General features: G+C 40.2%; 2 protein-coding genes across 2 annotated transcripts in view; one reads left to right on the forward strand and one right to left on the reverse strand.

Moving 5' to 3' along the window:
* Positions 1-2,264: 2,264 nt before the first annotated feature.
* On the forward strand, positions 2,265-40,530 carry LOC117557169 (xylosyltransferase 1-like). The gene is made up of 11 exons (XM_034232870.1): positions 2,265-2,546; positions 16,535-17,075; positions 20,633-20,805; positions 21,635-21,837; positions 26,265-26,345; positions 26,690-26,906; positions 27,446-27,622; positions 30,575-30,843; positions 33,789-33,984; positions 34,144-34,480; positions 36,881-40,530. Exons 1-11 carry the CDS (start codon positions 2,265-2,267, stop codon positions 37,201-37,203), a joined length of 2,799 nt encoding a protein of 932 aa, XP_034088761.1. The 3' UTR covers positions 37,204-40,530.
* A 30,059-nt stretch (positions 40,531-70,589) lies between these two features.
* The window catches only part of kat8 (K(lysine) acetyltransferase 8), a 4,873-nt gene continuing 3,373 nt past the window's right edge, over positions 70,590-72,089 (reverse strand). The window contains exons 9-11 of the mRNA XM_034232872.1: positions 71,687-71,837; positions 70,973-71,127; positions 70,590-70,782 (exon numbers count right to left, since the gene is read on the reverse strand). Coding sequence (XP_034088763.1) covers positions 70,718-70,782; positions 70,973-71,127; positions 71,687-71,837 — 371 coding nt within the window. The 3' untranslated portion in view covers positions 70,590-70,717. The remainder of the gene's footprint in view (positions 70,783-70,972; positions 71,128-71,686; positions 71,838-72,089) is intronic.

The following is a 72,089-nucleotide window of genomic DNA, read 5'->3' on the forward strand; positions in this document are numbered from 1 at the left end:
CCGCGAGGTACTTTTTGACCTGTTCATATACTATTTTTTCCATGACTTTCGAGATGGAGGTAAGTATAGAAACAGGGCGGTAGTTGCCTGGGTCCAATTTGCTGCCCTTTTTGTGCAGGGGGGTTACTCTTGCAATTTTGAAGTCTTTGGGTACTTTTCCCTGTTTTATGGAGAGGTTAATTATGTGAGCTATGACTGGTGAGATGGCAGTTGCTGAGTCTTTACTAACCGGTATCAGTATGTTGTTACTTCGGCATCATTTTGAAACGTGTATTATAATTAAATCACGGTCAAATATGTTCATCTTGTTGTAGTTGTAGCCCCCTTGCCAGCGATTCTCTCTCTAGTTTAGCATACTCAGCCCGACTCAGCCTGGTTGTTCTTGGCCCTAGAACCACAATTTAGTCGGGCCAGGAAAAAGTAGCCCCGGGCCAAAACTAGGCCAAGTGGAAACGCAACCAAAAACGGGCCCCGCACGGCTCGGCACGCTTAAAGCGAGCTACCCGCTGCAGTGGAAACGCGCCATTAGTGCCCCTATGGAACTAAGTACAGATCGCGTTCACACAGGATTAAGTTCCCTGAGGGAAGATTACGCAAATGAGCCACTGACGTCACTTCGTCTTCTTCTGCTTTGGGTTTACTGGCAGGCCGCAAACCACTTCACGGCGTATACTGCCACCAGAAGTCCCCGGCCGGAAGTCCCCGGAGTTGGGGACTGGCTTCAGTAGAAGCTGCTGGGACTCCCAGCAGCTTCTACTAAAGCCTTCCGAGTAAATCGCCAGAACGCCGACACCTCCTCATCACTTCACCGCTCCCATATTTTTTTTGTGTAGCCATAAGTTATTCTCTCTCCGTTGGTGCGCGGGGCTAATGCTAATGCTAATAATGCTAATGCCAGCAAATACAATGGCGGCTTCACAAAACTTTTCAGAGTTTTAGGGGGCGTGGTTTGCAATTCGCCCAGCCAATAGAAATTGGTACTTTTTTCTCCCCAGGATAGTACCACCTCTCTAGCAGGCACTAAAAATGGGGGTAAAAGTTCCCGGAACTAAGTACTCTTTTGGTGTGAACGCAAAATAAGGGGTAGCCTATTAACGGAACTAAACGGGAAAAGTACGGGGAAAAGTACTCGGGTGTGAACGCTCCTACGCTGATACCATTAGGTTGCATGCAACATTTTAATTGTATTTTAATGTATTTAAAATGTAATGTATGTATGTAATGTATTTTAACATTTTAATTGTAACATTGTAATTAGATGAAATCTGAATTTCTGTCCAGAGATGAGTGCATTTTCATTATGGGATATCCACTTTGGCAATGTCTGATGAGGGCAAGTAGTCAAAAATAGAAGAAATTATTTCTATTTTTAGATGTTCATTCAATTAGATTTCTCGCACTTTGCTGCAATATGAAGGAAATCAGACTAATCTGGTGGAAAATGTATTAGAAGGAGAGCAGCCACTGCATGTGTGTGTTTGTTTGTATGTGTGTGTGTGTGTGTGTGTGTGTGGGTGTGTGTGTGTGTGTGTGTGTGTGTGTGTGTGTGTGTGTGTATTACATATCATTAATCTCCCATCAGTTGAACCAAGATACATTTTTTTGACATGTATTAATTCATTTTCATTATTTCTTATGAGAATTCAAGGGCCAGTTGTTATTGTGTGTAGATCAAATAAATCCGCTTGGACTGGCACAATGCAAGAAATGTGCATTGTGCATGCAAATCATTTAGTTTATTTGTATTTGTATCATACATGTTTGCATGCATTTGTCAATATGAGAGCACTAATTCATATTATTACCATTATCATTATTATGTTATGTTATTATTGTTCAGTTTTAGTATTATTTTATTGTAGGCTATTCTCTATTTTTTTCGTAGTTGCAGTTGGTTATTTATCTGAGCTACTCTACAACATGCTGCCCAGGCCTGCAGAAATGCTGGCTCCGGCAGTGACTTCTGGTGCTCCTCTTCTCAGCATGGTTCATAAAACTGCAGCGACGTATTTTGCTCTTAATGACAAAAATAAATGTTCACTAAACTGTTTACACGTCAATGGCCACATGGGGGCCTCCGTGTCCTCCCTACCGCCTCCAACATCTCTCTCTCCTCATTTCAAGCCTTTGCCAAATTCCCTCCCTCCTCCTCTGCCTGGCAGTAGTCCCTCTCAGGCCGAGTAGGGGAGCATTCACACCCCGCTGTCGGTGTTTAGCGGATGGGGCTCTCAGCCTGACCCGGAGGGAGGAGGAGGAGGAGAAAGATGACCGGTATCCCGTGTCCCCGCAGGCTGGCCCGGCGCTCCAAGTCCGCCCTGCTGATCGCCGCCTTGGCCGTGCTGCTGGTCCAGACACTCATCGTGTGGAACTTCAGCAGCCTGGACTCCGCAGGCGGCGGGGACGGAGGCGCCAGGAGCCGGGAGAAGAGAGAGGAGCGAGCCGGGGGGCTCAACAAAGCAGACAAGGAGCACCCGCGGAGGGGGCTGCAAAAGAAGGGCGAACTGCCGCCGCTCGGGAAGGCGGCCGTACAGCACAAGCTGCAGGCGGTAAGGTTTAAAATAATACCTGCTTCAGTTAAAACGAGTTTTGTGAATCAAATTAGATATTTTTACACCTGTGTTTCCTCGACCGAATGGAACATTTGCGTATGTCCCGGGGGAAGCAGCATGGTAGCTACGTAGAAGATGCTACGGAGTGGCTGCAGCTGTTGTTTTGGCATTTGCATCAACACATTTTGGCCGCTTTCGTCCCTTGTATGGGGACATGAGTCGGTAGGCCAGCCTTGATATACAAATCTGCCCATTTAAGGAATTGATTAATGACCACATTTACCAGGTTAAACGGACTCGCTTGCCTTTTCCTGGAGATTGTAGTAGTCACTGTTCAGTTGTCTGTAATGAGCAAGCAGCCTTCCATACATTTAAAACGTAAAGCCAGAATATTTGTTTTAACCACTTACCTTTATCAGTTTAATTCGCAGTGTTAGCCACTGTAAAGTCAGCATTGACGGAAGGAAATATCGATGTTTTCTGTCTGAAAGGGCATGTAGCCTACATGGATAATGTTCATGACGAATGTAAGAAAATCACCGATATTGTCCTACAATATCTTATTTTGTGTTCTCCATTATATGTGCGTCATCGAAAATGAAAAACAAATATAATTGTCTGTTTTGTTAACGCACTTTGGTTGGCAATTCTCCACTCAACATACATCAAAGCGTCTCGTCTGTAGTAGCCTAGGCCATACGTCATTTTCATTACTTTTAATATAAAAGATCAACATAGTTTGTATGTATCCCATATGCATAAAACCTTTACAGACATGTCAGTTTTTCAAATTAAGCTAACTGAAGCACAGAATGAGCAACTGTGGGATACAACTGTTAATTGTGAGTCTCTTCCTAGATCTGTGATTTAAGGGTTTAATTAAACCCTTCTGTTGGTGATATTAAGGGACCATACAGACTCCTTTGGAAACTGGGAAATGATTAAGCCATTTTTATTAATGGTAATTGCCCCTCTCTGATATTAACTTGTGAAACGACATGGGTGATTTGTTGCATGCCAAGTCAAAGTTAAGTCACGTACTCTTTGTTCTGCTCAGTTTGCATCATTTAATCACCTTTCAAGCTTCCTCCTTGTGTGCATATAGGCTTACTACTGTATGTGTTTAATGCTTACATACTGTCAGTACACGTATAGAATCTGAGGGGAGATTCCACATTGTTTTTATGTTAAGAAAATGTTGTTACTGTATGCGTGTGTGTTGCTTTACCTGGTGGAATCCAGGTGTTCTCATGTTGTCAAGACATGATTGTACTGTGTGTCTGTATGTGAGAAGGAAGGAGAGGGAGAGACGTGGGTTCTATTGCAGGCATCCATTTTTACGTCCTTTCATTACAGTTAACCGGATGCCCTGTGATCTTCCCTGTGTGTGTGTGTGTGTGTGTGTGTGTGTGTGTGTGTGTGTGTGTGTGTGTGTGTGTGTGTGTGTGTGTGTGTGTGTGTGTGTGTGTGTGTGTGTGTGTGTGTGTGTGTGTGTGTGTGTGTGTGTGTGTGTGTGTGTGTGTGTGTGTGTGTGTGTGTGTGTGTGTGTGTGTGTGTGTGTGTGTGTGTGTGTGTGTGTGTGTGTGTGTGTGTGTGTGTGTGTGTGTGTGTGTGTGTGTGTGTGTGTGTGGAAGAGCAGTGATATGTCCTGACAGTTATTGGCTTTTAAAACAGTAGAGATACATGCCAGCACATTTTTATAGAGCAGAAGTTTAGGAGGTGAAAAGAAAGAGGGAAAGGAAACAAAAGCGGCAAGGAAGAAGGTCGACGTGACCACTATATGAGTAATTGAAAATATGTGGAGATTCAATTGAAAGGCTCTATTGTCCTATGCACAACAGTTACAGTGTAGTGGTTTGCAATGCAAATCTTAAATCCAAGGCTCCTCCAACAATGCAACATACAATATACTGACAGTTTGAAATATTGAACAAAATACAATTTATTACATTTTCTTCTTACTGGAAGTGTAGCTAAGATTGCCCATAAAAACATCAGAAAAAGGTCAAAATGTCCGTTACAGCCTAAAAAAAAAATCTTCAAAGATGCCTTTCTATGTTCATATATTCAACAAATGATCCTAAACACCAGCAGCAAAGACATTTCAATGAAGAAGTTGGAACCTTTAATTGTTTGGCAATTGCATCCTCTTTCACAGAGGGTGCAGCGTTTATGGCTTTTCATGTTGTATAGTGTTGCACAGATTAATTCATTTAGGGCTGCTAATAATAAGCATAAATATCTTTCAATTATTTTGTGTGTTAAATGTGAGAAAACAGAGAACATCCTCAGTTTAATAGACTTCTACAGTTCAGTCATTCACAGAAGGAAAAACTCGCTGTAAGTTAGTGCAGATATATTGATAATTTCCATACAGAATCTATCCATTTTAAAGATATTGTCCTAAAATATCATGATGTGTATATTATATGTTATTTAACCAAGAACATATATAATTGTGTGTTATGTTAACAGAGTTTGGTTTTACATTTCTCCACTCAACAAACAGCATAGTTCCTTGACAGAATATAGTCTACAAAGAGTGTATGCAAAAAAATATAATTTAGTGTGCAAATAATAGATTATGAATGTGTTGTTAAGCTTTTGATTTAACTCTCCTTAGTGGGGCTACAACTGTAAACGTTCTCCCGAGTTTGGCGCAAAAATAAATGTTATTCCTTATTAACAAATTCAATTTCCCAGTTGATTTTAAAATATTTGTGCTGCTGCCTTTTAAAGTTCATCTGCCTGTTGATTCCCGGGGCTGTGAAATATCAATCATTTGATCAATTGATTGGTGGACAGTAAAGATTTCTGTGTTTGTTAAAGTTATTTAGCAAACAAGATGCTTTATTAATCCCCAAATGAAATAAACGGATCAATGGATATTTAGACATTATTCATTAATTGGAGCCCTAATAGAAGCATGTTTTTTGTTTCTGTTGCAGCTTTGTGATTCTGTAGTGAAAATCAGTGAAGACTGAACACGTGTGAAGCTGATCAATTGTGTGGGAGTGTGTTTATTGACAGGAAGGAGCATCGTATTTCCAATAAAAGTGTGTGTGTGTGAGTGTGACTTTCACTGCAGCACCTTCCACAGAAGCATTCAAATACCTGCAGTGTTTCCATCAACCAGCCTGGTGTGTGTGTGTGTGTGTGTGTGTGTGTGTGTGTGTGTGTGTGTGTGTGTGTGTGTGTGTGTGTGTGTGTGTGTGTGTGTGTGTGTGTGTGTGTGTGTGTGTGTGTGTGTCATTTGTGTGTAGCACTGTGTGTGTTTGTACGTGATGCACTGTGTTTGGCACTGTCAGGGTGATGCTGTGTCTACGTTTTTGGGTCATGCACTGTTTAGCAGCGTGCATGTGACCCATCATGTGTACTGACTCAGTGTGTTTACAGCCGTTGTGGATGGCGCCACAGTTGTTGCACAACTCTCACATTCATCACACCTTTGCGGGGATGGACACACAAACACATATCCACAAACACACAAACAGACAGACACACACAGTTCTGGTTGGATCAGATTAGAGGATTGGTTTGGATCAGGTTCCCCCGATGGAATTAATACTTTCTAATCTAGTTAAGATTGTTCGATAATCCCTAGTGTGTGTGTGTGTTGTGCTTCTGTATCTATGAGATCAGCTTTAAAACCTTTACAGTGAGAATATGTTTGGATAGATGGGATATTTGGTGAGGGTTGGGATTAGAAGTGTAGCTGTGATGTTTACAAAGGTTTTTAGAGCTCAAAGCACCGGAAATGTCAACAACAATCTACCTTAAAATAAGTATTGTCCCTATGTGAACATTATAGAATATGTGAGTTGCTGAAGTACAAATACATTTTGAAAGCATCAACCACCAACCACATGATCTTCCAAGATCTAATAGTTTCAGTTGGCCCCAGTAGACCTGACATCAACTGAACCCAGATAGTCACCACCGATTAGGGCTGTCCCGAATACCATTTTTCGGGTTTCATAATACGCTCCGAATCCGAGACACCTGACAAAACGCTGTGAAAGAGCATACTACTACGATTTATATTTATAAGATTTATATTTATTTGTTGTCTCAGTACTTGCATACATTAAAACTAAATGTGTCCTCTGCATTTAACCCAACCCTATACCATCCTAACCCACCCGGGCATTTGGCAGCTGCAGTGCAGCGCCCGGAGCACGATTGAGCGCTATAACAATAACGGCAGCATACACTTCAATAAACTAACAATTTCTTTCCAATCTTTCCAATCTTTCAAATAAATCACAATCAGGTTGCAAGCTTCATTTGACTAAGCCGTAAGCCTACCTCTCTTCATGTTGTGTGCGAGGAAGATGAGTTAGTCCACATTCTCAGGTAAAAGTGAACTTCTGGTCTGGTTCACGATGTAGCCAGCCTTTGAGAAAATGCGCACTGACAGGGTTGAAGTGGCCGGAACGCAAAGGCAGTGCTTGGCCGCAAATGCCAGTTTGGGATACCGGTCACTGTTGTGCTTCCACCATGCAAGTGGGCCAGACTGGATTTTAGTCGTGTCTCTCAAATATTGCTCCATCTCTTTCTTTGCGCTGTCTCCATCGTGTTCTTGTTCCTCTTCATCGTCGGACTCAGACTCCATCAGCATATCCTGCTGTTTCTTTTTTTTGGGGATGGCACGGCAGTCTCCTTTTCTCTATCGCTTGCTGCCGGCTCTCCTACCACCTCCCGAACGGTCTGTCGCTGGTGTAGATGTTCAGCCAGGCGGACAACCTTAAAATCAAATAGCATTTTATTAGTCACATGCATAAGATAAAGTAGTGTGGCATAATAATAATAGTAAATCTAATTTAAATTAAAAATATTAGTCTAACCTCAATGTAGACGAGGTCCTTCTTCTCGTTCGTGAGGAATTTTAACTGCTTAAATCGCTGGTCCAGTGCTGAAGAAAGGAGGTAGATGCTGCTGGGCTCCAAAAGTGACAGTTTCCATCTGCTGTCGATCTCCGTGATGAGGGTCTTCTTCAGTTCTCTGATGGCAGGGCTGTCATCCTCCTCCAGTGACAGGTGGCGTCTCTTCAGGTTAAAGAGCATTTGCATTGTTGCAGACAACGACACGTTCTCCTCCTGAGATAGCAGTTCTGTGAGCGTGATTAGGGGCCCCAGCACTTCTGCTGTCTCCTGTGCCAGTTTCCACTGGTCTGCTGTCAGGTCCAGGGTGCGATCTGCTTTCTTCGTGATGCTGGGATCTGACAAAACAGCCGTCACTGGCCATCGTTGCTCACCAGTCGGTCAAGCATTTCACACGTAGAGTTCCCTCGAGTAGCGACATTATTTGTGAGTTTGTGCGCTACAACATTCTGCTGCTTTAGTTTGTCTTTCAACGCAGCTGTAGCCTTTGCACTTTTTCTGAAGTGTCCCACGAGATTCCTGGCAGCCGCAACTGTGCGACGTATTCTGTCCTGTTTTAGGGTTGTATTTATGCACAGCTATAGCGTGTGACCTGAGCAGTAGAACCCTTGAATGTTGCCCCATTTCTCCGGTTCTTTTTTCAGCGTCTCTGTGCACAGCTTCATGTTGCTGGCATTGTCGTGAACAACGGCTACTCGCTTATAATTTGGAATGGCAGGGTGACAGCCATGTACGCCTCCATACGCACCGAGGTCCAAATGTCCGTTGTAAAACTTACGGCAGTTGAGTTTTCAATTTGAGTTACAATTTGGTCTCGGTGATCGCTGTACTTCAGAGACATGGCATCTAAAATACTGGAGCGTTTGGGGACAGTGTAGCTGGGCTCCATCTTCTTCATACATTTTCTGAAGCCTTCGCCTTCAACTATGTAAATGGGTCTCATATCCATAGCAATGACATCTACTATGGCATCTGTTATCTCTCTTTCTTTTCTCCGTTATCGGTTTTTGGAACTGTAGGGTCTGCTGTATTGTTGAGGATGTTGATGGCTGGGATGCGTGGGGATGCACCTATGGACACAAGTTATTGTTAGGCTGGGCTACTCAACTTTATGCCAATAATTGCCTTAGCCCCAGATGTTCCCACATTACTCCATGTATTATTTTTAACTATTCAGATCAAATTGAAAAACTAATATAAAAAAACAATTTGGTTGTTTGCAACTATTTTCCAAGCAAAGTCAGTGTACGTTTTTATTATGTGTAACGTTACTGTTTAAACGGCGGATAAAACAGCTTCATCATGGCAACTGGACAACAGAGCTCTAAGCTAAGCTAGGCTACTACTTACAGCATTCAGGTGACTTTTCAGAGTTGTTGTGACACCGTGGTAGGCCAGTTTCTTGTCGCATATTTGGCACACTGCCTTCGTCTTATCGTCATCCAATTTAAAATGGTCCCACACGACAAGATCTTTAAATCTCTTTTATTTATATAAATACAATTATTAGCTTGTTTATTCAGGCCCATGAAACATGGCTGGGAAATATAATCGGAATGCATTATTTTCAGTGTTGGGTGTAACGCGTTACAAAAGTAACGGAGTTACAGTAATATATTACTTTTTGCTGTAACGAAGTAATGTAACGCATTACTAATGAAATGTGGGTAATATATTACCCGTTTCAATGCCCAGTAACGCAGTTACAACACATTTCAACCCGAAATTAAATGGTGTTTTGTTTTTTAAGAATGTAGCCTACTAACATAGAGACATTCCGACACCAGACAAATTGTGCGGGTAGATTAGTAAACCTGGTGTGTTTACCCTTCAGGCTTCGCGTCGGGATCTTCGGGCAGTTGAATGTTATGCACCCTCTATTCAAAAAAGAGAACGGAGCGAAAAATACAAACAACAAATTGTGTCAGGTGCGCGTGACCTGCTCCGCTGCGCGTGCATCATTTCCAAAGTGCTTCCACAGCAGTGACACACATCTGTGGATAATCATTTATACGAAAATGGTTAAAGCAACCATCACTAAACGCCAGCAACACTGCATCTACTGCAGACAGTAGCAACAGGTCGGATGGGGACATCACGTTACCCTCCGTTGTGGACACTAGCTTACTCCCGCCTGACTCGCCGCCCTCGCCCCCAGAGCAGCAGTCTTCGTCTCCCCAAACTACGCCGCCCCTCTGCGGCCCGCAGAGGATACCACGGCAAAACAGAGCCTGCCCAGGTATATCTAAACAAGTACTCGCCTGTACAGTGGGGTTATAGGCGGTCATTTTGCAGCTCGTGGTATACAAATAGACAAGGGAATATTCATGTGAAAATAGTGCCATATTCTGCCATGCCTGTAGAAATGTTGGGTCAAACATAATGCATACAATAGCACAGATGCCTTCACCACGAATGGCTACAAAACTATCTCATATCCCAAGCTTATCAACAAGCTAATGTTGCAGCTGAAATGTTCTCCAGGTCACAAAGTCAACCTCACATGATGATGTGATACCAGTTTTCAAGCACAGTAAATATTCTCTTCCCAGAGTATATATGATGGGACCAAAGTGATGATTTAGTACATGGTTTTAATAATACTTTTGCTTTTCAATGTTTGCCATTTCAAACCATGAGCTGGTTTAAATAATATGTGCCTTGATTTGCATTATGTTCTCATTTGTTTTATCAGTACAGCTTTGAAGCTTTTGTGCTTTTCTTTGCCATAGTCCACTTTGGACTATATGAAATATTTCAGGATTGCACTTTTAACTCACTTGAAATGTTCTCACTTGCTTGGTTTCAAAACATAACAAATGCCATAATCTGTTCATGGGGACCATCAATGCTATTTGTCATTGCTGTTGCCGGCCACTATTGCTCATGTAAACCTGCTACTGCTGTGCCCCCTGTAATCTCAGAGGCACCCTGAGTCATTTTGTCCTGGAACCGGGCCTGTACACGGCCATATACTAAACACACTACAGAGCCCATTCCGTGTCCTGTTATTGTTTACTTCCTGTCTGTCTTCTTCTGGTGATTTATCTGACGTCCAGCGCTCCGTCTTTTAACCTCTTTTCCTTTCTCTTTCTTGATCCTCCTTAGCAACCTTCATTATAGTCCTTGACAGTGGTCTGTACTGCTGTATTAACAACGTGTCACATGTTAAGAAGTTACAATCAGAATCCAGTATTCAACTAAGCCGTGTAATACAAGTTGTTAGTAGCCTTAATGGCCTACACAGTTGTTATGCTATACCACATCGCCCTTCATTGGATGTATAATGAGCTGCACTAAACTACATTTCAGCATTTCAAATAATATATTACATTTTGGAAGTAACTTGCCCAACACTGATTATTTTGCTTGACTAAATTATCATAAGCAACTTTTTTTGCCAACTTTTTTGTTGAACAAATATTTTTCAAACTATATAATTATATTTATAATGATTTATTTTGAAGGAGCATCAAAGTGCATACGGTCAGAAATCAGGGCGTAAGTTCTAGAATCATGCTGGCATGTTACTCTCTGGCGATTACGCACAACACACTAATGTTAAAACCAGAAAGCTGCTTTATGTTTTCCTTTGAGATAATTCTCACTAAATCTGGCATAGATAGACTTAAATCCCTGCTGTAATCCCGGGGCGTCCTGTTGCTTCCGCCAGGTTTCACAGCGCCATCCTGTCCCTCGTTTAATAGTCCATTTAGCTTTCTTTCTGTCCATCTGCCTCTGTTTTTCCTTTTGTCTTGCCACCTCTTTTTTTTGCATTTTGTTAAGACTTATTTTGTTTGTTTTCTGTGTGTTGAGCCTCATTAGATATTCTGTTTGCATTCAACTTAAAGAGACCCTATTAGGCTCTCTGGGGGCTCTCCCTTCCCTGTAGTGTGTTTTACAGGTTTTTGTAAACCCCCCCTGCAAGAAACGTCTCCATTGGACTCCCTTGTTTACTTCGGTAACGTAGTGACATCACCATGTAACCTTTGCGCTTCTATTGGTTAGCACTCTAACACATTGTATGTGATTTGCTAAGGGAGGGACATCTTTAAGCAGCTAACCAATCACAACAGAGCTGGCCACCTAACCAATCTGAGCAGACTGGGCTCTGGTTTCAGACAGAGGGTGAAAAGAGGTGCTTCAGCACAGGCAGTATGTGAACAATAAAGACCTTTTTTGAACATTAAAGCATGGAGACATGTCACAGAAGAGGCACAAAATAAAATTCAACCTAAAAATGAGCAGAATAGGGCCCCTTTAAAACAATTCACAGCCAAAGTCATACATTACAAACAAAGACAATACTCACATACAACAAGTAAATGTACTTTATAAAATACTGTATATGCTTGGAAAGATAATACAACAATAAATAAATAGTTTTAAATTGTACTGCACGTTGTCGCAAATTGTTATCCTCAATACAGGAGTATTTCTACCTCAGTTGAGCATATACTGTAAGGTTTTCATTGCAATAAATTCCAGGCTGTATGTTCCCACAGGTATACTGACTACAAACAAACACACACACACACACACACACACACACACACACACACACACACACACACACACACACACACACACTCACACTCAAATACATGCACAAGTGTTTGATTAATGTGTGACTGGGACTCCATACAGCCTGGTGAAAGAGCTCTTTATTGCTTCATTCGAAGGTGTTCTCTCTCTCACACACACACTAAACCTTTTTATACTAAATATTATGGTTGCAACTGACGCTTATTTACATTATGGATTGATCTACCAATTATATTATAAATTATTGTTTCTGGTGATTGGCCCATTGAAGGTGCAGGTCTTTAGATAGGTAAATAAATTACATACCGGTTCTGGATTGAAATCAGCTGTACATCTAAAAGAATTCCCCATTTAAGGAGGGTGATAAACATGGATGATCTTATCAATATCACCATCCTCAAACCACTCTCATAACCATTTTGACGTTAAAATGCATTTTCCCGTTTGGCCTCAACCTCTAATCAACAGTTGTCAGATCAACAGGTCTCCTTTCTTGCACCCTTCCCCTCTGTCTTTCCCTTTCCTCCCCTCTTTAATGCCTCTCGCTGCGGGCTCTTTTGTCTGTTTTCTGTCGCCTTTATCATCCAGCAGCAGGAGGTCTGAGACTACTTCAATAGGAAGCTGCAAACTGACTTACAGTGTGTCGGTGTGTGTATAAAGAATGATGTCTTTGTAGGTAGGCACTAGGCAGTAGTATTTTAGCTGTGGTCCGTCTCCATGGAATGCCCAGATTTCTTGGGAAAAACGCAGGAGAGAGAAAAACAGTTATTTTGATGGCAAATTCAAGAGACATTTTCACAGTTAGGAGTCGGGATGTCGCAATACCACAAACTTACATTTTCGTAGTCAATACCAATCTCTTTGAAATCCATGATTCTACATACCCAATTTAATAACCCGGTAAAAAGCTAAGCAATGAATCCGATGCACTTCAGCATATGTACTGTATATAACATTTTCGACAAAAAATGTGAAAACAAATGGAGAAACTTTTATCAAAATGTCTTATTAGGCGCTTTCACACCAAGTACTTTTCCCAGGAATAGTTCCCGGAACTTAGTTTCCCCGGAAATCTTTAGTTCCGGAACTATCTAGTAGATCGCGTTCACACCGGAATAAGTCCCTGAGGGAGCCGCTGACGTCACTTCTTCTTCTTTTTCTGCTTTGGGTTTTTCTGGCAGGCCGCAAACAACTTCATGGCGTATACTGCCACCCGAAGTCCCCGTAGTTGGGACTGGCGACTCCCAGCAGCTTCTACTGAAGCCTTCCGAGTAAATCGCCAGGAGCGCCGACACCTCCTCATCACTCCACCGCTCCCATGTTTTCTTTTGTGTTGCCATAAGTTAGTCTCTCTCCGTTGGTGCGCTGGGCTAATGCTAATAATGCTAATAATGCTAATGCCAGCAAATACAATGGCGGCTTCACAAAACTTTTCAGAGTTTTACGCAAGCCCACAGGAAGTGCGCCGGACTCTGATGAAAATATTCATTGTGTCCAAACGGCGGTACTACAATTTCCATATCAGTCCGTGGCGTCACTGGGCCCAGAAATACTTTTCCCCATTGACTAACATTGGGAAAGAGACGTTTGTAAATCAGCGGATACCTTTTAAAAAACTAAATAAACTACCCAGTATGAACTATTTTATAGCCCTTATTAGAATCATTCGGTCCTTAAAGTTGGAAAATGCACTAAAAGCCGAATCTAGATTTATTTTCTGTCTCCATTCATTCTACTGAGTTGAGAGTGGGAGCTCGGTGGGCGGGGTTTAAGGGGGGCACATGCTCTGTGAGCGCACATACGGGTTATTCTGCTCCGACAGCTAGGCATGATGGGTAATCTGACGTTTCGCTCTCTCAAAAGTTGGGCCATTTTGTCCTCATGGGCCATTATTCTTTTGTGTTGCCATAAATTAGTCTCTCTCCGTTGGTGCGCTGGGCTAATGCTAATACGAGCAAATAAAATGGCGGCTTCACAAAAACTTTTCAGAGTTTTACGGGGCGTGGTTTGCAATTCGCCCAGCCAATCAGAAATTGGAACCTTTTTCTCCCCAGAAAAGTCCCTGCTCTCTAGCTCTCTAGCAGACACTAACAAGGGGTGAAAAGGTTTGCAAAAAAAGTTCTAGTTTCAGATCATTTTGGTGTGAACGCAAAATCCCAGGAACTATCGGAACTATTCCTGGGAAAAGTACCTGGTTACCGCTGTACTTTTACACTCACTGATCACAGGAGAGCTGTAAATAATTCACTGCAACTACAAAAACAAACACACACTCTCATTCCTTTAAACGGATATTACAGATGAGATAATGAAAGGTTTTGTGTGGAGCAGGTGGCAAGAGACCTGATATTAAAGTCTTCCCACAAGTACTCAGATTGTGTGTGTGTGTGTGTGTGAGTGTGTGTGTGTGTGTGTGTGTGTGTGTGTGTGTGTGTGTGTGTGTGTGTGTGTGTGTGTGTGTGTGTGTGTGTGTGTGTGTGTGTGTGTGTGTGTGTGTGTGTGTGTGTGTGTGTGTGTGTGTGTGTGTGTGTGTGTGTGTGTGTGTGTGTGTGTGTGTGTGTGTGTGTGTGTGTGTGTGTGTGTGTGTGGCCTAGCATTACTATACTTGTGGGGACCTACATCTGTTTACACAGTCACGTGTGGGGACTGGCTTCCCTTATGGGGACAAATTGGAATTCCCCATGAGGGGAATCATTAATTTTAGGGTGAAGACTTGGTTAGGGTTAGGGTAAGGGTATGTGTTGGTTATGGTTAAGGTTAGGATAAGTCTCCAGGAAATGCATGTAAATCAATGTAATGTCCCCTGAAGTGATGTATACATGGTGTGTGTGTGTGTGTGTGTGTGTGTGTGTGTGTGTGTGTGTGTGTGTGTGTGTGTGTGTGTGTGTGTGTGTGTGTGTGTGTGTGTGTGTGTGTGTGTGTGTGTGTGTGTGTGTGTGTGTGTGTGTGTGTGACACTCTCTTTATCCCTGGAAAAGACAGATAAAGAACGATCTATGGGATTAAAACACCCATCAAGGCCATGTGGCTATGCAAGTGTAACACACATACACACACGCAGCTCCATATACAGTATATATCACCCTCTGACTCTGGGAGGTCAAGGCCACAGCTGCCGTGTCTCAGGGGTTAAAGGTCACTGGGCTCAGGAAATCATTCCTTTCTTCCTTCTTCCCCCTCTCGTGTCTCTGTGACTCTGTTTCTTTTTCCTAGAAAGAGTAAAAGTTAAAGTGATGCCTGACTGAATAAAAAAGCCAGGGACCAAAGTGAATATACTGTAGATTGGTAATCTGCACAATTATGGATATAAAATGAGAACCAAACCTACACAGTTTTCTAAGTAATTAACATTCATCAATATTTTAAAATGTACGATTTGTTTTTGTAAGAAAAGAAACTACGGAAACTTTTTAATTCTGACATGTTTGTTATTGTGTACTGTTTTCTAATTAACCATGTCATGGCAATCTATCAAATAATTGTTGACCTATTTCAGTCTGGACTAAACTGGTAGACTGTTGCTGGCATTACAAAAAATGTTTAAAATGTCCTGAACTTATCGTGATTTGAAAAATAGATTCTTTTAAAATGTTCATGGCAATCAATTAAATGAACATTTGTTTATCAATTACTCACAGCATGGTACCTTTTTTAATTGCTATATAATAACATACGACTGGATTATTTTGTTGAAAAGAAAGATGTGTGGACCAGTAAACATCAGCCATGTTTGTTTTCTCTGTGTGCGGATGTTAGGCAGTTCTTACAGGATTACAGGATGTCATTGTTATGATTGTGTTGTAGCGGACTCTAAGGACATAATTCACCATTGTCTGTGGTAGTAATCAACTTAAGTGCCTTTTCTTTGATGTTTCACTTTTGCACTTATACAATAACAGTTGGACAGTGTCAGTGTGTTAAAATACAGGGTTGAGAGTAGTTGTATTTATTGGTTTTGAGATTTGAGCTGTCTTAAAGGGGCCCTCTTATGCTCATTTTCAGGTTCATATTTGTATTGTGTGTCTCTACTGTGAAATGTTTATATGCATTAATGTTGACAAAGCTCTTTATTTTTCGCATACTGCCTGTGCTGCAGCACCTCTTTTCACCCTCTGTCTGAAACCAGAGCCCAGCCTGCTCTGATTGGTTAGCTAGCCGGCTCTGTTGTGATTGGTCGACCTCTTAGGCTTATTTGTGGGACTTCTCTATCACGTATAATGTGTTGGAGCACTAGCCAATAGGAGCGCAAGTGACATGAGGTCATTATGTCACGGAGGTAAACAAAGGAGTCCAATTGCGGTGATTCAGGCAGGGGGGGCGGGGGGGGGGGGGGTTGAGTGTGGGAGAGAAACTCCCTATGGAGGGAACTTTGGGATTTTATCCTTTGCAGACCATTTACATGCAGAAAAACCTATAACACAAAGCAGGGAAGGTAAAACACCAAAAAGTACAATAGGACCGCTTTAATGAATGACTCACCCCACATCAAAGATAGTTGTTGATTGTTTTTCTTTCTCACAACTTCTACAATATATTAATCTAGTTTTTTCCTTCACAGGATGCCTACCATTCCCACCGTCCCAAAGAGAAACTCCGCCTGGACAGCAACAACAATGAGAACTCAGTCCCTAAAGACTTTGACACCATCGACAGCAACAGCAACAGCAACCTGGGAGCCCGACGGCAGCGATTTCCACTCGCTAACTCCAAGCGCAAGCTGGACAAGGCCCAAGCACAGAGCATGCTGGGAAAACCTGCAAACGAGGTCCACAAGTTCCCTCCGGTGCAACCCAGAGGGGTGGGGCCCCATAACAATGGCACCCACGTCCGTAAACCCCACCCCCAGGTTCCAACGGTCCCAATAGCGGTGCAGGGGTCCGATCAGTTTCACACGGCAAAGACGTCCTCTACGCTGCCACCGCCCGGCGTGGTGGTGAAGAAGGAGCAGCCGCAGTGCGAGATCAGCGGGAAGGAAGCCATTTCTGCTCTGTCCCGGGCCAAGAGCCGCGAGTGTCGGCAGCAGATAGTGGAGATCTACTGCAAACACAAAAACAAAGCCCTGATGCCGGAGACAGTGCCTCGCTACTGCCCCATAGAAGGTGAGATCTGCACTCATTTATACTAGAGATGAAATATCAGCAGATGAAACCTTTTATTTCAAAGGTTTAAAGAGTTTATTTCCATATGGATAATAGCTACTGCTCAGTTGTTGGCAATGAAATTCAGAATACTTTATTTAACCGGAAATTGTGTTTCGGAACAGTTGCTCCATTTTAAAATAAAATAAGACAAAATGGAAATGAAAATAATAAAAATATATATTTGAACACCAGAAATAAGAGTTACAATTGTACAACTATATACAACAATAAATACGTTAACAAACATATGTATATGCTTGCAGGTGGTTTAATGCATGTTGGTGTCTAAAAGGACATTTGTGCTGTGAATGGTTACATGAATAGGGCTTAAGGCTTGTGAAGATGTATCTCAAATACACTCAACAAAATATAATCTAAGGCAAATGATATGACTGGTATAGATGATTTTAATGTATGACCCACCCCCAGTTTCAAATATGTATTACATTTTTTCCCTCGAAACCCCCTTTGAGGTCTTGCCCCCTGGTTGAGGACCACTGTTCTAATCTTTTCTTTGGAGGATCTTAAAAAACAGAAGATGTCCATTAGGTTAGAAAAAGTGTAGTAAGGCTTAAAATAAATGGTGGCCATTTATTATTCTGGTGGACTGAATCTGAAAAAGGACTGATGTAGCACATTTCATGAGACTATATTTACAATATGGGTGTAATCCAAAATATGACATAGTTGGCTTAAATGTATTAACCTATGATTTAAGGACAGATGTATCCCTTTAGTTATGACAGCGGCTGATTGAGCCAGTTAACAAATGACAGACTGAAAGACGTAAGGACAAGGAATCAGATGAACAGGCGGCTGCTTTGAAGTGGCGAAGAGAGATTTATATTTTCTAAATGTACCCTTTGAGAAGCATTTTTAACCCGGCACGTGCCATGAAGACGCTTCCAGTCCGCTGCTAGTTCTATTTTCAGGGAGCTGAAGCGCGGACGGACACAGAGGATGAGACTCAGCCTGAGTAATTACACCCCAATTAAGCAAGCACTTTGCCGTCTTATTTTTGGATTCGCTGACTAATGATTTACTTGTAGTCGTGCTCTCTGAACCACTCTGCGCCGTTTGGGGTTAAATTGATGTGATTATAGGTTTCTTTGATGATAGGCTAGTCATTATATCCACAGACTGGTGCGGCTTTGGTGTTTCTGTGTGCATCCAGTGGTGGGAGAACTACTCCGATCCTTTACTTAAGTAAGAGTAGAAAACTAGTATTAAAATTAGGGCTTAGCAATATGAAAAAAAATCCTATATATGTTTGACGACATTGCAGTCTTATTCATTGATGATTACACAACATATTTACAAAATGACAATTTTGTTAAATAATCATCAGTAATGTGGTGAATTCGGAAAGATCACTCTACGAGTAGATATAGGGCTTTAAAACCATCCAAATATCTCTATCTCTATATCAATAACATATTTATATTTTGAACAGCTATAGAAGTGCAGTATTATCAGTAAAATGGGCTTTAAGTATCAAAAGAAGAAGTACTCATTATACACAAGGGCTCTTTTAAATTGTTATAGTGTTATAGGATATTATTCTGTTTTTGTCCACCAAATAGATGTATTTGGTCAAACATATTATGGCATTTGATATACTCCATATCACCCAGCCCTATTGGGAGTACACTACCTCATATCCTATAAGAATATTATGTGATTTAATGTTTAAAACATTTAAAATGACTGTATTAAAGGAAAATAATTTCTCCCAAAAAATTTATTTCAAGGTATAATCGGAACACTTTCATTTTTGTAATAAAATAAAACCATTTAGTTAAAGTAAAATGTGTGTACAAACCAGATAATGCTTTAAAAACAGTGTACAAAACGTTGCGAGCATTGCACAGTTGAATATTTGCACGTTTTACCGCCTAAGCATTGTAAATATTGCACAAAAGGAGTAGTATAAGGTAGCAATAGAAGTAAAGTACACGTATGACAAAAAAGTCCAGTACTCGAATAAATGTATTTAGTTACATTCCAGCACTGCGTGCATCGCTCCCCCTGTCTACACCAGATTACAGTTATTCATCCTGAAACTCCCAGCATGCCTCACAGCGCGGGTAAGGTCACTAATTAGGCAGAGCAGGCCTCAACCCGTGCCATCTTTAGGGTGAGCGTGATGATGGAGAAGCATGAGGCTGTCATGGCTTTGTATACACAGGAGGCAGATTTAGCTCAGACAGCCACAGACTGAACAGCATTTCCACAAAAGAATAAAAGATTAAGAACATGAGCGGCGTGACGTTTCCTTGCAACCTGCACTTAAACAATGCAGCAATTAGTCTGTCTTGATGTTCTCTTTTTAGATTTTTTACTAAATATGTTTGTAGAAAATGGCTGATTTGGTGTTTTTTGTTTCGATAAATATATCCCAAACTACAGTTGTACCACAGTATGGGATTAACAATGTTGGATAAACCTCATTATTTGACAAATGTGTTAAAATTGTATTTATGTAGCAAATTTCATACGTCAGGCGCTGACTCAATGTGCTTCACAATAGATACAAAAAATATTAATAAATAGTTAAAGATGACAAAAATGAGAATAAATAAAATTATAAATAATAATAGTCAAATAATAACTATAAAATTGAAATACAAAAATATATACACTGAACAAAAATATAAAGGCAACACTTTTGTTTTTGCTCCCATTTTTCATGAGATGAACTCAAAGATCTAAAACATTTTCTATAAACACAAAATAACCATTTCTCTCAAATATTGTTCACAAATCTGAAAAGATCTGTGATAGTGAGCACTTCTCCTTTTCCGAGATAATCCATCTCACCTCACAGGTGTGGCATATCAAGATGCTGATTAGACAGCATGATTATTGCACAGGTGTGCCTTAGGCTGGCCACAATAAAAGGCCACTCTGAAACGTGCAGTTTTGCTTTATTGGGGGGGGTCTGGGGGGGTCCGAAAACCAGTCAGTATCTGGTGTGAGGGGTAGGGTTAGGGTTAGGTTTAAGGTAATGTTGTGAATCGAGTGGCCTGTGTTCGTCGTCCATAACATACGCCTGCCCATACCATAACCCCACCACCACCATGGGCCACTCGGGTTATTTTGTGTATATAGAAAATGTTTTAGATCTTTGAGTTCATCTCATGAAAAATGGGAGCAAAAACAAAAGTGTTGCGTTTATATTTTTGTTCAGTGTATTTAAATAAAACCGGTATACAATCATGTTTTCAAATCAATCAAGTTGTTTTTTTGGTATGTCAAAAAAATCTGTGCATTATTTATTTCCTATTGTATAGAAACAAAAAACAGCCAATCCCAAGAAGAGCTGGAAACAACAGAATTAAAACAAATTAGATTTTTTTTATTAATTCCCTAGACAGCAGACCCCGTTGGAAAATATGTTCATTACCCGGATGCTGATATGAACTGTTTTGGCAACAGGACATGAATGCAACATTTAATGTCAACTGCTGTGTAAAAGATGCTGCCTGTGTATTGAGCTGCTCCCCTCTGTCCAGGTAAGGCCAATGTGAACGTACAGTGGGACGAGGACCCCTCGGGGTCCGCCCAGCTGGTCCCGGCCCGGATGGCCTTCGTCCTGGTGGTCCACGGCCGGTCCTCACGTCAGTTCCAGCGACTCTTCAAAGCCATCTACCACACCTCGCACTACTACTACATCCATGTGGACCAGGTGAGAACGCCCACTGTCACAGAGCGGGGCAGGGATGACGTATTTTCAAAGGCCGACCCGGAAAAGACATGCACAGAAATCTCCACATTAACAGTGCCTTTAACATTTATCAGGTGTAAATACAATTTCCAGAATTAAAAAGCTAACGTAAGGCAATAGGGACTACATCACACTCACATGACTTACTGGTCACCACTGCTAAGCTAGTTGGCTAATGTCTGGCGTGGTGCAGTTTTTAAGACAAAATAACAAACACAATGATCAAGTGGGTTCTGATGTATTTCATGTTGTAGAACAAATCATTAAAATCTCTTAAGCTTGTGCTAATCACAGACCTTATTTCAGGCTTCTAACTAATAAATCCAATAGACGACAATACTTCTAGGGAACTAAAATGCTAACACATTTCTGGACTCATTCCTGCACCCTTTTAAATCATTCAAATACTTTTTTTTACGCAGGATTTAAAAAAAAAAGAAAACAAGAGCTTTTTGAGCTGCTAGCATTTTGACACACCCGAATGAAATGCACCGAGATGAACGCTTTATCAGCGAGAAAAACTCATCATTTGATATATTTCTAATAATATAAGCCTCACCCCCTCCAGGTCAGAAAATGTCTTCCGTCTGATACAGCCACACTATATGTTAACTTTTCAGAGAAACAAGCTGAGCTAATGTTAGCTCACAGCCAATCTGCCCTATGTCCTTCAGGGAAACACTGATTTGTAATTTAAACCTGCTTAGTTCAGTGTTTAATCACAAGCTCTGTTAGTTTTGGAGAGGAGTAGAGCCTATAACCTTCCTTGTTGTAATTTCCACCTTCCCAGAGGTCCAACTATCTCTACAAAGAGGTCCTGTCTCTGGCCGGACAGTATCCTAACGTCCGGGTGACTCCCTGGCGGATGTCCACCATCTGGGGCGGGGCCAGCCTGCTGACTATGTACCTGCGCAGCATGGAGGACCTTCTCAAAATGTCCGACTGGTCCTGGGACTTCTTCATCAACCTCAGCGCCGCAGACTACCCCATCAGGTGGGATACAGGGTCAGAGGAGGGAAGCAGAAAGACAATTACACTTTTGAAGTTAACCTGAATTTCTAAATTCATGGCAAAAGTCCAGGTCAAATGTTCATTTGCATTTTATTTTCATTTGGTAATTGTTTTAAAGAACTGAATTAAAGGACCAGTCATTGCCATATTTCAAGCTAAGAGCCCAAATTACCCTCATAGGGTTTCTATTTGTGCTTAAAGGGTAGCTTTAGATTGTTTGAAGATACTTTAACAGTAAATGCAGTCTAGAGGAGCAGACAGGTTTGCCAGCAAAAAGCTAAGCAATGTACTTCTGTGGACGTGTTTAATACATACATATCAGTTGAAGTGTACGCTATATTTAGAATGTTTTCACCGCTTTACCTTGCTGTCGCCCTTTCTGAAGGGGAACTGAAGTTCTCATATACTCTCCTCTATTGCTGCACAATATGTATTTATTTTGTATGATAAAAACTTAGGGAAAGACACCAATATAGCTCTTAATCTAGAGTTAATTTTAAATACAAAATGTGTAGAAAACCACATCATAATGTTACTATCATTTTGGTCCCTTTTGTGTTCGAAACAATTTTCTATTTGGAAATTATTTCCTTTTAATTATTAAATTCTTGAAAAAAAACCTTTAAGATCACATTAAAAAAACCTGATAAGGGAAGTTTTTGGGCTTGGTTAGCTAGAAATATGGCAACTTGTCTTTAAAAATGTTTATTTTAACATAATGAAATGTGAACGATGACCATACAGTATAAGCACTTTGTGAAACCCGACTTCAAACTATCTTGACTATCTCTTTTAAACCAAGAGATGCTCTCTAGACTCTTGATCCATAGAGGTTTGGTGGATTTCCCCCCGTACCGTTCCCTGTGTTGTATCCCTGCAGAAGAATGTGGGGGATTTATCGATCACGTCAAGACCCATCCAAACACGCAGAGCATTGATTTGTTAAAGCCGTGTTTGGTTTGTTTAAGGTCTTATGGATCAGGTTACACGGCCGATAGCCCTCAAGTGCATCGACTCTGAATGGATGTGGAGTCTATAGCTTTGAAGCAGAGCCCCTTTAATGGCTGCCCTGCTGCTCTGGGATCTGAAGGGGTCTGAATGGGGGTGTGTTGTTGGAGGAGAGCTTTGCTGGGATCAGTGCAGGTATTGAGCTCGCTGAAGCTGGAGCAGTGAAGTAAGGAAGTCCCATAAAGACATTTGTGGAGTTCGTACTTGTGTTAGTCTGCGGAGATGTCGTGATTTGTTCTAGAATTCTGTTGTTTAATGCAAACATTATTTAGAAATCAGTTCCAGTAAGCAGCATTGGTTCGATTTTGGGAAATGATTCAGTCCATTGGCCCCTTTTTATTCAGTTTGTGCCCATTTTGGTGCGTTATTCCTTCATTACTCATCTGATAAAGGTCCAGGAAACGGGGAAATAAAATAAAATAATGAATAATATCTTTATTTTTCAATTAATAGCTGCAACTGTTAGTAATTTGACAATTGATAATGACAACAATAATATTAATATCAGAATATATATATGGTTAAAGTTCAATAAATAAAGATAAATACATATCAGGCTATTAATAAAATAAAGATAAAGATAAAAATACATATTATAATATTAATAGATACAGATAAATAATAGATATTGAAAATGTATATATATATAAACATTTTCAAGTACAGCTCAAAACAATGAATCAATTGACAAAAATGTGTTAAAATAATATTGCTAATAAAACGAATGAAATGTTCAACAACAGCTGAAACATTAGTCAACTGAAAAATAATGATTGGCAATTATTTTAATAAGGAATTCGAAAAAACCCAGTATTTTAAAATGAGTAACACTAAAATGTCTTTGAAGCCTAATCAAAATGTTAAGTTTTTCATATTTTGTCCTCTTATATATTCCCTGCCCTCCCATCAGAGCTACTGTTTGAACACCCTTCCAGCTAAAATCCATAGCCCATACACAGCATTAGGACACACCATCAATAGCTGTGACGTCATTGAAGCCCATGGAAAGTGAGTCAATGAAAGTGTGTGTGAATGTGTGTCTGTATTTCTGTAGCCACAGTATGTCGCACAATCCTTTTTCAAATATGAAAGAGAATAATAAACTTCACATGATCAGAGAATGTGACAGAAAAACAAATAACTGATCACATTGATTTGAACAATGTGCATAGTATTAGCTTATGTTTCTTATTGAGAAAGAAAAATAATGAAATTGAAATAAAGAGTCAACAAAGAGTATACTGCTCCTCCACTACAACTCAGATGTAAATATTGTACTTTTTACCCCACTTAATTTATCTTTTATCTTTAGTTTTTTAATATATTTTTATATATAGTATAAAATAGTAAACTAATATATTTTTTTCTGATTACAATTTTCTCCTTCCTGTCCAGTGACACCATGCATCTCCAGATCATTCTGAATGCTTGTAATAAACTGAAGGATGAAGTGTTCCTTGTATGCATTGAGAAGATACTCCTCCTACCTTACAGTAGATCAATAAAGTCTTAAAAAAACCTGATGCATCAGCTAGTAAATGCATCGTCACAAATGAACAGTTTTTCTGATAAATTCATGAAAAGTTGACTTTTCAGAGATACATGGTTCTCACAGGACAGCAGCAAAGCTACAAACATGTGATGATCTTATAGACTGAGTTTAATCTAGCCAACAGATATAAAGTACTTAAAAACATCCACAGCGGTAAAACACAACACAATGCAGCAGTAATGTTGATCCAGAAACATCATATACAATATAAAACCTGACAGGAAATGTTTTACTGCCCAATCCATACTGAGCGGGTTTTTTCTGATGCATAGTGTTTTTGAGTAAGCGATTGACTGCAGGAATTGTACTTGTAGTGGAGTATTTTCACGGTTAGGTATTAGTACTTTTAAAAAATATATACTTGCAGTGCGAATGGTGAATACACTTGGTTTTAGCATAATGGCTTATTTCACAATCATATATATTCAATTACTGGATTTTGATTATTGATCTTTTAATACATCTTTGACTGGTAAAAATAGAGCTAGTTTGAATGACTTTGTATACTGCTGCTGGATGTCTTATGTCAATGTTTATTAGGTAATAATCAGTATCTGTAAAGTAACTAAAGCTGGCAAATAAATATACTTGAAATACAATATTGGCTGTCAAAATAGAGTAGAAGTACAAAGTAGCATAACATTATTATAATTGAATTTATTATAATGACTAAAGTAAGTACACATACCTCAACATTGTACTTAAGTACAGTACTTGAGTACAATGTACTTCATTACATTCCACCACTGGATATATGAGCGTACGTTGCAGCAGCCTCAGTTAGATTTAAATGTGTGTGTGATACCGATGAACACAAACATGCCCACAAACACACACACGCACGCCTGCGGAGCGTCTTAACGACTGTAATCAAAGTTAGCCGCGTTGTGTGTGTGTGTGTGTGTGTGTGTGTGTGTGTGTGTGTGTGTGTGTGTGTGTGTGTGTGTGTGTGTGTGTGTGTGTGTGTGTGTGTGTGTGGGTGTGTGTGTGTGTGTGTGTGTGTGTGTGTGTGTGTGTGTGTGTGTGTGTGTGTGTGTGTGTGTGTGTGTGTGTGTGTCTGCATCAGGCCACACACTGCAGCTCCGCACAGTTTGAAGAGGAAACTAAATAAAAGGCCCAGCTTTCCCAAACACAGTGACTCTGATTCCCCTAAATGGAAGATTGTGTTGCATTGTTTAAAAGAAAGAGACGTATCGTTCAAATATTTAATAGCATCCTGCTTACATGTGTATTCATTACGAGGAGAATCCCCCTTAAAACACTGTTTTCTGCAAACACAGCAAGTATCGCGTGATTCTGTTTTGCTTCTCCAAACACACAGAATGATACGATAAGATGTTTTTCACGGTATGAAAGGTTGAAAAGAAAAAAAATGTTTCAAACATTTTAATTCATTAAGTTAAATGTGGATTTATTTATTTTTGGGCTAAAGAATAATCTGTACCTCAACCACCTACAAGGGTAAAACCCAGCTTTTAGTTGAATGTATTAATAATTAAAGGGTGTTATACTGTGTATATATACAGTATAATTCAGAAGCCTGGGACATTATTATACTTTTACATACAACATTTAAATCATTATACTTTTATTAAGGATTTTTTTTTTAATGCATAACTTTTACTTTTTAGTGGGTTTTATTGGTATTAGTAGTTTTTACTAAAGAAAATGATCTAAATACTTCCTCTCTCATTAGTATAAGCATGTGGTATCTGATGGTGCTAGGTGGAAATTCACCATCAACATTCATGTCTAAGGCACCATTTATATATCCAATAGTTGTCATATCATCACATTTCTCTAAAGAAACGTTTTGAGTGGATGATTGACAGCCGATGTCTCCCCTCAGGACCAACGAGCTGCTGGTGGCGTTCCTGTCCAAGTACCGCAACATGAACTTCATCAAATCTCACGGCAGAGACAACGCACGGTGAGAAAAAGAGAGATCAATCTTCATCACAGTTCCTTTTTAAAATCTCTGCTGATTGGAATCTTATTTTTTTTACGGGAGGTAGTTGTTTTTTGTAAAAAGATAATAATTACTCTTCACTTCCGCTTATTCTTTCTGTTCTTCCTCTTAGCATCAGCATGAGTTTCAATAAAACAATGACAGTTTTAATTTAGACGTTACAATTAACAAACCTTATAGATATCATATGTATATCATAAGAGTTTTACATTATATTATTAAGATAAAATGGCCGCTTACACAGGTTAAGTTTCTTAAAGTATGTCAGTTTGTATCATCATCTAAACTCTGGACACTCCTCTCAGATTCATTCGTAAGCAGGGTCTGGACCGTCTGTTCCTCGAGTGTGACACGCACATGTGGCGTCTCGGGGACCGTAAGATCCCAGAGGGCATTGCGGTGGACGGAGGCTCTGATTGGTTCCTGCTGAACCGGCCCTTCGTGGACTACGTGGTGAACTCCAGAGACGAGCTGGTCAGCAGCATGAAGAGCTTCTACGCCTACACACTGCTGCCTGCTGAGGTGACACACAAACACACACAGACACACACACACACACACACACAGACACACTAACGTGACATTTTTTAGGTACTTTACTTGATACTTTGCTCGAGTATTTCCATTGTTATGCTACTTTATAGTTGTACTTGTAATTAATTATTACTTTTTGTATTATTCATATTATTTTAACCATCAATTAATCTGACAATATTTTTATTTTATATTTTTTGCAGTCTTGTCTGACTTAAATAAAACAGTTTGAAGTCTTGTGATGGACATTTTCTATTACTTTAACTTTTAACAAACGTCAAATTTATTGAATCTTTTGAAACATTCATCGGATCAAAAATATCCTTATTCTCTTTATTTGTCACAGACAAAATATGCATATCAGAATTTGGCAGAAATTAGATTTTAAGATGCAATCATATAAAATATGTTATTTTTAAAACAGATATCTGGCGCATCAAAATCATATTGCATCAATCAAAGAAAGTACATTAGATGAATCACTTTTACTGAAGAGAATAAACGTGCGTGTCTTTCTGTCCCTGCAGTCGTTTTTCCACACGGTTCTGGAGAACAGCGCCCACTGTGAGACGATGGTGGACAACAACCTGAGGCTCACCAACTGGAACCGCAAGCTGGGATGTAAATGTCAGTACAAACACATCGTGGACTGGTGCGGCTGCTCGCCCAACAACTTCAAGACCTCTGACCTGCCGCGCTTCCAGGTGAGACTTTAAACTAAATTAAGCTCATTTTGATGTTAATGAGGCAGTCAATACAAAATAAAAATATACAAAACCTAAACCTTAAAGGTGGGGTAGGTCATTTTGGAGAAACCAGCTCGAGTGCGCTAGAATTTGAAAATACACAGCCGGAAAAAATGTGCCACTTCCTTACAGAGCCCCTCCTCCAACACACACGAACGCGCACATGACCAATGAGGGCACGAGATAAGTTTGTGCACAGATGGAAGTCTCACAGGCAGGTAGGCCATCCAGTTATTTTAGCTGGCTAAAATGATTGGTCGTGCTTTTTACAGTACTACGGCTTCCACAGATGATTTTAATGGATTTTTTGTCAAAGCACTTAAGATATTCAATGCTATCGGGATGTTAAGAGCATTCCTGGAATATCACAAAGAGTGTATCTCGAGCCGGTTTCTCAAACTTACCTACCCCACCTTTAAGTTAGAACACATTATTTTAGCCTATCTAATACTAGAGAAATATAAACAAAGAAAACTATTTATGTAAGTAGTTGCCACTTTTTACATTTAAATGTATATGCAATGAGGTAGAGGGTGAGTTCAATGTGTGTTAACTGTTAAGGGTTATTTTAAGGGAAAAATACTGTGGATTCTGGTTTTTAGAAAGGAAAACTACGAAGTTGGAAGTTCTGATATCCAGAGGTGAGGTAAATATAATGTGAAAAAAAAACAAGATTACTTCAAATATATATAATGAAAGATTCAAACAGTTGTTTATCCTTTTGGTAAATGGACTGCATTTATATTGATTTCCAGTCTGTGCGGCCCCTCAAAGTGCCTTACAACAAATCAGCATTCATTCAGCCATTCACACACATTCATATTGAACAGAGGCAGAGGCTGCCATACAAGGTGCCACCTGCTCAGGGAGACTAACATTCACACACACACTCACTCACTCACTCACTGTTGGCCATGGGAGCGATGTGAGGTTTATTCATTTGCTAAAAGACATGTTGACCCCAGCGGCCAGGAATCAAACCACCAACCCAACGATCAGTAGTTCACTCTACCTCCTGTGGCTCAAGGGCGGGCTAGGTTTCTAGCTCTCAATGGCTCTTCCAATGCTAGTGTTTAATTTGATATTTTTTACCAAGATATAAAAATGTGACAGGTGTGGTTTGAACTTCTTGTTAATCTCAAAGCTTTCCCTGGTGTTCATTCTTTGGATTGTGTTGTTTTAATTGTGATAATGTTGCAGCCTTGCTACAGAGATGATAGTCTTTATGCCCGCCCTCCCTTCTCAGGGCCTCTGTGGCCCAGAATAGCTCCGTATTCACAAATGAGCAGTGGCCTCGGAGCGGCGGCCCTCGGCTCGCTGTAACCACAGACTCTGTGGCCGGGCTTCGGATGGTTTCTATGAGAGGAGCTGGTCCTGGAAACAGCTGGACTCTTGGTATTTTTAGAGCTCTGTAGCGAGTTGCTGCTGAGGTTTTTAAAGTTATCATTATTATAATGTGTGGGTTCGCTTGCTAGAAAGGCTGAGTCCTGAATGTGAGGGTCAGGAACACACATGTACAGTACTATACACACTCGCTTTTTTCTCCATCATTTAACCAAATCAATGTGTTTTAGGTTTCTTCCTGGAAGGAGTTTCCTCAAATTTGGCACAAATGTCCACTAAGACTCTATGATGAAATTATACACATTTTGTGGTTAAAAGATCTAACATTTCATGCACTAATTATGACAATATCACACAATATTTTATTTTAAAACAACATTTTGTTTTCAGCCTCTCAAATAAGGAGACTTACGGCTCTTATGTTCTATATCATATTTTAGTGAATATATTTGAGGTTTGGATCAACAAATTAAGACATTAAAAAGTAAACAATCAAGAAAATAATACGCAGATTAATAGATAATGAAAGACGTTCCATCTCATGTTGTCGTGAATTTGTTTGTTTTGTAAATCCATGTTGTAAAAAAAAATTGATAAAACTATGCTGTAAAAGGTAAAATCCAATGGCATGTTCACAATTGTGAAACCTGTGTACTCTGTACTAAATAAAGCTGCTCCTACAGGCGAGCAGCTGCTTGAGTCATATTTGGCTAACCTCGTTCACATAGAGAAAAGGCACTTTTATATAGTTTCCCTCTGATGTTCTGATGAAGGAAAACAAAAAGCCTTTAACTAGTGGTTTCCTCTGTTGTCCTAAGCTGTGTAAGGACACAGATTGTTAGGTAACGGCCCCAGAATAACCTCTGAGATAAATCTGCCGCTCGCTGCAGTCCGCATGGCTCTCATTATGTTGGGGTTTCCTGGCCCGCCGCTGCTGCCGGGGCCACCAGGAGCCGGCTGGGTGAGGTCATGACAGCATGAAGCCCGCCCTGCCTCCTCGAGAAACAGCCACATGATGAATTGTGTGTGTGTTTGTGCCTCGCTTCCAGTCTGGCCCCTACACCCTCCCTGAGGCCCTCTTTTCGCTTCTGGACTAACTTCATTAGATCCTTATCAGCAAATCTAATGAGAAATAAATAATTAATCAAATAAATAATTTCACTTTTTCTACCTTTATCTTATGGCAACATAAAAGAATTACATGGTAAATAATTTTCATAGAACAATGTATCCATGATGAATAATCAGTCAGAATTGCAAGATGAGAAAATGCCAAGTATACTGTATTTATATGTGTAATGTTTTGTATTAATGCATTATTATAATGTTATACTGCATTACATATTTAGTTTTTATATAGTTGTTTTATATTGTATTTATTGTATTACAATGTGCACATTTTTACCATAACGTCTCTTTGTTTATATCAATATTTTCAGTATTTCTTTTATTTCATAAAAAAATTAATTATGAATCTGAGGCATATCAAATAAATAAAATATATATTTTTTAAAGTTGGTCTTACTCCAACCATCCTTCATTTTTGTTTGTATGTTTTGACTACAGCAAGCGTCGAGACCCACCTTCTTCGCCAGGAAGTTTGAGGCCAGCGTGAGCCAGGAGATCATCAACCAGCTGGACTCCTACCTATTTGGATCTCACCCCTCGGGGACCCCGGGGCTCCAGGCCTACTGGGAAAACATCTATGAGCATGAGACGGACGGCCCCGCCAGCCTATCAGACTCCACGCTCAGCCACTACCACGCCTTTGCTCGTATGGGACTGTCCCGCGCCGCCAGCTTGCTGCAGGGACACCCCAATGACAACAGCTGCAGGTAAAAACATCCACATGTGGGTTTATTGAGAGGAAAAACTAAACCTACTTTTATTTGTGTTGTGAGAGAAATGTGTATGTACAGTACCAGTCAAAGTTTGGACACACCTTCTCATTCGAAGGTTTTTATTTATTTTAATTATTTTTTTAATTGTAGATTAATACAGAATATATCTAAACTATGAAAGACTGCCTCATGAAGCTGACTGAGAGAAGCCAAGAGTGTGCAAAGTTGTCATCAAGGCAAAAGGGGGCTCCTTTGAATAATCTAAAATATTCTGGATTTTTTAACACTTTTTTGTTTACTACATAATTCCATGATATGTGTCTTTTCATAGTTTTGATGTAAATAAATACCTTCGAATGAGAAGGTGTGTCCAAACGTTTGACTGGTACTGTATTAGCCACATTATATAAAGTTCTCACAATACAATACAATACAATACAATTTACTTTGGTAAAAGTAGTCACACCACAGTGTAAATACTTTTTTATAAATAAAATGTAAGTATGTCAAGGTTTTACTTAATATTATAGTTGTGGAATTAGAAAAGACACAAACACTCGAGATTCAGTGAATGCAGCATCTGTTGGGAAAAAAACATGATTTCCTTTAACGGTCCCCTGAATCAGAACCATGAGTTAAAATGTAGATTGGAAACATTATGTTTTCATGCTGAACCTGTTTGGTTGAATTCGGTTGGTCATAATGTTGTCCAACAAACTGTGATGTAACAAAACACCTAGAACGAAACAGCCTGAAAAGTGGGTTTTTGGTCCAAGTCCCAAAAAGACAAACACCTAGATTCAGTAATCTAACTCTGTATTTTAGCACAGATGTTACTGCTGTCTTGATTGTCATTGGGCAAACATTTCACAAACGATATGATAAACTACTTTCTCTATTTTTCTCATTTGCCACTTTTATGACATGACATTTGGCCGGGTTGCTGAATTGTATCATATTTGTGATAAATAAATCCTGCAGCATTACTTGCTTGTCAGTTAGCAGAAGTTTGATTTCCCATGTGCTCCCTTGAGACAGATAAGACTGTTTGGTTCAAATAGTCTTGTGTTTGCCTGTTTGATTTGGATTGTTTGGTTTGGTTTAACATTCTGTCCGTCAAACATTGGTGGGAACCAAACATTGAGACCAAAACTTTGGTGATTAATGGTGTGTGCGGTGTGTGTATTTGGTGGTTATCAATATACAACTAAGCTATCTAATCAGTGTTGGCCAGCTGTCCTTTAAGCTTCATGTTAAGAGCTCTTAGTTGTGTAATTAGTCAGTGCGACAGGAAAAGCAAATCTGCTAACATGGAAAAAAGGCAACAATGGATCACTTTTGACTTGGTTTTATTCATTGATGTGAACTAAAGGCAAAACAACCTCAAGTCAAATTTTACGATGTAATGGCTTTATTGTCGTGTAGAGCTGTTTTTGGCTATACGAAAAGACAGGCAATAAAACTCCCAGGCTCCTTCAACAATGAAACATACAATACTTGGGACATACAAATAAATACAATGCAATGAAGTCCTCTGCCACCATAAGTGTATCAGGATTATTCAGTCGCTGGCTCAGTACATTTAGGCAGAGAGAAACTGCAGAATCTCTGTCTGATGGGATCCAGGAGGACGGGCAGATGAAATGTGTCTTTCCACTAGACTCACTAAACCTGTGTGTGTGTGTGTGTGTGTGTGTGTGTGTGTGTGTGTGTGTGGTGTGTGTGTGTGTGTGTGTGTGTGTGTGTGTGTGTGTGTGTGTGTGTGTGTGTGTGTGTGTGTGTGTGTGTGTGTGTGTGTGTGTGTCCAAATTAAATATAAAGATAACTCCAGCTTGTCCTGGGATACAACCAGGCTACAGTGTCTGCAGACTGGATTTTTCCAGCAGAGTGTGTGTGTGTGTGTGGAGGGGTGGAGACCCACAGTAGGTACAAGGAGGTGGTTGTTGTTGGAGTTTGGGTGGGGATGGGTGGGGGCAGCATTATGGGAAGTGTATGTGAAGGGGGGACAAGGGTGCAGGAGTAAAACAGGACTTGTCTGTTCCCCCAACTTGTGATTTCAGTCTGAGAACACGAACACACTAATGTGTGGATATATTTAAACATGCTTCCATCCATATCCAAAACGGAGCTCTACTAGGAACCCACTGCTAAGCTGTTGGAATTTAACAAGCAGTCTGTTCATGCTTTTGCTCCATTCTGACTAATCTCATGTTTCTGTACAGCTGATCACATGCTACAAGTGGGTTTCCATGATGGGTTTGTATCCAGTTTAAAACTGCTGACTAAGGTCCAGGTGTTTACTGGGCTCTGAATTCAAGAGTTCTTTTGAACCTGTGTTTTACACTGATTAAGTCTTCTGAACAGAGGGACATGACAAGAATAAAACTCCTAGTTTCTCAAAGGACAATAACATTTCTTGTGGCCCCTGAACATGATATAAAATGCATACATTATATTTTAACAATCTGTTGTCTATTTCATATTCAGTTTTGTGTGTGCACTCTCCTTAGTCATCAACATTTTGAAAACCCCTGGAAAAGGATGTTATAAAATATGCCATATTAGGCTATGATATGTCATTAAAAAAAGTCATAAAATATAATGTAAAACAGTCCTAGTAAAATGTGTCACAGTAAGAGTATCAAGTATAGCATGCCATAAAACATGTCATTATATTGTCGTAAAAGGAAAAAAATCCATTAAAACTAAAGAAAATTGAGGATTTCATAAAGATGTCATACACATTATAGTATAGTATATCATAAAATAGAACAAAAATATTCAATAAAATAATGCTAGTTTAGTGTGTCACTAAAAGTAAAAAAAATATTGTTTGTCTTTAAAAAGACAAAGATAGAAATGTAACTTTGCAAAGATGTTTTTAAATGTGTCCGCTTCATTGCAGCATGTTCTCAGTACAGTGTGTTTTCCTCTCTCAGGTTCATGTCCACGAGCCACCCCGTATCCGTCCACCTCTACTTCCTGTCAGACAAGTTCCAGGGCTACCTGCTGCGCCACGTGGCCACCAACCGAGCCTCCGCCCAGCTGGAGAGCCTGGAGACCTGGGTGACCTCCAAAGACCACTACACCCCCGCCAGCCCCCCCCAACCCAACAACAGGCTGCAGCACGTCCAGGTCAGCACACACACAGTACATTGTTATGACCAGTAGGTGATATTATGTATGTAGAAGTTCTGAGAAAATAGAAAGTCGTTTATTAACACAGCCAGAAAACTAGCTTGTTGACGTTCTCAGGGACCTAAACACTTCCATGACCCTCTCCCTGTTCTCCAGGTGGGGGCGGACTGGGACCCTAAGGAGCGTATCTTCAGGAACTGGGGGGGTCTGCTGGGCCCCAGGGACGAGCCGGTTGCCGTGCAGCGCTGGAGCCGCAGCCAGAGCAACCTGACGGCCACCGTGGTGTGGATCGACCCCACCAACGTCATCGCCGCCACCTACGACATCCTGGTGGACGCCTCCGCCGAGGTCACGCACTACCGGCCGCCCCTCAGCCCCCCGCTGAGGCCCGGCCTGTGGACCCTCAGGGTGCTGCACCACTGGAACCTGCTGGGCCAGACCAGCTTCATCATGGCCCCGCTCGAGTTCCACCGGCAGCAGCCCATACAGCAAGGTGAGGGGGGGAGACACCCTAAATGCATCTACACATTAAATCATGACATCTAGCTGATGCTTTAATACTAACTCAATTAAAAGTGATCAACCAAGAAGATACAAACTTAGAACAGCAAGAAACGTACATAAGCCAAACCATGTCAAGTACTATGATATTTTTAGATAGATTTGAATAGCTAAGGTGCAGACATAACAGGTCTACAGTGGAAGATGTGTAGACTTTCAGCAGCCCTGATCAGCCGTCTTTAACCTCAGGGTAACAATAGCCCGCACAAAAATAATCTACTTCTTCTTAATATTTACCGAAGACTGACTGTTACAAATGTAAAGATGTCGGCCAGCTGTGATTGGTTGCTCCTCGTCACATGGCAAGTGGTGCGGGGCTGCTGCGTTCAAAAAGTGAATCTGGGCACAGCCGTTACTGCCTGAAAAACATGAATTTGGAGGTGCAGCACCACTCCTACTCTCCCTGTGATATTTCCCAGTTAAGTCTTAAGTGTTTTTTGCAGTTGTTCCTTTTGTGCTGCAAGGGTCTGGGCAGAGTTTGTTGTATGCTGTACAATCTGTAAAGCCCCCTGAAACAAATTTGTAATTTCTGATATTAGGCTGTGTAAATCATGTAGGACAGTTAGGATCAAATATACTGTAAAAAATGAAAGGCAGACTGACTTTATTTGCAGGACTTAAATTATTGAATACATATTCAATTAATTGTTAATTAGCTCTTTTGTCAACATGCCTTAAACATGTTGCAATAACCTTTTGGTGAAATAACGTTGAGGTAGATTTAAGAGGATAGGTGCTAATAAATGTATTTTATTCATACATTTTTCGATTTCTTTCAGCATTGTTTCTGATTATTCATGTACTGTCTTGCTATGGTTTAGGAACTTTAGGTTGTTGAATATATTTTCAAGTAAATATTTGTATTGGTGCATCCCTAATTACAGTATATATACCATTGTATAGCACATTTTCAGACGTTAAAAAAGTCCTTATTACATGGTCCAGTAACTTGTATTGTCTATAAGCATCGTTTTGTGGAGTGACCTAGTACTACTATTCTGCTAGTCAGTAAAATATCACTAATTTGGCACAATGCTTGGCTATAATCCTGCAGAACCCCCTTGAATACACCTGTTATATTTAAGAGCAGCACAGGGGTCACTGTAGTCTTTATGTCAAAAGCTAATACTTAAATTACAAACACAGAGCAGAGGCCCTTCCTGTCACAGCTGTCAACACCACACACACATATTTATAGTGTCAGTATCCAGTCACGCACACACGGTCACCTCTATCCCAAATTAGCTTCCCGCTGAACCTCCTCGTGTGTGTGTGTGTGTGTGTGTGTGTGTGTGTGTGTGTGTGTGTGTGTGTGTGTGTGTGTGTGTGTGTGTGTGTGTGTGTGTGTGTGTGTGTGTGTGTGTGTGTGTGTGTGTGTGTGTGTGTGTGTGTGTGTGTGTGTGTGTGTGGTGTGTGTGTATTGTGTGTATGTGTGTTTGGAGATAACTAAGTAAAGCCTGGGATATGAATAGATGGTGATGTTTTATTGGCTGCTGTCATAAAGGGAAGATGGAGTGTGACGTGATCTGATCAGAGTGTGTGTGTGACATCGGGTGCCTGTGTGTTAAAATATAACATGTTCACTTCTGGACTGTCTTTTTTTACTTCCTTAACATAATGACATCACTATGTAACACTCGCGCTTCTATTGGCTTCTGCTCCAATACATTGTACATCATAGGCTAAAGGGTGGGACATCTTTAAGTGGTTGACCAATCTCAGCAGAACCTACCACCTAACCAATCAGAGTAGACTGGGCTCTGGTTTCAGACAGAGGGGGAATTTTGAACTTTGGGATTTTAGCCTTTGCTGAACATTAACATGCACAAAACATATATACAACACACAAAAGGAAAGGGAAAACCCCAAAAAGCATAATAGGGCCTCTTTGAAGCATGCAAACACGTCACAGTAGAGGCACAAAATACCAAAATTAATCTGAACATTTGTATAATAGGGCCCCTTTAAGAAAAGAATCAATAATGTAATTTACAATTTTTTTGTGGTCAATCAATCGACTTTCAATGTCAAAAAAATGTATGTAGCCCAATATCACATAATACAAAATGGTCTCCCTCTGTCCTTCGACACTCGCATTAGACTCCCAGAGAAACCCTACAATTGATGGCGAAAAACTGTTACAAACCTCTGGTATAGCAACATAACAACATTACCAAACAAATGAAAGTGATAATGTTGGATCCAGCAGGATGTCAAAAAGCGTGTGCATCATTAAAAGGTTTTTCTAGTGCAGAGTGTGCCCACCTTTTTCACCACTCTTCTCTCCTCTCCCCTCCTCCCCTCTCCTCCCCCCTCTCCTCCGGGGGTCCAGAGGACACCCTGCGGCTGCACAGCGGCCCGCCCAAGAACTCCTACATGGAGCAGAGCTTCCACGGCCTGAACCCCGTGCTGCGGCTGCCGGTGAGTCTGGGGGCAGTGGAGGAGGCGGAGGCCAACGCCGGCCTGACGGGGGCGCCGCTGCGTCGCTGGCTGGACCGCCTGCTGGAGGGCCACTGGTCGGCCGCGGACGTCTGTTCCATGGGCCCCAGCGTGTGTCCCATCATGCAGCGCTGCAAGCTCACCCCCTGGAGCTCCGCCAGCCCCGACCCAAAGTCTGAGCTCAGCCCCCCCAGAGAGGACGGGAGGATCAGGTAGCAGACGTACGGACTGAGGGAGGACACAAGGAACACATGAAGGAAGACACACGTCCTGTCTGATATTTATTTATTTAAAAGTGTGTGTAACGTTACAGTGAAAGGGATTAATGAAACTCTGGAGGCAGCGACGGGTAGAAGAGAGGAAACATCTCCTTCAGTCCTCAGTCAGTCTGCTGCTCTCATTGTTGCTTGGGACATCATGCTGTGTGCGAGTGTGTGGGTGTGAATAAGTGTGTGTGGACGCGGTGTGTCAGAAGAACTCTATACCTCCTGATGTGAGCGTTTCCCTGGGGGAAGGTAGGCAGGTGTTACATGTTCAGATGCTGAAATATAAAACAGTTGGTCCTTGTAGACCAATTCATACTTTCTGTGTCCATGAAGGTCCCGAGCCCCCTGGAAGAGCGCCTGGCTTTGAGCTCATTTGTATCTTGGCCAAGCGGTGGAATTATAACTTTCCTGTCTCAAGATGACGTACAGCACACCTCTAGCTGGAAGAAACAGGAAAAAATGAGCAAGCAATAGAAATATGTCATATTTATTTTGTATTATTTATTTGGTGCCAAAATGACCATTTAATTCAAAAGTGTTCAAAACAAAGAACTGTCTGAATCCTTCAGTCAGCGTATTTTATTGGACTTTACACACGTTTTAAGTCAGTGGCTAATATTTCATATGCTGGAATTTGCTTTGACAAAAACATTTGCCTTGGTTGTGCGGTGTCTAACGGTTACAACATTTTGTATAATTGGTCTCAAAAAAAACAAATGGTATCAGTTATAATGAAATGATTGGATGGAAAACATGTAATGATATACCTATCAGCAGTAAACAGAGCACAAGTTAAGCCTTGGAAGGGAATATATGTCTGAACACAGAGCCAAAAAGGTACATATAAAATAAGTTAGATAAATTGATAATTGAATGTGATAAGAAGAGATTTGTTCCACAATTAATATTCCTGTATTCAGAATATCAGATTGCAGTACTCTGGAAAGTTAATGGGCAAAAGCTAATTCTCGAAACATTTTTGGTTCCTTCCATACTAAAAAAAAAGATATACCCATGCATAAAGTATTTCGCTGAGAGTTGAGTTTGAGTGTAGTGCGGGGGAGAGGAGACCACCAACACAGGTTTTGCACCTTTAGATTTCCATGCTGCTCTGTGATGGACATTGTGCCAAGACGTTAAATATTCATAGGGTTGCACCAGTTAGGATGAAGGTTACACTGTGTGGCTTTTAAGAGCAGTGACGCATAAGAGGCTTATGTAAACAACAGCTTTAGTAACGGTTTTTTAAAGACTTGGCTAATATTTTCAGTTTTAGTCAGAGACACTGAACATAAACAATACTGTTAGTGAAAACAAATCTGAAAGGTTGGTTAACTGGATTAAATGTCAGTTCAGTCTCATTCGATAGAGTTTGGAATTGTAGCTACATAAGATTTTATTTATTAATCTTCAGTTTTTTTATGGATTACACAAACTACGTTTAAAAAATAATTCAGCTTTAGATGAGCCAGGCTAGCCTTTCCCACCTGCTTTCAGTCTTTATGATAAGATGATCATATTTTTTTGTTAATTTACAGCAAGAAAGGGAATAAATGTTCTCCTGAAAATGTCCAAATATTACTTTTCAACCCCACCCTACATATGTTACTTGTGTTACCAAATAACAACTAACAAAGCTTGATCCTCGCTGGTGCAATCCATCTTTTGTTTGATACTATAAAAACTGATATTTACTATTTTTTGATAAATCATTTCAATGTGTGTACTAGTAGTTGCCATGTGACTATTATTGGGACCAAAACTGGGGAGGAGTGTTTTTGTTTTGTTTTAACCATGAGAGTGAAGCTGAGAATGATTGTTGTTCTGTGACAGTCAGCACTTTACGTATAGCATATAATGGTCACAAAAAGGATTGTGACTATTATATATAAATTATTATTTGAAATGGACGCCTGGTGCAGATGTTACCAGATGTTATGTTTCAGCACAGTGTTGGTGGGTGTAGCCCTGAAAGAGCCATCTTCTGTTAAATATATCAGACATTTACTGCCACTAGATTAAGGGTTCAAATGACAGCAACAGGTACGATCTGGTTATGTTTTTAACCTTTGGATTTCTGAAATAGACGGAGGACATTTCCCTTGTTGTGAATCCTTTACTTTTATTATGTAAAAAGCATAATATAAAAAAAATAGGTTCACCTGTAAGGGAGATTATTAGGAAAGATAATATGCGAGAATGAGGGCAAGAGCACCAATAAATAACTGAAATTACTAAATAAAAACAGTATTTTGCTTAACATTCAAGACGGTAGCCTAACTTTGAAATAGTTCTTTATGGTTTTGTGTCAACAAAATACTAAGATTTATTCATGAAAAACCCTATTGCTGAATTAAATCTGTATTTATTTCGGTTCTGGGACAAAAGCTGTAAAATAAAGCGGGCTCTTATTTTGAAATGTAGCATGAGGGGTATATAGGTCTAAAGGAGATGTTCACCACAAAGACGTGAAAAAACCATAACCAGGTAGAAAACATATGACTATTTTATTTAGTAAACATGTTTTTAGTTAATCCAACAGTCATTTGGTTTAAATGTCGCATCATTCGATTCACACAAAATCTTCGGTTTTAAATAAATTTCTTATGGACAGAGTTTTCAGAATTATTTTTTTGTAAAATGTAAACATTATTTATTAATTAACACACACATACAATAATTTTGCCTTTATGCTTCATTTTTGCATCATGTCAGTCTCAGAGAAAGTCCTAAAAAGACATTTTCTTTTCTTTGCTGCACAATGTTAATTTGAATATTAAGAGCCATTTTATGTCCGATATGTACTTTCATATAACGAGTGAGTCGATGTAATTCAGTATTTTGTAAAATACTCTGACGGTGTACAGTTTCTAAGTTAAGATGATGATGGTGCCACAGAAGTCATGTGACTGTTTATAAGAATTTTTAAATGTTGATAGTTTTCAGATTCTGTAATTATTATTTCATACGTTTTTCTCACACTTAAATTCAGTTTATTTCTTTTATTTACAGTACAACCCTTTTTAACGCAAGTGCCATTTTTGTCTGATGTGTTTTTTTTCTCTCTCTCTCTCTCTCTCTCTCTCTCTCTCTCTCTCAGTGGGAGTAGTGCTGTGCCTTAGATGTTATCATGTTTTAGGAAATGGTCTCTGAAAGCATCAAAAACTCTAAATGTCCAAAAGCCAAAAAAAAGTAGTAAGAATTTCTGTGAATGCCTTATACATGACCTTAGCGATTTTGAAGTACATTTTTTGAAAATAAAACTGATCTCCCTTTATTTTGTGCCTGTCGATTTATTTCCGATTGATGTATAAACAGGTAATTCCGGGGTGGGTCAGAGCGAGGGCATCATGGAGAAAAACCTCAAAGACTGTAATGTAACTGCAGTCACATTTACTCTTCCAAAAAGGTACTTAGGTTTTATTTTCAAGCTACCTCATACGATTTTACACAGTATTAATGCCTATATATACTTTTAATTAAGGAAGTATTTTGGAGGAATTATATTCATTTAATAAAGTATTTTTACATCATTTTACTGCTACTAACAACTCAGTTTTATTTGCATATTTATAAGATAAGGGACACATCTGTTTAGCAGACCCCAGGTGTCGCCTCCTCTGTGGGCCCCAAACCCCATGCTGGGAACCACTGCACTAGAACATCAAATGTGGATTTATCCACTTTTAAATAGACCCTTACTGTGGGGGAAACTTCTGAAGCAATTGGAGTCAGGACTCAGAGAGACACGAGGAGAGCTGGAGCTTTGATGGCAAACACTGATGGTTTATTTGGAGCTTCGGCCGAAGAATTCACAAGACATGTCACGGGCCACGAGTTGACCACACGGTTGAGATGCCACAATCAATTCTGAAGAACTCTTCTGTAGTTCCAGGTTTTAACTAGTTCAGAGTGTAATAATCAACATTCTTCATCAGCGAGACTAAACAAATATGGACCCTGAATCTAACTAGAGCTGTCGTCCATCGAAAATAATGTGCGCCAGGGAACCTACGTTCCTGAGAAAAGAAGGGCTTCTAGATGTCCCTGAACAATAAATTACCTCGTGTCAGCTTGTGCTCGGTCATAAGCTGGCAACAACAATGCTCCCAAGCCCAAGAGAAATAGCAGCAATACCCAAGGCCGTAGAACTATGCCATGGGAAAAGAGACACTAAACTAGAAAATGATGAACTGGGTCGAAGGTTGAATACCTAAGCAAATTATTCCCCAACACTTACAAATACACTTATGTCATTTTAAAGATTTACATTATCAGGGGTCTATTTTAAAAAGTAATGAAGGAGATACAAAGACATTTGTTGATTTTGGGTTTGTTAACCAGTTTAGCCCTGAGCCTGTTTTTCAGGTCTCAGACTCGAAAATGACATTCCCAGAACAAATGACCATATCTTCCCTTCTAAAAGGGTTAAATTAATAATCTTTTTTCTCAAAGTAATGATAAACCTGTGAGTTGGATGTAGAAAAGTCAGAATCTATATAGATGTTTTTTATTTTAAAGAAAATTCAGATTGAACATAGTAAAAAACTGTAAATTATAGTGTCCCTCCAAAAATTCTTTTGTACTTACAGTGAAAACTACCCTTGGATGATGGGTTAGTAGACTAAAAGCTTTAGGAATCCAAAGTACAACATATAATAAGTACCCTGTATCAAGATTGATGCAAAACAAGTGACATGTTACCTTTTTAGAGAGGTTTAGCGTTTCTCTGGAACCCATTGGTCGATTTTGGTGATTGACATCTCTTTCTGACCGTTAGAGCCAATAGAATCGAAGGGGAATCTCCCCACACACACACTTGGTAAAACAAAAAGGTGGGGGCTTCGCGCACATATCATGTTAACAATATTGTGTTTGTTCCAGTTTAATGATTGTGATTGAAAAGCCTAAGGAGGCTGGTAAACATTGCAAAGAGGGATTTGTATACCTTAATAATATTCATAAACTTAACCATGTTGTAGCCTGAGAAAGGCTAAACCATATCAAAGAATACATTTATTAACTCCATTATCTAATTTAGCTGTAGCTTTTATAAATAACAAAAGACGCATTGACCAGTCATTGAACCAGGGATCCTGCGGTTGTGAGTCAACTGCTTTCCAGCTGAGCCACAGCACACACACTGAATCTAGGCCTACTTGAAAAAACTGTAGTTTATTTATTCCTGTATTTATTCATTTATTTATTTATTCATGTTTTTATTCCTACATTTATTTATGCTTTTATTTATTTGTACTTATGACATGTTCCGACCTCTATATAAGTGAGGGTCTGTGCTCTCTTAATTCCATCGTGTCACCGGGCCCGGGTACAGGAGGGGTAATGTTCATTATACATCCATGGCAGTGACGTGCGGTGAGGTTCATGGCTGGTGAGGCACTGACTCTTTCAGAGTCAGATTTACAAATATTGTATTTTGACCTTAATCGAAATATTCGGTTATTTTCAAAAGCTTTTTTAGTCTGATGCTTCGATTCATTTTAAACAGACCGTTCAACAAAAGGATACCCAAAATCTAAATATTGGATTGTTCTTTCTTAGTAAGATCCCATTTTCATTACAATTGTGGTCTTACCTTGACTTGAAGATGAAGTCCATGCTATCCTTCTGGACAACAAGTTACTATTACTTTTTTGTAAAAGTCCTCCTTATCTTCCTCTAGTTTCAAAAGTCTAGTTTGTTGTTTGCGTCTACCGTCTCTGCGTAGAATAACAGTAGCAACAAGAACCTGTGGGCTCACGTGCGCCCCCTTCAGTGCGGCAGAGGTTATGGCTGCCTCCCCTGGTGCTTTTTTCATTGCCGTTGTATGATGAGACCAGCGAGCCTAAATATCATATACGTGAAATAAGTTATTTAGAGACTATGGATGGCGAGGATAAATGTAATAAAGGGATCTACAAACATTACATTTGTGACCTACAGTGAGATGATAACAGGCATGCACTTAGGGCCCGCTTTCCAGCCAGTTTCTGTGGGGTGACGCATTCTGAGTTGAGGCAGATCTCATCTGTGCCTCACTTTACCCCACAGTAACGGCCCGTCCGCGTCTATAGTTATTCCAACCCAGTTTAGATTTTGCTTCCGCATTACGCAAGAACGTAGCTCTACGCGATAGCGTCATAGCCTTCTTCTTCGGCTGTTATTCTTCGGCTGTTATAGCGGTCGTGGTAAAGCAGGATGAATAGTTGTTTTTTGTCTTTCCAAAGGATTTGTTGACTGAAAGTAAGATTCCTGAGATTGTATTACTGGTGTTTTATCATCTATAAATAGCCTGTGTGTATTCTCAAATGTCGTTTTCAGGACAAACAAAAGACGTTTTAAATATCTTATCTTATCAGCATTAACATTACCTCAGCACTGCATAAGTGTGGTCGTCAGTCATATTGACAAAGAAGCACTATTATATTGCACTATTATATTGTATAATTATAATTATAATTATGGGCGTTTAAAAGGACGGTATTTCGCTTGTCAGATTCATATTTGCCGCCCATAGAGATGTAACGCCAGGTTGCTATAACAGCCGAAGAAGAAGGCTATGACGCTATCGCGTAGAGCTACGTTCTTGCGGAAGCAAAATCTAAACTGGGTTGGAATAACGATAGACGCGGCCCGTCCACACACAGGCATGAAAAAATCTTGAAAAATCTTGATGCTGGGCGTGTCTGAAGCTTGGCGATTTCACACGCCCAAGGCGACCAACAACCAATCAGGAATCTCCCAGGAATCTCCCACCCGCCCCAGGCATACACCTAATTATATTATATATATTATTATATATTATTATTATATTAATATATATATTATATGTTATGCTACATTACTAGCTGTCCATTCAATGTTAAAACGAAGTAAATTGGATATAAACTCCCCAAACAGGTGAAAACCTACCAGTTTCACCAACTTGTAAACTACCTCTCTGAAAGGTCCCAATGTGTTCACTTTGATGGACTGTCTTCTGAGTGGTTAAACATTTCTAATGGTGTTCCCCAAGGTTCTGTTTTAGGTCCACTTTTATTCTCCATATATATTAACAGCGTAGGTGATAATGTGGATGAAGCTACTTTACATTTTTATGCAGATGATACTGTGATGTATTGTGCAGGTCCCTCCATTAAAGAGGCTGTTGTTAAATTACAGGCTGTTTTTAACACTATTCAGACTCAGCTCTCTGAATTAAAGCTTCTTTTAAATGTGGATAAAACCAAGGTAATGCTCTTTTCAAAAGCTAGATATTGTAACTACGCAAGGAACAAAACTTGAAGTTGTTGCCTGTTACAAATACCTTGGTATCTGGCTTGATGATTGTCTCACTTTTAAACTTCATGTCAATAACCTGCTTAAAAAACTAAGGGTTAGGCTAGGGTTCTTTTTCAGAAACAAGTCCTGTTTCTCGCTTGAGGCCAGGAAAAGGCTAGTCACTGTCACCTTTTTACCTGTGCTGGACTATGGTGATTTGTTGTACATGAATGCACCTGCCAATTACCTGAGCAAATTGGATGCTGCGTATCACAGTGCTCTGAGATTTGTCACAAATTGTAAAGCGCTTACACATCACTCTCTGTACGGAGGCTCAGTCACTGGTACACTTTTATTTATAAAGCTATGTTGGGCAAACTCCCGTATTACATCTGTTCTCTGGTAAAGCAGAAAGTTGCAAGCAGCTATTGTCTGAGATCGCAGGATGTAGTCTTGTTAGATGTACCAAGGGTAAGGACTGTTTTAGGTAAGACAGCTTTTATGTGCGCAGCTCCACTTGCTTGGAACAGCCTACAGTCCAAATTGAATTTGAGCAATTTTATTTCTCTGAATGTTTTTAAGGCACGTCTGCACGAGATGCTTTCTGACACTATGGGTGTTTGTAAGTGTTGGTAAATATGATGTCCTCTATTGTTTGTTTTTATGTTGTTTTTATGTTTCATGTGGAACTAAATTGATGCAGGTCTCCCTTGTAAAAGAGATCCGTGATCTCAAGGGACCTATCTGTCTAAATAAAGGTTTGAAATGAAATGAAATGAAAAACTGTCTCTGCCACCTCCCTCCATGCCTGGTTCCTCCGGTTTAGGTCCCGGTAGGTGAACAGAGAGCAGTCGTAAAGGACCGGGACATTTCCTACAGCGATGATTAATTTATCCTCCATTTTATGACATATGGAAAAGACCTCCGGTATCTGCATACACAATGCAGTTCGGCGAAGATTACAAATCTTCTACGTCACCCCATTCAAGTGAATGGGCGAAGCTTTGAAAGATTTTTTTCATGCCTGTGTGTGGACGGGCCGTAACTGGCTTGAGCGCGCTCACAAAATAAGTGCCCGCGTTAAATTAGTGCCCGCGCTCCAGCCAGTTACTGTGGGTTTACGAGAGGCAGAGCTCGTCCCTGCCTCACTTCTCATCGCTACCCGTAGTTGTAGCTGTAGTGTTGTCATTTGGTATGTGTATCTTGCTTTGTTATAGACAACTCAGGAGACAGCGAGTATCGTTAACTGTGCTTTATTCCCGCTCTGTACTACCTAATAACTGGTGTCACACATATCACATTCCGGGTATCCACAACTCCGGACCAAATAGTATGTCACAACATTACAGTAGCGGAGCTCGGTACATTTGCTGATTCTGACTATAAAAAGCGATTGGAATCATACATAAATCACATTTACAACACAGATCAGTGGAGACATTTTATTATTATTACTATTTAGTTTTTCTTTAGTTGTTTTTCCGTTACATTGGAGTATGACAGGTGAGGCTCTGCCTCCCCTGACTGCACGTCGCTGATCCATGGGTATGAGCGTTGTGGTTCAACCATAGTGTCCGTGACGTCACCCATAGGATTCTGCAGAGTTGCCGAGAAGCCCTTAGTAGGCGGAGTCGGCCACTAACGGCTTGACAGCAACGTAACGGCCCGTCTACACTACAGGCGTCACAAAATGCTTTCAACGCTTCGCCCATTCATTTGAATGGGGTGACGTAGGATATTTTCAAACTTCGCCGAACTGCATTGTGGGTAGCATGGCAAGGCGTTGCAAGCATCGCGAGCGTCTATCGGCGTCAAAAGTTGAACAATGTTCAACTTTTGAGGCTCGATGCTTGCTCGAAGCTGGCGTCAGCCAATCAAATCCCATTTTTGCAATTCCCGCCAGTACAAGCGCTAGCCAATCAAACCGCGTGCAAGCTGGGAGAGCCAGACCGCAGTTAATTTCCTCATATTCCAAACGAGAAATTACGGTAGAAAATCACCCGGTTCTTTCCGACCAGAACTATTTACCGGGATACAAACCGGAGGAACCAGGCATGGAGGGAGGTGGCAGAGACAGTGGGTGAAACTGGTAGGTTTTCGCCTGTTTGGGGATTTTATATCCAGTTTACTTCGTTTTAACATTGCTATTGCTTTGTATGTCGGGGGCGGGAGATTCATGTGATTGGTTGTTGGTCGCGTTGCTCGCAAAAAATCGCCAAGCTTCAGACATGCCCAGCTTCAAGATTTTTTGATGCCTGTAGTGTAGACGGGCCGTTCCCGCCTGCTCCAAATAAGCATTACTCGAGTTGAGGGGGGATGGCATCCCCACTGAAATAAAAACGGTCAAAATCATCCCCCTTCTAAAACTGCCATTCCCCCTTTCCATCCCTTATGTAATTGTTATCAATGAACGTGGCACTGGTATTACTGCTATTTCAACATTAATTTTGCGCATTTTGAGTAGAATACTGTGGGCGAGGGAGCACGCACACACGCAATGACGCAATGACATTGTTACCAAGTCACTGACGTTATACTATGCGAGTGCCCTAGAGGGCGCCAGAGCGCCGTGATGCGCCTGTTTGATCGAAGCCAGAAGCGCAGGTAACGGTCATCACAATGGCCAAGCGACCAGGAGGACAACGCGATCTGAGGGACTTCATATTTAAAAATACTAAAAATAACATTTCAGGTAAGTCAAGAATCAGTAATCTTAGTCATTACTCATTACTTTAGTCACCAAAGGTGGAATCTATGGACATAAGCAGCAATAACAACTTAGTTTGGAGTTTAGCTACGTTTTTCTCTCGTGTTAGCTAGCTGGTAAGACTCAAAACTGTTGATGAAATGATACCACCAGCACCAGAAGAGCTGAAACCCCTCCTTCAAGCAGTGAACACTCTGGTCATCTCCACAGCTGAGTGTGAACGTGGGTTTAGTCTGATGAACATTTGAACCATAACTAGAAGCTCCCTAGAGGTAGCATGTCAGCCTTGCTTTTCATCAAGTGTGTTGGCCCTCCACTGAACTAGTTCAGACCAGAGGTAGGTATATGTCAAGACTTGGCTTCAAAGCCATTGCTTAGCTAACAATCCGAAAGCAAGAGCCAGCAAAATTGAGACCAAAAAACATGATTATGAAAATCTTTGGAAACTTCTATGAGATTGGGGAGAGTGGAGTAGGCAGCCATTGACAACATTGGTCCTATTTTGTATTATCTGTATAATCTTTTAATATATTTTCATATTTTGTAAACAATTTCAATTTGCACTTAATGCCCTGTTAAAAAAAGTAACATCGGGAATGTTAACATAAAATATTTGTATTTGAACTGCAATAAAATGATGACGGATCAATATTTTTCTAATTTTCTTCCTCAAATTTTTCATGAAGTGTTTAATTTACATAATGATTTAATTAATTACGATACAAATGTAACCCTTTAGATACCAGTTTTGATCGTATACCAGTAACTGCTTTTTTGAAAAAATACACTATAGTTCAATATTCTAAAAACTATTTTGACTTTATTATTAGTATAATCAGTTGATCCATCTGAATAATAAATGAGGGACTGTTAACCTACAAGATTTGTACCATAGACTTCCATTATAACCACATTTTTGTATCCCCTCCCCCCCTTTAAATTAAAGTGAAAAAAAGATTTTGCACTAATTGTCCTCTGCATTTGACCCTAAATGTTAGTGGTGCCATGGCAACCCGGGGACCGACTCTAATTCTGAGGTGCCTTGGTCAAGACAGAGCAATGAAAGGAGTATCTGAACATCCATAACATGCATGTTGTTTTAGGAGTATAATAATTATCTTTATGCTGGTTGGTCTCCCACCCTCGGCGGGTTATCAGCACAAATTATGTCCCCATATGATAAAATCCATCCCCCCTGATTTTTTTTTACAACTTGAGTACTGCAAATAAGGGCAAAGAGGCGGAGCCGAGGCAGGACCTGCTGCCTCCGAACTGGAAGTAAACAGAGCTAGCTCAAGCTAAGAAGCTAAGCGAACATGAAATACATGCATACCAAGTTACTGCTAAGTAACAGTGTAGTTCCCCTATATAAACGTTACATTCATAATCAAATGAGACAATCTGCAAGAGAATTAGTTATATTTTGTTATTCTTAATGCTTGTCATTCACACGTAAAGAAAAGAAGTACCGAAACATAGCAGAACAATTGTGGCGATGTTCAGCTTAATCCATCAAAGTGACCACGCCCTAATTTATGCAAAAACATTAAGACCTAATATAAATAAAAGGGTCGTGTTAGAAAACAATTCACTCACAGATTCATAATCATGAAGGTGGAATCTAACTATATCGATACTGGAAATTGCTCCTTTCTGCAGCCAGTCCCTAGCGGCACATGTATGAACTACAGTGTGTGGCACTTTCGTATTGGCGTCCCTGCTGTTCTCCAGAGTTTGCGGCTTGGGTTCAACCGATCTGAAGCACTTTCTGAAGCAGTCACGTGGTATCGACAGGCAGCGAGGCTTCGTTTGTCATCGGTGACGTCACTGGCCCAAAACGATACAAGCCTCGATACAAGCTTCACAAAAAGCTTCGGGGATTACTTGACACACGCTCCGAAGCCTCGGCGCAATACGTAACATCACTAGAAATCATTCAAAGTGACACAGACACATTGGATTATCCTATGGATTAACTTCAGCATCGTTTTTATCGTTTTAATGCCATTGAAGACCACTTTTGACCAGACTACAACAGAGGTGAGCCATGTTAGCGTTTCTAGCTACCTAGCTCCATATATTTTGATGTGTGTTCTTGTTATTATCTCCGAGAGTGAATTTCGGTGCAGTCATCTGTTAGCATTTTTCGCTCGTTGCTAATTCAGAGGCTCAGCGTTAGCATTGTGGGGTTTTAAAACCTTTTTTTTTTTTAAATTATCAGTTAGATGAGTTTCTTCCCGTTACATGGATATAAAACATTCATAGTTTATTAAATGAACATGCCCTCAGACACTGTTTCCTGCAAGATGTTGCAGGAGGCCCCCAGTACCGGGGTCTCTCGGGCTTAACAGGATTTGTTGACTGGATACAAAAATAGAGACTTGATTTGTTTTTTGGATTTCTCAATGTGCTGAGTTTAAAAAGCTATTTTAATCTTCCTTATAAAACATTTGCCAACACGTCATATATGCAGTGCAGAGCAGCCAGAGCCGGCGGTGCAGAAGTCATCAATACAGCCGGTCAATAACACTCAGCTAATTATTTTGAGGCATCAGAGTTAGCGTCAGACAGCATGTGACTCCGGACACTGGTTAGAAAGAACTTACAAACAGAAGCCCATTGAGGACTAATGACTTAATAGAGTCTGTAGGAAATGGGTAATTCCTTTGACTTTCTGTAAACTCGGCTACACTTCCTGTACCTCTTTCTGAACTGAACAGAAACACACAGATACTCATGTTTTTAATCATTTTGGGCTACAAGCTTTTCACAAGAGAAATGTTATGTATATAAACATTTTTATAATTCATAACAAGGCATTAGAATCACATTAGTGTTTTAATGTTTAACTCATTAGTTAGTAGGTGTACAAGGGTTTGTAGCCAGTTTATCACCAAACACCAAAATCCTTTTTTCAGGTTTTATCCATTGAAAGGTTTATCAGTATAAATATATATTCTGGAAAAGAAATGGAAAATGTAAAAACATCATATTTTTTATTTGGTTAAAGGTAGGGTAGGTAAGAATAGAGAAACCAGCTCGAGTGCGCTAGAATTTGAAAGTGCGCAGCCGAAACTTAGTTCCCAGCACTTATGGCGCATTTCCACTGCAGCGGGTAGCCCCGTTTAAGCGTCCTTAAAATCGTCCTCAAGCGGCCAGGCCAGTTTTTGGTGTCCTTTCCATATAGCATAGCACCGGCTAGCGGGTACTTTTTCCCTCTTTTTCCGGCCCCATAAAATCGTGATTCTATCAGGCCAGGGCAGGGGCTGAACTAGTGACGTCAACACTCTCGACTGCTGATTGGTCAGAGAGAATCGTCACAAGATCGTGCGCGAGATCACCCCTGGTGTCGCATATATATCTAGAAGCAAGCTTGCAGCATTTTTATACACAGCATTTTTGTAAACGGAGGAGCTACAAAAATGGCAACGTCAAAGAAAAGCACACCGTGGTCGACCGAGGAGGTGACGACGTTCCTACATCTCATTGGGGATGATAAAATCCAGCGGGAGCTCGACAGAACAACTCGAAATGTGAAGAAAAAAAAGCCGATCGCCCCGCCTACACTGCGTTGCTACCCCAGGTCCTAAACTGTAATGGAAATGCGCCACGGCCTCCGACGGCCAGCGAGGCAGCCCGAGGCCTGAGCGAGGACGCTTAGGGGCTACCCCGCTGCAGTGGAAATGTGCCATTAGTTCCCCCATGGAACTAAAGAGCAGATCGCGTTCACACCGGAATAAGTCCCTGAGGGAAGATTACGCAAATTAAGCATGGATGTATAATAAGAACTGGATACAGCGTGGGAGGCGGGGTCTCATTCATTCCTATGAGAGTTGCTCATTGGCGCATGAAGACAAAATGGCCCAACTTTTGAGAGAGTGAAACATCACGAAAGTAGGCTATTCATATAATCATATAATCCGTTCTTATTGTGCATCCATGGGTAAAGGTAAAACTCATGTAGTACTGAACACGTCTCTTTCCCAATGTTAGTCAATGGGAAAAAGTATTTCCGGGCCCAGCGACTGATACGTAAGTGTAGTACCACCTTTTGGCCACAACACATATTTTCCTCATAGTCCGGCGCACTTCCTGGGGGCTTGAAATGAAGCCGCTGACGTCACTTCTTCTTCTTCTGCTTTGGGTTTACTGGCAGGCCACAAACAACTTCACGGCGTATACTGCCACCCAAATTCCCCGACCGGAAGTCCCCGGAGTTGGGGACTGGAATCAGTAGAAGCCTTCCGAGTAAATGGCCAGAACGCCGACACTTCCTCATCACTCCACCGCTCCCATGTTTTTTTTGTTGTTGCCATAAGTTATTCTCTCTCCATCGGGGCTAATGCTAATAATGCTAATGCCAGCAAATATAATGGCGGCTTCACAAAACTTTTCAGAGTTTTACGGGGGGCGTGGTTTGCAATTCGCCCAGCCAATCAGAAATTGGAACTTTTTTCTCCGCAGGAAAGTACCTGCTCTCTAGCTGGGACTGAAAAGGGGGGGAACAGTTCCCATGAACTAAGTTCTCTTTTTGGTGTGAACGCAAAATCCCGGGAACTATCGGAACTAAAAGGGAAAAGTACAGGGGAAAGTACTCCGGTGTGAAAGCGCCTAATGAGGGCACGAGATGGAAGGCTGACAGGCAGGTAGGCCATCCAGTTATTTTAGCCGGGCCGGCTAAAATAATTGGTCTTGCTTTTTACAGCGCCACGGCTTCCACAGATGAAATGCTGTTATGTATTTATTGTCAAAGCATTTAATATATTCATTGCTATCGGGATGTTACGAGCATCCATAGAATATAACAATAATGTACTTATTGTAAGTCGCTTTGGATAAAAGCGTCAGCTAAATGCAATGTAATGTAATAACAAAAAGTGTTTCTGAAGTGAATTACCTACCCCACCTTTAAGGTAATAAATACAGCAGAATAAAATACAAAATGTGTGTGTAAAGGTTGGGGGGGGGGGGATTTTATAAATAAAATAAAAAATTAAGTCTATCGAAGTAGCTGTTAGATATGACAGAACTACTACTAATGACAGAAATTCATCCTCATGGGAAAAATCTTCTTTACTCAAACATACTTGTACCAAACTAAACATCCTGAAGATGATTTACCTTCACCTCGTTTTTCTAGTACAAAATAAAATGTACATTAAGTTAAATAAAAAGCTCCTCCTTTACCAGCTGGATCCTTAAAGTAAAACATCTGAATGCATCAACAATAAGAAGGCAATAATATAAAATACATTATTCAGAAATAGGCAGTGCGTTTAGGTTAATATTGATGCCAATAGCCTTCTTTACTTTTACTTAATTAAGTACAATTTGTCATGCAAAGATATTACATGACATGTCTCCACAATGTGGTTTGAGTTATTTTAGCAATGAAATCTTTGCTATTATCAAGAGACTCGGAGCACTGCTGCCCCCCCTGTGGTTATTATTGGAGTTACACTCGACCACGCACCGAAAGGTAGGAGAACAGCGGCTTTATTCCTGTATTTACCAGGGGTTGTATTGTTTCGCAGTTATCCATCCTTTGGCTTGGTTCTCATAATTGATGACCTTTTGCCACAAGGAATCCTCTAAATTATTGTAAAAAATAAGTAGATTTAGTATGCTCACCTTTCGCTGAACATTTCCAAATCTGGAGGTGCACTATCATGTTCATTTAGTTGGTACGAAAGGAAATACCTGCTGAAAATGTTTTGTTCCTCATTACGAATAAACGTCTTTGAATTTCTGTAGTAAAACAATCTGACCAGAGGAATTTCCCCTAAACACAGCAGATACACTCTAAAAACTACTGGGTTAAAAAATAACCCAATCATAACCCAGCTGCTGAGTCACTAGAACACACGCTGGGTTGTCTTAACCCATATGCTGGGCTGGATAATTTTAACCCATGTGCGGGGTTGTTTATTTGACCCAAGCTAGTGATTGAAATGAACTATATCACTGGGTTAAATAAATATAAACCATACATTGGGTTGTTTATTTGACCCAAGCTAGTGATTGAAATGAACTATATCACTGGGTTAAATAAATATAAACCATACATTGGGTTGTTCATTTGACCCAAGCTAGTGATTGAAATTAACTATATTGTTGGGCTAAATATAATATAATAATGTATAATAGTGTAATGAATTATCTCCAAACACACCATATATACATATACATACATACATATATATATAAAAATGCATTTATTGATCATTTGAACAGCTTTGGCAAATCGCCAACATTCCATTTCCACTATAAAAGAACAATGCATTTTAGCACAATACAAATTCAATATATTTAACCCTTAAATAAATTTTAAAAAAACATCTTAAAAACAGTGCTAGGGCCTTGAGAAATATCTGTGTGTATTTTACCATCACTTATGAGTGAACACAATTTTCAGGAACAGTTCTGCGTATTAATTTAACACATGGACCATGAAGACCCAATACATATAAAAGTATAAAACATCTACGAACAGTCCTTCAACTTGAAGCTGAACAGTAACAAATCTGTCAATGAACACAACAGAACACAGATGTAAAGCAGCAGGATGTAAACAGGAGAACAGTGTGTGTGTGTGTGTGTGTGTGTGTGTGTGTGTGTGTGTGTGTGTGTGTGTGTGTGTGTGTGTGTGTGTGTGTGTGTGTGTGTGTGTGTGTGTGTGTGTGTGTGTGTGTGTTAGTTAAAGTGCAACTTTGTTGGTAGGATTAAACTGCCAAAAGCTTTTTCAGGCTCAACACCCTGGGCTTCAAGGGCTTCAAGTTCCCCTCATCCAGGCCCATCAACACTTTGGGTGAAGTCGAAAGTGTTGGCCAAGTCTTTTGGGTAGCTCAGATGCAGGGTAAAGGTCAGTGCAAAAAGCAGGATGAATGCGTCAGCCAGTGTGAGGAATTCGATAACTCCGTTACCCTCAATGACAACAGCGATCCTCTCTGGGCAGAAGAGCGTGGTGTCTGTTGACCTGGCACTGATCATGAGAAGTCTGACCGCGATGCCCTCTGTGTCTGGATCATCAGACTGCTCCACCTGATGACAAGAACAGATAAACGTTACCCCAAATTGCCTCTCTCAGAAATGTGTTTTCTGAAAAATACATCAGTGACATATCACATAAAATAACCTTATGTTTTGTGCATAATGTGGGTTTAAGGAAACGCCTATTAGCATTGCACAACATAATGTTACAGCACCAGAAACGTCAGCCTCCAAATAACCAATCAGTTGACATAAATGCTTTCAACAAAAAAACATGTATAACCTTCATAAGGGTAGGATTTATTTTATCACTGTATTAGACTGTTACTATTAGCTAGTTGTACCTAATAAACTGGCAACTGAATATATATTTACAGTATAATCTCTCCCGACTACACATACAAAAAAATATGGGGAACACTAGATTATTTTGTATTGAACACTGATGCTGCAGGAAAGAAAGCCCTCTCTTGATTGTGTATTTTATTAAATCACCTGAGCCCACTTTATACACTGAAACCTAAAGAGCTTAATTTCAAATAAATCCTAAAGTAGAAATCATATTCAACACCTCTGAAGTGTTGAAGTATGTTCAACATGTCCATTGTGTACCTTACAATAATTACAATTCTTATAGCAATATTCAAATCTTGGAACTAGAACCTGAATGGGATGTGAGCAACACAAGATATAATGTTTGATTAACAACACCTGAGTGACAGAATCAAGCTTTGATGACACCAGGACAGTTCATACTTTTTCAAACTAAATTTACTAATTTACTAAATGTATTTATTATAATTTTTTCACTATACAAATTCACATAATTGTCTACCTGCGATAGAGCTCCTGAAACAATGTAACAAGATAAACTATATTTTTGGATGATCTGTCACATACATTCAAAACAGTTATTATGCTGACTTACATGCCACAGCCTCAGAAATGTGGAGTCATCTTCATGCAGAAATCCAGGCAGACCACGGAGGACAGCAGCACGTCGGACATGGACGTTAGCTTGCTCCTTGAGTGTGAGAACATATATTTGTTTTACTTTGGATGCTAAACAGTATAACCACACAACAATTGATATCACAAGAAAGGGCTCTTCCATGACTGAAGAGATCAACATTTTGACAAAGATAATCCACTCTAGTATGAGAATAAAACACCAAGAGGCATAACCGACTCACCTGGAGGTCATAGGAGGCGAACAGAAGTTCAGTTTCCTTTCCTTGCCGCCTTCTTCCTGAACAGGCTCTGAAGATGGAGGACATGTCTATCCAACTCTGCATATAAGTGGTTCTTCAGGTTGAGGTTTGTTATCCTGTGAAACTCTACCAAAATATAAAATGACTAATTCACAGTACAATGTATATGTGGACTGAAGGCAGCAGAGATAAACAGAAACATAACATGCTAAATCTGAGTAAACATGACAAAGGCACACAAAATTATTATATAGTTGTAATAAATAAAATATTTTCACCTGTGACTCAATTTTCAAGGCAGGCCAGCGTTCCAGGATCTCTCCAACAGGTAGCTCATCATTGATGATCTCATTGCACCGCAGGGCAAAGGTAGTCTGCATTAACTTTTAAATCAAGGGAATAATAATTGTATAATGTTCAAGTAACTCTGCCCTTGTATCAAAGACAGCAGCACAAAGTTTGCATCTCCAAGCCATTGGAAAACGTAACAATATTCACAGGCACCAACACAAATATAATTTCAGTGTTGAGCACTAAATATTCATTCACATTTTAGTAACCATGTGGAATAAACATGGACGCGGGAAGGGGCTGCAGCACCCCCAAACGCGGCGCACCTACAGTGTAAAGCCCCTACAAATGGCGGCGTGCGTTGACGCTTGCCGGCGGGCATGTCTGAAGTAAGACCAACAACCAATCACATGAAAGCTACGCTTTGCTCCCACAATGCAGTTCGGCTAAGCATGACGTCACCCCATTCAAAGTGAATGGGCAAAAGCGTCAACGCACGCCGCTGTGTGTAGGGGTGTCAGTACCAGATATGTTCGGGCTACCAGATATGTTCGGGTGTATTTCCGTCGCATCCGTCATATTCGTCATATTTTACGGCAACTCAAGAGGGCCATCACGGTCAAATTCCGAACATTTAAACATAGCCGACACTTCATTCTTTACTTTGTCCGTTATTATATGTAGAAGATTATACTTTTTCTCCGTCATGTTGTTTCCTTAGCAACAACTTCAAACAGGCATAGCCTACACTTCATTCTTTACTTTGTCCGTTATTATATGTAGAAGATATTAATTTTTTCTCCGTCATGTTGTTTCCATAGCAACAACTTCAAACAATAACAACTAACCGCTAGCCGCAAAGCTAGCATCACAGCCACTGCTCCGTTTTCGGAGACTTTGCACACGTTTTTCACAAACATTTTCACACGCTAGGAGTACTTCCAATAGATTCGTCTTGATCTGTAGATGTGATTTGATGTGTCGTGTGTCCCCCAACTCCTCTCCAAATTTCAGATATTTAATAAAATACTCAGGGGAGTTTCCTGAATTTTCATGCCCAAAACTGAGCACTAGGCCCTGGGTAAATTAAGAGGCTGATCTCGGGCACTTTTGTCCACTTTCCCTGGTGGTCGAAACTCAAGCCAGACATCCCTGGAATCGTCTCAGAGAGTAGATGATCAGTGGGGCCTTGTTTTTACTGAATGATGTGTTTTTTTTATGGGGAATTCAAATATGAGCTTATTTTTAGGATTTTCTGAGACTTTGCACACGTTTTCACAAACATTTTCACGCTAGTATATAGAGTATGGGAGTACTTCCATTCGCTTCGCCTTGATCTGTAGATGTGATTTGATGTGTCGTGTGTCTCCCAACTCCTCTCCAAAGTTCAGATACTATATAAAAATACTAAAAGGTAAATAAAACATTAAACATAATGACAAAATAACAACCTGAAATATATGTATTCTATCTACACATTTCGTAATTATCTAATCTAGTGGCCTTATAAAAGTGTTGGCTAAAGTAACGCAGAATATATATATATTTTTAATTGTAAATAATTAGAAACATTATTTATGTGCACAAGTACATGGGACCCCACCATAGCACCCCACACATAACAAGCTGTCCCGAGTTCCTCCGGCTGCAGTTCCGCAGACGGCCGGTGTGTGGCAGCAGAGCGCTGGGAGCAGAGGGAGGTGAGTATATGACGGATATGACGGCGACGGAAATACACCCGAACATATCTGGTAGCCCGAACATATCTGGTACTGACAGGGGCCGTAACGTCACTCCATTCACTTTGAATGGAGTGATGTCACGCTATGCCAAACTGCATTGTGACAATCAAATCATATGCCAGTACAAGTTCTAGCCAATCAAACCACGTGCTTGTGTGTCCTGGGCGGGATATTCATGTGAGTGGTTGTTGGTCGAGCTTCAGAAAAGCCGGCTGCCGTGTGTGTAGGGGCCAGTTGCGCCGCTGCACTCCACTCGCACCCCCCCCCGGTGCTAAAACCCTTTCGGCCGAAAGGGCCTTTTTAACCATTTTCGGCCGATAATTTTCGGTGGCCGAATATTCGGTGCATCCCTAATTGGAACACAAGAACCACACATCCAAAAGTATTTGGCTGTGAAATATAGAGAGAATGAAACATCCATATAAATGACATAGAACAGATATAAACACAAAGCAAATAAAAACAATTAACAGTCACTATTCATAAAATACAGTATATCCGAAAAATATATTGATGAAGTGACGCTGCAGAACATCATGTGAGTCAATGGGCAAGTCCGTTTAGGAAACACATGATGTGCAGAACTTCTTTGTGTGTATAGCACAGATGTACTTGTTGCAGTTGCTGCATGTAGTCTGTGTCTTGGAGTCCTTTGAGGGTCCACAGACCTCACAGCTGGCTGTGGGGGTCTTCCAGAAGCTGACTGTGGTGGTCTTCTTGCAGCTGGCTGTGGGGGTCTTCCAGCAGCTGGCTATGAGTCAAGTTCATCTTTCAATTTGCTGTCAAATTCTGAGTTTACCTCCACATTATCCTCATCTTCAGAAATGTCTCCCTGTTCCACTTCACCGTGTTCCTCTAATGCAGGGGTAGGCAAGTAAGTTTGGCCGTGGGCCAATTTTTTGCTGAGCCGCAAGATGGCGGGCCAGAACATAATCAAAGCCTAATTCAAGGAATTGATTTTGGTAAGAGGGCGCAGCGCCCCTGTTCCCCGGTTCAGAACAAACTCTATCGCTGATAACCCTCCCCATCAACACTCTGATGCGCAGTCAGATCCGCTGATTGGTTCACTGATGATATAGGCGCCCAATCCAGAGCCTCTGGCTAGACCCGCCCAAAGGGAGGCTCGTCCTCTCTAGCCCCATTTCAGTCCCAAAGCCAGGGCTATTATCTGTATTTTAACAGACTTATCTTTTAAATTGAGGTGTATTTATTGTTCTCTTCAAAGTTTATTTTTCTCTGAAATTGTAGGGAGGATAGTCCTCCCTTTCCTCAATGGACGAGCCTCCACTGAGTAAAGTAGAGTTATTAACTAGGTAGCAGTGTTATTTAACATACTTTTATTCTGATAAGTATTGTCAAGTTCTCTGGGTTTTTGGCATTTATTTGAGTGTTTGCCCATTTGAGAGGCTTGAGGGACAACTGGAATCCTTTTTCCTTTTCTTTATTTCAACTTTTCAAGGACACATTAGGATTCTTTCAGGTTGAAAACCTTTAAAAAATACCAAAGGACAAAATAAATCAATTACAGCAGTTTTGCTTTGCAATTTTATATATTATAACCTAAATTAATCAGTAACCAAGTATTTTACTCAAACTCAATGTATTTAATAGTTAAATAACTTATAAGTACTTGAATTGACCTGGTTCCCCTCAACCACACATTTGCCATATGTGACCCGCTCTATCGAAATCAGTCGAAAGTCGCAACGGCTCATTTAAAAAATAAACGTGGATTTGCATAAAAAAATAGTTTTTCGGGGATCGGGTGTTTTGTTTCACGTGGTATATGTCTCGTCTGAAAGGAGTGCTGACAGAGAGCACCGGAACGCCGCTCCAGCCCTTCAAATATTGCAGTACCCATAAGGAGCCGTACACATGCCGCAGTGTTTGCGTGGCTGTGTCTTTAGTTGTAAGCACAGTGGCGATCTGTTGTTATTAGCATCTGGTTAGTTAGCTAGCTATGCTAACGAATTTAAAGAGCTTTTCTACAACCAGGTGGAAGAGAGCTCTCTCCTGAGAGGCTCACATAACCTCAGCTCAGTGAGGAGGTTAAGGCACACCTTGATATGATCATTATAGTTATTAATGAGACATTAGAGACTAAATCAAAAACAGGTATAAAATACTATATGACAGTCACAAAAAAGTTGTTAAAAATAACAAGAATAGAGTTTAAAAGGGGAGTGATTTGTAAAATATCCAAAAAGAAAAATATGCTTACATTTCTGTTTCATATGGGTGTTGAAAGATGGATCCATAGATCTCTTCATGTTGCTCTCAAAGTGCACCAGATTGATGCTTTTAACTTCAATATTTAAAAAAAATCTTCCCGGGGGAGCAGGCCCCCGGACCCCCCTAGAGGAGGTTAGGTCCCCCCCCCACTTAAATCATGTTCACATGGATAGGAAACTAAATACATTTGCACACATCTTGTGTCCATATCTTTCTGTGTTGGTGGTCATGCCACACCGTGCACATGCATGCATACGTGAGTCATGGTGAGATATCTGGATTAAGAGGTTGCTTTTTCTTTGCACAGAATGAAAGAAAGGCCAAATGAATGGGCTGTGATTTTAGTTTTTTTAAGAAGAGGTTGAGTTCAATAATTTGTACGACCCTCAGAGGATGTTGTAAAAATTGAAAGGAAAAAGGTTCCCCACCCCTGCTGTAAATAATAATAAAAACCCTTGATTTATAACTTAACATCTCTGTCTCCTATTGATCTGAGTATATTATAAAGAACAGTTAATTTAAGCATTATAGCACAGGCCTTTGTCAGATGGTATATTACACTGTTTTTTCCTGCTTCGAATAGTTCTCTCTTTTTTCACCATACCTGTGTTTGCATCACTGAAACCAATGAGCACCTGCATGTGTGTGAGAATAGCCCTGACTCCATGTCAGCCCAGATTTACAAACTCCTGGCAGGACAAGCTCAAGTTCAATTCTCACATTGAATTTAAACAAAGTGAGTGAGGGACTGCAATATAAGAGGGAAAGAAAGAGACACTTTAAACTGTTCAGTTGTTTTGATGTGTAAAGACTGATATTGTTCTATAATCGTCTGAAACTGTTAAGCCATGATGTGAAACGGTTAACAAAGAAAAAGAGAAACTCAAGCTGCTGCTACACTTTATTTTATTTATCTAAAATTAAGCACTTTTAAGATGCACACATTTTCAAAAGATATTTTATTTATTTTCTCTATTTTATTTGTAAATGCAGCCCGAGAGGAACATTACACATATCCACAGTATTTAAGTAATGTCAGTGCATGACATTAAGGATTTTGGGAGATGGCCCTGTGGGCCATCTAAGCTAATTTACAGATGGCCCTGAGCCCAATAGAGATTGCCCTGAAAAATGCGCGCGGACGAAATGGCACGAAGGGTTTGGGGGGCCTCCGTCCCCCTAGAAAATTTAGATTTTTGCAGGTCTTAGATGCTGTCTGGTGCATTCTCTAGACTGAATTATAAGATGAACCACCACAATATTATATTGTACAATTTCAATTTTATTCTTCATTTCACTTGTTTGTTTGTTTGTTCTTGTTTGTGTTTGCTCGCTTGCATGCCCTGCATAGCTATAAGAAACACTTAAGTTGTTGGTCAAGACGCTTTCCATCTGATGAAGGCAAATGCCTTCCCAGATGTAAAAAAGTAGAAAACATTACATTCAGTTATAACTGCCAAAACAAACATTATTTACACTAGTATGAACCCTGTTAAAAATGTTTGTAATGTTATCTACTGTAAGTTGGTCGAACGAATGCCTCCTCATCCGGAAGCTGACCGAGCAGACCCGAGCAGCAGTCGAGCAGCAGTCGAGAGGAGCCGAGCGCATCCGCGAAGCACACAAAATGACGACGTCAGAGTTCCCATTAGCCGGCAAATCTAAATCTCTTCGGTCAAAATGTCCGGTCAAAACTATTTCCCTTCAGCACAATACCGCTTCAGTTGCGCCACTTATGTGACAGACAAGAAGAGTATGTGACAGACATGAATAGTCAATTATAATGTCTAACACTTAATGTGGAGAACGAGATGTCCTGTGTGGGTTGATTGTGCGTTGATCTGTTGGTAATGCCTCGGGGTTCCGGTGGGCATGTAAACAAATACATAATGCTGCGCTATACTTTGCGGCCTCACCCAGTTGCATAGCGACACTTATTGTGTAGGTGTCTTTTAATAAGCAGGTAGTCATATCATTAGCTAGAACTAGCTGGATCTGATCGATATGGACATGAACGCGAGTGAAGTCTAATCTGACGGGAGAGAGAGATCAGCTGAGTAGGCTGACGAGTCGACACGCAGCTCTGCATCATCACATGCAGCGGTGAGCGGACAAAACACACACTTCAGGTTAGAATATCACACGTAGCTATTTTACTTACCTCTCAAACTACCTAAACTAGTTATAGATAAGTTTAGTTTTACTGTCGACTCACTCATTACTGGATCCGCGAGCTGCATGATACTGGCATAATAGATTGCCCGATCGGGCAACCAGCAGGTGAGGCTTCATTGCCCGAGCTAAATACTAGATGGCCCCGGGCCATCGGGCAGTCGTTAATGTCGAGCCCTGAATGTTAATTGACAATAAATATTGTTGTTTTTAAATTGTACTTTCTTTATTTGATTGGCAGTCAGTTGTTGATTACATGCAGACGTTGATAAAGCTGCTTCAATATATATCACACTAATTCATGAAGCAAGTTAGACATTTTGATGTTCCGGACCTTTGCATGGGGATATTTTCTCTGACTGGACCTCGTTGAATTTTAGTTGAAGACCCCTGTATGGAAGCAAACAAGAGACAGAAGTATTTGAATTTTATTAGACACCGAATTTATAGCATTGAAAATAATTACTTTGAAAATCATGTATCTGAATGTTTTTGCTCCGAATTTACCTATGTGAAATAAAAATGTAAAAATTCAAGTGAAAAAAATTCGAATGTTCAAATTCAGATCCCAAAAATTCGACGTCAAAAAATTCGATGTCAAAAAATTCGGTGTATAAAATTGGATGTCCAAAATTGCGATGCATCATCATCCGGGCTACTCAGACAGGATAAGCAATCGAGCCCTAATGCAATCAAACTGACTTGGCCTATCAGAGCACGGCTTTGTCAGTCATGTGATCACAACAACCCGGGAGAAAAATGACGGAGAACAGCGGGGCTCGCCGCTCGGGTAAGTAGTCAGTTTGTGCTCTTTATCTTACAAGCAGTGAGGGCTCGACAGCATTTGTATCTTACATTAGCTAGCTAAATGAGTGAAGTAGCCTTGTGCCTTGCTGTTAGCAAGCTCCGTAGTTATCATTAATTGAAGTGAATCACAACGTTACCGTGTCCTTTTGTGTGTGTGTGGGGGGGGGGGCGGTTTGCAAAGTAACGTAACGATCACTTCGGTTAGATAAGTCAAGTAGACCATGCTACACTATACGAAATACTCTCTTACAAAAGCCCTGCATTTAAACATGTTAATGTTACTTTAGTAAAAGTATGCTAGTATAATTAGGAAAGTGTTGTTAGAGTATTTAAAGTAGACACAAGTTATACTATTATATTATATCATTTGATTTATTGTTATTACCGATGCACGAGTTGACTTAACTGTTGTAGTTGGAGCTCATTTGAACAATGAGCTAACTAATTATTACTTTCATAATGGTGTAATGTGCCGACTATTTTCTACATTAATAGATGAAGGTCTGGTTTGTTCAAAGTCTCAAAATAGTAGGACCAGAGCCCGAGAGACTCTAGGGCTCTGAGTAGGACATGCTGTCATAATTACCCAGAGTCCGAAGTGACACCTTTACAATGTTAAAGCTGTTAGTTAAATGTAGTGACGTAAAAACTAAAGTATTCAAGATAGTGTAGTGGAAAAGAGATGTTTTTTTTTTTTAAATGTTACCAAAACAAAATCTCTTGTTTTGGACTGACAGCAATGATTCAAGAAATAGTAGATAAATAAATACACACACATCAATTTGTTGTGGATGGAACACAACAAATGGTGTTCTTACCTGTGATGCCTCCTCCACACATTATAACCAGACTGTATCATTCAAACTATAAGTAACAGTTCTAGCTACTTGACTTCAGACAAACAATTCAAAAGACAAAATCAACACAATTTATTGAAAGACCAATCTTTATTTCTCTCCTTTTGTTTGTGTTATTAAACCCTGTCAATCTAAAAAACTGAGCAACTCAACAGTTAACTTTATATTTCTTATTGTCCAAAGCATCTATTACACTATTTGTTCCCCTCTCATATTCACAGGATGGATGATTAGAGACTTTGGGGGAGACCTCAGCTTTATGAACGTCCTGTCTGTTGGTTTGGCCGGAGAGGGCTGAGGGTCTTTCCCTGCGAGGAGTCCTCCTCGCAGGGAAAGACCCTGCAGACCTGATGGAGGAGGACCAGACCTGATGGAGGAGGACCTGCACCACCTACAGAACTTAGCCCATGCTGGGCATAGCTGTTACCACCTGCACAGGCCTAGCCTGTCAATTAACAGATTAACATTTAGTGTAACTTATTTATATTATTTCGTTTTTATTTAAAAAAAAAAATGGTGATGGTTCATGCTTGATAACTTTTAGTTCACATTTCAATAAATTGTATTTGCACTCCTTTTGTCCGTTATTCTTACTGAAAATGTTAGATTACACATTCACATCCGACTGAAGATTGGCACCATTTATTTATGACGTTCCAAACTCGGCGGCACAAGGCACAAGTGATGTGAAGCTCAAAGTGCAAATGCATTTGATCAGCTGACTTTTTTTTGGCCAAACTTTATAGGCCTGACAATAATCACACTGTCTCTGAGGTGCCACGTAAAACACAAAACAACACAAATGAAGTTCCTGTTAGACTACAAAACTAGTCAGTGTGCAGGTCTTTGTGTTACAATACAAGTGTCTCTTAGTGAATGTCCTGTACTGCTCTTAAATCTCATAACATCAGCTTTTCCTTTCCCTCTTGGATGTTCTTCTGGACCCTCAGAGAAAGAGAACATGGTGAAGCAGTCCAGTCTCTCAGGCGTGTCCTTTCCTAACAGAAATATCAAAAAACATATTATTGCAGAGCAAGTGTGTTATTTAAGAAAGAGGTGTGTTTGTTTGTTCATAAATATAATGATTTTTTTATTTGAATGTGTTTTTTTAAATCCAACAGTGTACTACAAAGATAATCAGATTATGAATCAACCGTTCTAAATTCATCAACATTGAAATAAATGTATTATTAAAATAATATTTAACTGTTATCAAAACTTAGTGCAACTGTAGAAGCTTGCTCTGTTCGGTTGTCTCACTGAAAGACAAAGGGTCGCAGCTCTCACTATGTGATGTTGCTTGGTAAAATGTAAATGTAACCTTTTGCTAATAAAGTCCACTCAACTTCACTGATGTGTAGGTGATCTAGTATTCAGCCATGTTTAATGGCATGTCTATCAGTGTATTGGAGTCATTACTTTATGCATTCTTTGTAAAGCATGAAAAAGGTGTACCTTGGAATCCGTGCTGAAGTTCTCTGCTGTTAGGAGTCCAGATCTGTCTCTCCTCCTCTGGTCCAGCCTGTCTGGATCACCTTGAGGACACTTTGAACAAACAGATGTAAAGTTACATGCATGGGTTACAGACTTCTTTCCATGCAAACAACTTGTTATCTTCTTTTAAAAACAGGTCATAATCTTATTGTTATACTTAAGAAATTGCTGGATATCACAGTCCTTATACTGTATCAGTTTGATTGAGTATTATTGTGTAGGTCCTTTTTATTTTACTGTTACTTTGGATGTGTTTCTCATGAGTCAGTCAAATTAATTTGTTTTCATATGCCATATTCATATGTATCACACACGTAAGGGTAACACACAAACCTATTGAACAAATGCAATGCAATGGATAAGCTTCATTTCCACTGAAGTCACAGATAACGTCATATCTAATATTTAAACAAATCATTTCCTTGTCACTAAAGCATTGACTACTACGCTATTCATCGTCCTTAAATGCAGGCATTAAGTTACATGTTCTGTTCTACAGCCACGATGAGGCTGTTTCTCAAGTGTGATGATAATACAATTAAAAGAGGCATTGGTAATAATATTAAAAACAACAATGTTTGGGTCGTTCGTCGGATAGGCGGTTAGCTGCAATAAATAACTCCAGTTCAACAAACCATATTACAATATCTAAGGGAGCGTTATTTCTGGACCATCTTGAAATGTGACGTTCATATTTTAAAAAAGGTACACATATTTCATTGTGAGGTTGATTTAATATACACTAAGCCTTTCTTCAACAATACGTTGACGTTAGCTAGTCTATTTTATGCTATAGTAGAGCATAGCGAATTTAAACGAACCTTAACAATGCATACAGTAACCTAAATAGCAAACTAACTATCTAACGTACAAGGATGACCTTATTTTAGCAACCTCGCTCAGAAGCCTTTTGGTATACAGTAGCATCCCACTTAATGTTTTACACTCTTGGATGCTACGCATAGCATCGTTAGCACAGATGGAGCTACGATTGCTCAAATGCTACCCCAACTCTAAACATTCATTAACGTTAGCTTAATAAAAACACCAGTAACATAACATAAAGTACGCAGGGTTGACTTACCGAAGAAACTGCATTCATGGACGGTCTGTTTCAACCGCAGATAGATCCTATATTTGCAGGACGAATAGTCCACCAGGAACAACACAACAAACACGGCCGAGTTCAAGTAGTGTTCTCCTCATGAGCTGAGCCGCTGTAGCTTCACGGAGCTAACGGAGCTAGGAGCAGCAGTCCCGTTGTCATGAAGGGGGAATCTAACTATATACAGAATATGTTTTTGTAGATCCAGGCTAGAAACATGTTCATTTTCTGATGTTAAGTTGGACATTTTAACAAAGGGTCTACGGGAATTGCTCCCATCTGCATCCATCGCCTACAGTTTGCAGCATTGGGCTTCACCGCACTGTCCCGGGGTTTGCCGCTTGGCTCTGATAGGCCAGAAGTCGGTTTGATTGCATTAGGGCTCGATTGCTTATCCTGTCTGAGTAGCCCGGATGAGGCTGCATCGCAATTTTTGACGTCGAATTTTACACACCGAATTTTTTTACATCGAATTTTAAACACCGAAATATTTGACGTCGAATTTTTTTCACTTGAATTTTTGGGATCTGAATTTGAACATTCGAATTTTTTTAACTTGAATTTTTACATTTTTATTTCACATAGATAAATTCGGAGCAAAAAAAATTCAGATTCATGATTTTCAAAGTAATTATTTTCAATGCTATAAATTCGGTGTCTAATAAAATTCAAATACTTCTGTCTCTTGTTTGCTTCCATACCCCTGGTTTAGATAGTTCACTTTTTTTCTTGCATTCACACCTAATAGTCCGCTTCTCTGGTGCGCACCAGACGACAGTTTGTTACATTGTTTCATTTTCAAGGTTCGGTTTGCGTTCACACGGGCAAAACTCAAACGGACTATAAACTTAAACACAAGTCATGTGCACGGAAATGCTGTTCAACCATTGGTCAGATATTAAGGGGGTAAAAACGCAAATCCCGGCAATTTCTACCGGAGCCTCCCCCATGGAGCATCGGCACTTTCGGCAGGTTATTCTTATGCTGCTGTTAATCTGGAGATCAACAGACACTAGCGGCCCGCGCATATGATTATATAATCAGACAACGTCCGTTAAAAAACATTATAACATAATGAGAGACGTTCTGCAGAAAGGAGGGGCGTTTCACCGACGACAGGTGTTCTTACTTTTATGTTGTTGACGGAGCATTTTTACTTTACACGACACTGTTCAAGACTTAATTCTGCTTCACTCTTTAAATTAACAACCGCGGATGTCTTGAAAGACTCTTTTGCTAAAGATTTTTTTTTTAAGACATCCGCGTTCTTGTGACACGTAAATACTACGCTTCCTATGTTTTGGTGCGGACTGCGTTCACACCAGCAATGAACCGCTCTAGAGTTCGCAAGCAAGCGTTCCGAGACCACCTATTTTAGCGGACCAGAGTCCGGTTGTTTAGTTCACTTCAGAGGTCTCGGACTGCGTTCACACCGACCCAAATGAACCGCACCAAGCGGCTAAACGCACCAGGGTTAGATTCAACCGGACTATAAAAGGTTGGTGTGAATGTGCCGTTATCTCAGTGGGTCTCAAACGGTTTGGTCACAAATTATTCAAAAGATTATTTCCGCGGCACACCTTCATATGATCATTATCGTCTATATGGCAGTAAAACAAGAATAGAGTTTAAAAGGGGAGTGATTTGTAAAATATCCATAAAGAAAAAGTATACAAAATCTGTATACAGTTCTGTTTTATATGGGTGTTGAGAGATGTATCCATAGATCTCTTAATGCTGCTCTCAAAGTGCACCAGATTGATGCTTTTAACTTCAATATTTAAAAAAATCTTCCCGGGGGAACATCCCCGCGGACCACCCTGGAGGTGAGGTCCGCCCCCCACTCATAAGAAATAGCAATTTACCCCTGCCTAATCAGTGAGCTGATTATCGAGCCTTCATTGTAACAGTCGCGGGCGTACTGTGTGTGCGTGTTGCAGTAGAAAATTCCACTGTAGCGCCGCGGCCGCCGCCACTGTGGGCTAAGCCCTGAATGTTTTCAGGTCCAGGCGACGCCCCTGGCAGCTACAGGTGTAAGCAATCAACGTGGCCCCGTTCCGTGTAGCTGTACTAGTCAACCAGCATGCGTACGGTGCGGTCTAAAACTACAGTTTATTTTGTCATGTGACCAATTGGCTCCAACTTCATACCAGATATTGTATTTGGAATTTAGGACTCTTTTTATTATATGTGAATATTGATATTTAAAATTCAGCTGTTTTTCTATTAGTCTTCTATTTTTTAATGGCTTCCATGTCTTGTGACCCAGTGACTCTGGCCGTTTCTCAATCGAGGATACTGGCTTCCAAGCCAATATTTTAAGGATGCTACGAGTGCCGCCGAACGACTGTTCCAATCTCCAGCATACTTGGAATTCCACCGAGGCCGCGTCCTTGGTTTGGGGGAAATTTCGAGGCTGCACATGGGTATACTTTGCGTCCTTAAAATCCCGACAATGCTTTGCGCACGGACCACCCAATCCATAACAGATTGGCCGTTTCTCAATCTTGAGGATGCTGGTTTGGTAGTCGCGTACTTCCAAGTCACTTCCTTCAGAAACGAAGCAAGTATGCTTCCAAGCCACGGCTTCGGAAAACGAAGAAGAATGGAACAGTCTAACAAGTGTGCCACTCTCTCTAACGGTTTCAACATAAACTGTACCGAAAATAAATACCTCACGATGTCTATCTATTTATGAACTTGCTTTACTTTCATGGAACACATTTTTGGTGATAACAAACAAATGTAACAAAATAACATTTACCAACACATGTTCTACGCCACTACATACTTAGATTTAAATGTGTGCTGCGTCGGTTCAGCCATTCTCCGCAAGGGTTTTGGAAATTGGTTCGTGCGCAAAGCATTGTGGGGATTTTAAGGACGCAAAGTCTACCCATGTGCAGCCTCGAAATTTCCCGGAATTCCAAGTATGCTGGAGATTGGAACAGTCCTTCGGCGGCACTCGATGACGTAGCATCCTTGAAATATTGGCTTGGAAGCCAGTATCCTCGAGATTGAGAAACGGCCATTTTATTGGTAAACTGGACAATAGGACATACCTCAATAGTTTTAATGTCATTTGACCCAATGACCTCAAATTAATGCAGCATTGTATTACTACACCTCTTTATTGCATATTAGCCCTTTTTTATACTCTACAAATAATGTTACGAACATTCTTTACAGAAACGTGTTGAGTGTGGTGATGTTTCAGATTTGTTTTCAATAGTATAAATACAAAATAGGTGATGTTGACTTTTAGAATGGGATAATAAAGGAACATTTTGGCAATTTCCCCTAAGAAATGTATGCCTGTGTTGGTTCAAGTTTGTATCTTCTTGGTCGAATGCACTTATTTTAAGTCGCTTTGGATAAAAGCGTCAGCTAAATTAAATGTAATGTTGGTTGTGTCAAACAGTCCAATTTGTTGTTGATTGCATTTTATGAAAGGAAATAAAACAAGTGTAAAAAACAAATAACAAATGTTGATTACAAGCTTACTTACAAATTAAGTGAATTTGTAAATGTAAAAAATGCATCGTAAAAAAAGTCAATAAGGAAAAGAAGTAGGGCTGTCAGTCGATTAAAATATTTATTCGCATGATTGTCCATAGTTAATCGCGATTAATCGCACATTTTTTATCTGTTCTAAATGCACCTTAGAGGAATATTTTTCAAGTTTTTAATACTCTTATCAACATATGAGTGGACAAATATGCTTTATGCAAATGTTTATTATCATTTGAACAATGACAAATATTCTAATGAATATTAAACACAACAACCTCTGAACATTAAAAATATTCGCCTCAATTCAACCTGGAACCTCTCTCATACAATAATACAATACAAAGTGTGTGTGTGTGCACGTGCGTGTGATGGAGGCATATGCTCGAACGGGAGCTGCCTGGACGCTGCAATCATGTTGCGCACATTATCCGTGGTGAGTGTGCTGACTTTTCGTACAATGTCCCACTGTCTGGCTTCCTGCATAAAGTCAAGTGCTCGGCGCAGTTGTCGGCGAAATGTCGCTCCTCTGTTTTCATTGAAACAGCTCCTTATATCCGTTAGCGCAGCTAGCTAGCACCAGATGCTAACAACAACAATACACGCAAGGTCTCTCTCTCGCTCGCTCGGGCCACACATACACACACCCTCCCGGTCCTCCCAATGGCCAGTCGGTGCCTGCCGGTGAGCGTGGAAGTGTGGTCTGCCACAAGCGGACGGCAGGAGCGGGGCTGTCAGCATCAGCTTGTAGATGGTATTTTAAACTCGATGCGCTCTGAAACTACGGGGCGGCTGAGAACAAAAAATACACATGCGTTAATCGCGTTAAAATAATTAGTGGCGTTAAAAAAATGTTGCGTTACAGCGTTAACTTGACAGCCCTAAAAAGAAGATTTTAGAATTTAAAGAAAGGTATAACCTGTTTGTACACAGGAAAAGAAGGAATCAGGACACTTGCCATTTTTTATACATATTTTAAGAAAATACTGACAGATGCTAGCAATGACACAAGGGTGTTCATAACAGCAGGTTATTTTGCCATTTAAGGATGATATAAAAACAGATCGATATCACTGGCTCGGCTTCTCACTTCTTGGACAGCTTGACTTGTTTATTTTTTGGGGGCGCCCACTTCAAACACATAGTGTCAACTGTGGAAGAGACAACACACAAAAGAGAAACATTTTCATAAGACACAAAGCTAGGAAGAAACCATCCATCTTTTTCTGGTTTTAAACCCTAAAAAACTAAAAATGTTGGTATTATTGTTTCAGTCAGAATGAAGGTCGAATTAAGGGAATAAAAGAATTGCAATGCCTAATATGAAATGTCTGGACCTACCTGTGATTGGTGGTTTTTTGTACTGGGCGCTCTTCAGGTGCTCCTCTACCAGTTTGGGCGTCACACAGATAACGTGCTGACCTTTCCAGTATTTCACCATATTGAGCGACTGCAGCGTGCTGATGATGTCACTCTGCGTGATGCTGGTCATCTGGCTGAGGGACAAGGAGAGGGAGGAGGGTCTGATATGAGCATCAAAATCAGATAAGAAAAATGGCTTGGTGTCTGATGGTAATGAATCTTGTTATCGTACAGTATTACACGGCTTAGTTGAAAGGTTGATTGCCATTGGCTTATTTTTGACATTGTACAGTATGCCCTTGCTATATAGCAGACCACTGTTAATAACAATCTAATCGTAGGACTATGTCCAATCCTATCAATGAATTTTGGAATATCTCGTGAATATTCCGATTTTTTGAAAGCACAAAACTTTGAATACATGCTTGAACTGTCCCCAGTAAAGAAAACATGTTTTGAAGAAAAAGCAAGACACGTTAAATGAGAGAAAGAGCTGAAAAATCAGCAGGAGACAGACAGGAAGTAAACACTAACTGGAACACCATAATACTCTGGCAGTGTTTAAAGACTGGTTAATGGAAAAGAAAATGTGAACAGACTGACAGAAACAGGGCAAAAAACATAGTCAGTGCTGCAGTTGTTTCATGAATATGTTCAATATTCTACTTGTGAAAAACAGATATGACTCTCTACCTGAGGTCCTTGATGGACAGCGTTCCTCTGAAGTCCCTCAGGATCTCCAGCAGGACCCAGGACCAGTAACTCCTGTAGCTCAGCTTCCCCAGGTCAGACAGAGGCTTCTCTGGAGAACCCACTGCACTCTCCAGCTTAGACAGCTCATAACCTGCACACACAGCAGCAAAAACTCAGTGTTAAGACAAGAAATTGGGTTTTGTGAGTTTCCACATTTTAGAATGAAATAAAATAAAAGATAAACATCACGCTGAAATAACGCTCGTTTTGTGTTTTTGGCTGCGATCATTAACAAAGAAAATATTAAATTGAAGGTAAACTACATATATATAATTTTAGGGAGTGTATAGGCTAATCTATAATGAAAAGACCTAATTAACTGCATTTTTTTTAATAATATGTT

This window comes from Gymnodraco acuticeps, unplaced genomic scaffold (genome assembly GCF_902827175.1).
Source record: "Gymnodraco acuticeps unplaced genomic scaffold, fGymAcu1.1, whole genome shotgun sequence".
NCBI lineage: Eukaryota > Metazoa > Chordata > Actinopteri > Perciformes > Bathydraconidae > Gymnodraco > Gymnodraco acuticeps.

Bases quoted from the DNA above. Each gene is read 5' to 3' on its own strand.
- LOC117557169 (XM_034232870.1), top strand. From the start codon at position 2,265: ATGACCGGTATCCCGTGTCCCCGCAGGCTGGCCCGGCGCTCCAAGTCC. The intron at 27,623-30,574 runs GTGAGACTTTAA...TTTTGACTACAG, and splicing joins CTGACCTGCCGCGCTTCCAG to CAAGCGTCGAGACCCACCTT. The intron at 33,985-34,143 runs GTCAGCACACAC...CCTGTTCTCCAG, and splicing joins ACAGGCTGCAGCACGTCCAG to GTGGGGGCGGACTGGGACCC.